The sequence below is a fragment of the Anomaloglossus baeobatrachus genome, chromosome 7 (genome assembly GCF_048569485.1).
Source record: "Anomaloglossus baeobatrachus isolate aAnoBae1 chromosome 7, aAnoBae1.hap1, whole genome shotgun sequence".
NCBI lineage: Eukaryota > Metazoa > Chordata > Amphibia > Anura > Aromobatidae > Anomaloglossus > Anomaloglossus baeobatrachus.
Window position 1 is genome coordinate 307,871,310 of NC_134359.1, and position 72,089 is coordinate 307,943,398.

The 72,089-nt window shown below is 52.2% G+C and overlaps 2 protein-coding genes across 2 annotated transcripts; both read left to right on the top strand.

The window, feature by feature from the left end:
• Positions 1 to 8,409: 8,409 nt before the first annotated feature.
• Positions 8,410 to 9,291, top strand: LOC142246856 (taste receptor type 2 member 40-like). Its single transcript, XM_075319907.1, has one exon. The coding sequence runs from the start codon at positions 8,410 to 8,412 to the stop codon at positions 9,289 to 9,291; it is 882 nt and encodes a 293-aa protein (XP_075176022.1).
• Positions 9,292 to 21,117: 11,826 nt separating this feature from the next.
• Positions 21,118 to 22,014, top strand: LOC142246857 (taste receptor type 2 member 140-like). The gene has a single exon (XM_075319908.1). It carries the CDS (start codon positions 21,118 to 21,120, stop codon positions 22,012 to 22,014), a length of 897 nt encoding a protein of 298 aa, XP_075176023.1.
• The last annotated feature ends 50,075 nt before the right edge of the window (positions 22,015 to 72,089 follow it).

Genomic DNA, 72,089 nt, shown 5'->3' on the forward strand with positions numbered 1-72,089 from the left:
AAGGCAGTCACCGCCAACCTAACGGGAGTGACCACCGCAGCCGATTGCGGGACCCGTCCATCCAGCCGTTTGTTTTACCAGAGACTCCGTATACGTTATTGGCTGCACCTCACCAAACCCCGCCATCCACTTTCCAGTTACCCTCACGGGCCCCCGAGACCACCAAAACCCCCCTAACCAAGGAGGGGAGAGAAACATCTTGGCTGCTCCCCGTCCAGAACAGCGGTGGTGTCCCAACCTCACCACAAACCGTGGGTGGCGTCACGGACCGACTACCCAAACCCCAAAAACTATCCCCTTTTCACTCACGGGCGAGGAGCGCCGCTCGAGTCCCCGGATCCGGCCCACCGCTCGAGCCACCGAGCAGCAGCAGCAGCGCCGGACCCGAGCGTTAGTGAGAGCGCAGAGGCGGCGGCCTCCTCCCCGCCCGCGACAACTTGGCGTCACGAACAGGATCTTACCGTTCTACCGTCTGGTAGAGGTGCGCCTTGTGACTCGCTGAAGGTGTCCGGCTGAAAAATTTCAGAATCCGCCATCTTGGGCGCGAAAAGTTCCCCGCTCGAGCGTCTTCCCGAGCAGTGGAAGCGTGAAAGCCGAAGCTCCGCCCCTGAAGAGGAGGTGCTGAGAGAAAACCAAGGGGGGACAGATGGCGTCTGGCCGCATGTAAGCCGCGGCTATAAAAGCAAGGACGCCAGGACTCTGCAGCCATCTTTGGTTTCTGGAAGAGGCCGCTGCAACGATGCATAGTCCGTCCGTCAACACCGTAGTCCCCGCGCCCACGCCTGGTACCGCGGCGTGGGTGGAAGTCCAGACCGTCCAGCTAAGCAGCCGTCTGCAGGTCCGTGTGCAGCTCCTCCTGGAGGAGTGGGAGGCCGACATGGCGGACGTGGTGGCGGCTATACGGAGACGCGAGGTGGAGGAAGATTTGGAGGAGCGGGTAAGAGACCCACGCCCCTGTATTCCTAAGGGATCGGCCGTTGTGGCTGAGGGGCCCGGCTTGCACCCGCTCAGCCTGCTGCCTCCCCCGCTACCCGCGTTAGTCGCTAACACCTACCACTAGGCCCGCTACACGCCCAACCGGTAGTGGTACCCTGCCCGTCCGCCCAAGTGGACCGACCTGCAGCAGAAGCCCGTAACCGTCCCGAGCTGCTTCCCTGGAAGCTACCGAAGACCGTGCCTAGTCCCGTACCGGCTCCGGCAGTCCGTTCCGTGCAGGAGGAAGCGGAGGTCAAGCGGGAGAGAAACCCTGTACCCATCCCCCACGCCTCGGCTGAGGCCGCGCCGGGTCGTTGCTGCGAGGCAGCGCTACAGGCCATGACACCGCGGGATCTTCCACAGAGGGTGCCAGTGGTGGGCAGCGTGGTGGAAGTCTCGCGGGGCCCGACCCGCACGCAGGGGCAAGCAGTAGCCCCTTACTGGGACAGGGAACCGATCCCGCTGGGCCGAGAAATTGCAGAGAGGGAAAGGCGGAAGGCTGCACTGGTAGCCCGCACCATCCAAGAAAAAGAAAGCCTCTGCAGAGCCACCTTCCAGGTACGGGGCCCGATCCATGAGGGGCAAGTGAGAAGATTTGATGTCCGTCGGGGATACGGGTTTATCTTCGAGCCGGGCCTGGAGGGCGAAGTTTTTGTGGCCCGCCGGGACGTTAATGCCCACTTACCGGAGGACCACCCGGGCCGTAACCTGCTCCCAGGGGATCTGGTCCAGTACACGCGACATTGCGGAGAGAGGGGCTGGTTTGCCCTGGACGCCAAACTGAGGGGCAGTCAGGAGAGGCCCAAGCACCGGCCCAGCCCCCTCCTCCGGCCGCTGTGGTAGATTTGAAGTAAGTCAGCGGTCCCTCCGCTGCAAGTTGTCCCCGTTGGGACCACCAGTACCGTTGTTAAGTGAGTAAATGAAAAGTAATCAACCGAACTGTTACCAGATTTGCAACCGTGATTGAACCGGCCGTTGCCGGCAAGTTGTCCCTGAAGGGACCCTTTGCACCGTTGGCATAAGGAACTACTTACGGACACGCCCGAGAACTTGCGAGGGAACCATAAACTTTTGGCATGTAAATAATTTTTGGCCTTATTCCATGGCCGCCTCCAGAGAGGCAGATTGGAGGAAGGGCCCGCAGCAGAGTAGGCTGGGGCCCGGTCACCACCTGGACCGGTGGCCATCCTCCGGGGGTCAGGGGTCCCCCATGGACGTGGGTCCCCTGAAAGAGACCGTACCCGCTCAGGCAGCTTGGTGATGGACTGTGGTCAAGGGGTGCTGCCCACTTCTCAGGGGCAGCATCAGGGCCAGGTTGTTTGGGTGGGAGAGAGCGGAAGCCGTTACCGTTAATAAAAATATACCATTAGTAACGTTAAAAGTACCGTGCCTCCCGTTAAGGGAAGTTTCATGAAAAAATATGCTTAATGTTTGGTGTTTAATATGTGTTTTCTACCTTTTTACAGTTTTGCAAAATAAAACCGGTGATCGACGGGCAGCCCGCGGACGGTCTGCGTTTAACCAAGGGGGAATGTGGCGCCCTGGACAAGCCAGGTCATCACAGGTACTGCAACAACACACCCCACACCCCGGTTAGGCACATCAGTCACACACAAATCCTTGTTGCCTCCCTCCAGGGGCTGATGTCCACACCAGGTGGGGTGGAGCCAGGCGGTTGGCCCCACCCACTGAGGAGTTCACAGTCCTGGAGGCGGGAAAGTAGTGGAGTTGAGTTTAGGGAAGTGGTAGGAGAGGAGCAGACTGACCGTGTCCGGGTACGTGGCCCGGGCACATACAGCAAGGTTGGCAGACAGTGGTGACCGTCTGAAGGAGGGGCTGATCGACGCGGAACCGTAGGACCGGGGACGGGCGGTGGCCCGCCGGTACCGAACCGGGGAGCGAAGAGAAGCCAGCACCATTCGGCAGGGCCTACGGACCCCGACCAGGCTTGGAGTCGCCGTAAAACCGGTCAAATCCGTGAGCGACGGGAACCTCCGGGGTTTCCCAGCAGCAAAGACCCGATTGAAGGCAACCGCTCAACCGTGAAGGGAAATACAGTCACCGCCAAGGCTACAATTCCCAGGGCCAGAGCCTGCGGGCAGAAGGGGCTCCCTTGGCATCTATCCACGCTGGGGAGCGGGTTACCGGTGGGAAGCCATCGGGGCCGAAAACACACTACAGGTGCAGGGAAAGGCAGTCACCGCCAACCTATCGGGAGTGACCACCGCAGCCGGCTGCGGGACCCGTCCATCCAGCCGTTTGTTTAACCAGAGACTCCGTATACGTTATTGGCTGAGTGAGTACCACCGTGCCGTCTGGCACCGCGCTGCCCCCGCGACCCTGCACCTCACCAAACCCTGCCATCCACTTTCCAGTTACCCTCACCGGGCCCCGGGACCACCAAAACCCCCCTACCCACGGAGGGGAGAGAAACATCTCAGCTGCTCCCTGTCATCGCTCCCGGGATCCCCGTCCAGAGCAGCGGTGGTGTCCCAACCTCACCACAAACCGTGGGTGGCGTCACGGACCGACTACCCAAACCGCAAAAACTATCCCCTTTTCACTCACGGGCGAGGAGCGCCGCTCGAGTCCCCGGATCCGGCTCACCGCTCGAGCCACCGAGCAGCAGCAGCAGCGCCGGACCCGAGCGTTAGCGAGAGCGCAGCGGCGGCGGCCTCCTCCCCGCCCGCAACACTACCCCCTTAAGGACCCAGAACCCCAGTGCCGGTAACACCAAAAACCCAGGTAATCCCAGTTTTCCCCAACAATCTCCCATACAATGGTACTTAGCTAGGGTGGGACCAATGGATGGCCGCCTAGAGGTGGAGCCACTCCAGTCTACTAGTTGACCGTGTGAGAGTGGCAGACTGTGGAGAGTAGTTAGAACAGAGTTGACAGTTGAGGTGTAAAGGTGTGACTGAGCAACGTCCTGACTCGGGTTGACGGTGACCTGGTACCCAGGAGAAGTGGTTGCTGGTGGAGTACAGTGGAGTATTCCCGGAACTACGCACCATCGGGGTACAAGACCCTAGGACAGGAAAGAGCTTCAAGCCAGCCTGTTAACACCTGCACAGCAAAGGGGACCATCAAGGACCTTGTTGACCCTAAAGAATCTGAAAACTCAGTAGCAAAGGGAGAACCGGGGACAGGTCCAGAGACTCCAAACTCACAGGGTTCACACTACCGACAGGCGGACAGAAGTGGACAAACCACAGAACGGGGACCCCCAGTGTTCTATACCATGGGGATCCACTTACCAGAGACAGGTGCAGGGGAAGAAGGTACCAGAGAACCAGAGTGGCATTGGGACGAAGGGGACCTGGAGGCGAATCCAGCCGGCCTCGGGCAACCAGTTAACATCCAAAGTGAGTAAACCAGTTGCACTGAATACCTGTCTGGACTCCTTCTTCCGACGCCCACCGCACTATACAACCACTGGGGCAATACCCTACTTGCGGAGGGACTACCATACTAGCTGCTAATACCACCAGCCCCAGTGGAGAAAACCTGCAGCGGCGGCTCCCCACACTTAGCCGCAACACCGCAAGTGGCATCACAAATAAACTTTATTCACCAATCCCCTGTAAATATCCCATTACAAAAAGGGCCCAGGGCATGGAACCGGGTAATGGCCACCACCGTGACATTCCCAAGGCGTACACTGCCCGGAACCGAGTAAAAGAGGCCTAATACAAAACGATTGATAATGGATAGCTATTTTTGATGTGTATACACAGTCACGTGACAAAGCATAGTTATAGCCCCCATTACACAGATATGGATCCCATCCAAATAAACTCATGGACAAATAGCATAGTATGGGAACGAGACCTAAATTCTACTGTCCATAAAAATACTAAACATCACTGTCCCATCAGTCACAAAAAGTATCCACAGACAAGAACGTCTGTGTGTGGGGCAATAGCCACAATAACTGTCTATGAACGACACAAAGAAATTGCATCAGTCAGAATTCACTTTGGAGTTCAATTCCGTTAATATGATGTTTGCCTGCGGTCTACCAGTTAGGGTGACGCTCATCTGTATCGTGCTCAGTGTGAGGTCTCTGATGAGAAACATGGAGGATGAGGAGCAGTACTCATCAGTTCAGCTCCTCTCCTCAGCTCCAGGGTTTTGTTTCAACCAGAGGACAATGATGTTTCCTATTCTTATGAACCTGCACCTTTAAATCATTGGGATTTATTCATCACAGAGGTGTTACTTGGAACAGTTTTCTTTGGTCTTATCCCAACATCCAAATTATGATTCTGATTACTGGTTCAGGACATCTCCTGTCTGCCAGCCATTTCCAATATCACACCCACCTGTCTGTGGTCTTCAGGACATCTCCTGCCTGCCAGCCATTTCCAATATCACACCCACGTGTCTGTGGTCTTCAGGACATCGCCTGCCTGCCAGCCATTTCCAATATCACACCCACCTGTCTGTGGTCTTCAGGACATCTCCTGCCTGCCAGCCATTTCCAATATCACACCTACCTGTCTGTGGTCTTCAGGATGCTCCTGCCTGCCAGCCATTTCCAATATCACACCCACCTGTCTGTGGTCTTCAGGATGTATCCTGTCTGCCAGCCATTTCCAATATCACACCTACCTGTCTGTGGTCTTCAGGACATCTCCTGCCTGCCAGCCATTTCCAATATCACACCCACCTGTCTGTGGTCTTCAGGATGTCTCCTGCCTGCCAGCCATTTCCAATATCACACCCACCTGTCTGTGGTCTTCAGGACGTGTCCTGCCTGCCAGCCATTTCCAATATCACACCCACCTGTGTGTGGTCTTCAGGACATCTCCTGCCTGCCAGCAATTTCCAATATGACACCCACCTGTCTGTGGTCTTCAGGATGTCTCCTGCCTGCCAGCCATTTCCAATATCACACCTACCTGTCTGTGGTCTTCAGGACATCTCCTGCCTGCCAGCCATTTCCAATATCACACCCACCTGTCTGTGGTCTTCAGGATGTCTCCTGCCTGACAGCCATTTCCAATATCACACCCACCTGTCTGTGGTCTTCAGGATGTATCCTGTCTGCCAGCCATTTCCAATATCACACCTACCTGTCTGTGGTCTTCAGGATGTCTCCTGCCTGCCAGCCATTTCCAATATCACACCCACCTGTCTGTGGTCTTCAGGATGTCTCCTGCCTGACAGCCATTTCCAATATCATACCCACCTGTCTGTGGTCTTCAGGATGTCTCCTGCCTGCCAGCCATTTCCAATATCACACCCACCTGTCTGTGGTCTTCAGGACATCTGCCTGCCAGCCATTTCCAATATCACACCCACCTGTCTGTCGTCTTCAGGATGTCTCCTGCCTGACAGCCATTTCCAATATCACACCTACCTGTCTGTGGTCTTCAGGATGTCTCCTGCCTGCCAGCCATTTCCAATATCACACCCACTTGTCTTTGGTCTCCTGGACGTGTCCTGCCTGCCAGCCATTTCCAATATCGCACCCACCTGTCTGTGGTCTTCAGGACATCTCCTGCCTGCCAGCCATTTCCAATATCACACCCACCTGTCTGTCGTCTTCAGGATGTCTCCTGCCTGACAGCCATTTCCAATATCACACCCACCTGTCTGTGGTCTTCAGGATGTCTCCTGCCTGCCAGCCATTTCCAATATCACACCCACCTGTCTGTGGTCTTCAGGATGTCTCCTGCATTCCAGCCATTTCCAATATCACACCCACCTGTCTGTCGTCTTCAGGATGTCTCCTGCCTGACAGCCATTTCCAATATCATACCTACCTGTCTGTGGTCTTCAGGATGTCTCCTGCCTGCCAGCCATTTCCAAAATCACACCCACCTGTCTGTGGTCTTCAGGATGTCTCCTGCATTCCAGCCATTTCCAATATCACACCCACCTGTCTGTGGTCTTCAGGATGTCTCCTGCCTGCTAGCCATTTCCAATATCAGACCCACTTGTCTTTGGTCTTCTGGACATCTACTGCCTGTGAGCGGTTTCCAATATCACACCCACCTCTTGGTGGTCTTCTGTATGTCTACTGCTTGCCAGCAATTTCCAATATAATACCACACCCACCTGTCTGTGGTCTTCAGGACATTTTCCTATCTGCCTGTGATCTCCAATCCCTCAGCTATCCATGCATGTCTCACCCGTCTTCTTCACCAACGCCTGTGTCCTTAGGCTTGGAGGTTCCACCTCACCAGGTGATCCTAACAGCATGAGCCAAACAGAGACAATGAGAGCTTCTTTTTAGTCACCATTTAGCCGCTATCCTTAGGAATAGCTATAGTAGTACAGTAGATTACTCTGCCTCAAACAGTATGCAGTAAGAAATATACCCGTGTGGCCCCGAAAATAAGACAGGCTCTTATATTATTTTTTTGCTCTGAAAGATCGCGGGAGGCTTATTTACAGGGGACATCTTCTTTAACAAAAAAAAAAATCAACAGTTATTCAAATATAATCATATTGTATTCTGGCAATATCATAATTCAAAGCCATGAGTGTAACACGTGTGTGTGTGTGTATCTATCAATCTATCCATCCATCATGTGTCCATCCATACACACACACCAGCCTGTCTGCTCTCCAGCTTTAGATTCCTGCAATTAAGAGACAGTTTGGTAACAACTTAAGGCCGCTTTACACGCTAAAGCGATGTCATTGGGGTCACGGAATTCATGACGCACATCCGGCCGCGCTAGCGATGTCGTTGCGTGTGACACCTACGTGCGATTGAAAATCGTCGCAAACACGTGCAAAATCGCTAATCAGTGACATGCCCCCCCTATTCCCAATTATCATTGCTGCTGCAGGTACGATGTAGCTCGTCATTCCTGCGGCACCACACATCGTTATGTGTGACACCGCAGGAACGAGGAACCTCACCTTACCTGCGGCCGCCGACAATGCAGAAGGAAGGAGGTGGGCGGGATGTTACGTCCCACTCATCTCCGCCCCTCCGCTTCGATTGGGTGGCCGCTTAGTGACGTTGCTGTGACGCCGAACTAACCGCCCCCTTAGAAAGGAAGCGGTTCGCCGGTCACAGCGACGTCGCTAGGCAGGTAAGTAGTGTGACGGGTCCGCGTCACCGCGTAACCCTAACCTTTCTCCTCTATGGTCCCTTATTAAGGCTTCTCCTTTCTTCCTATCCCTGTTACTGTTTTTATTTCTTATTCAGCAGTGAAGAAGCAAAAATTATACAAAACATCCTGAGCAGTAAAACCCGGCAGCTGGCGGCAGGAACATTTGCTTAGTAAATTAATGAAAGGCGGCCTTCTTCCCGTCAGTTTCAGACGTTGCACAGATTTGCACAGATTTCCATTGGTCTCGTGGTGGTAACTCTTCCCCATCCTCCGATCAGTGTGGTTGCACATTGTGGAGCTCCTGTGCTTCGCTCTGCATAGAAGTAGGCAAATCAGAACAGCACCTGTGAGTGTGAACATGGACTCCATGTACCAGTTGGTGCTTGCCGTCATCTCATGGCTCTCCGGAGTCTTCCTAAACTCTTCCGTAGTCACTATGTACTTCAGAGACTGGAGAATGAAGGAGCGCTTCAGTGTGTGTGATCGAATGTTCCTCTTCATGGCCCTCAACAACATCACCCTCCAATGTTACCTTTGTTATGACACTGCATTGTTCCTTTTTCTGAGATGTAACCAGGTTAATAATTATATTTATCAACTTATTTTTGGCTATGTTTTTATTTATGGCAATTTTTGGCACACGGCTTGGCTGTCGTTGTACTATTGCCTGAAAGTGGTCAACCCAACACATGACCTCATATCTCAGTTCAGGAAGAAGTTGTCCTCGGCTGTCATCCACGTGCTCGTAGCTACGCTGGTGGGATTAGTCTTCATCAATCTGCCATTTATTTGGACAATGTCGTTCAGAAAGCCTCAGAATGGGACCAGTGCGAAAACGTGTTTCTTCCTGATGAATTTTCAGTACATTTACTTCAATGTTGGTCTTGGCTGCTACCTCCCATTTATCATGAATGTCATCTGCATTCAGATCACTGTGGGGTCTCTCTTGAGGCACATGTGGAGGATGAGGCGCAATGCTTCCCACTCCATCACATCCCCTCACCTCCAGGGATACGTCCGAGCTTCCAGGACAATGATCTTACAGCTTCTACTCAACAGCTTCATCTTCCCGTCAGTGGCGGGCATGTTCCTCTCATCATTTGACTTTAGTTATGTTAGTAATATCATTTTCTGGATCGCCCTCCTGCTCTATCCCACTGCCCAGGCTTTCACTTTAATCCTGGGAAATTCCAAATTACATAGAAGATTCTTTAGACAATGCACCTCCTCAAAAGAATAACACTTTACACCTTGTGGAGTGAAGCCACCAAGATACCAATCAGCTCCAGACCATAGATGGAACCACATGGAGATAGCGGGACAAGAGGCTGAAACAGAAACATTCCAGAGACTTTTAGAATGTCCATGGTTTGGTGGTAATAACGTGTAATCGCGATGTGGATGGTGGCCTGGCCTTCTCATGTTGCATGTCTGTCTCATCCATGTTCCTCAGAGCGGTGGCTTTGTCTCCTCTTTGACTATGTAAGATTTGTGTCCCTGACGCTGAAAGCAATGTTTTTAACTTCCAATTAATGTCCAACAGACATAGTCTCGGATCCATCAGCGCTGTCGGATTGGAGACGTTTCTCTTTATATATATATATATATAATATATATATATATATATATATAGGGGAGTGCGGCCCCTACTAAGGATGTTACTTCACTGTGACTTTCACATTGTGTTGTACTGTGGCTTTAATAGATTGGCTCACAAGCAGAGCATAGTGGTATGGCCCAGACCTCCCCCTGCTGCTGGAGCTGACTTAGTCAGATCGGTGAGAAGTGGGAGAGAAGCAGGAAGTGGCACAGTGTTGATTCCAGGACGTGCTGAGGAATGGAGATATAGGAGAGTCGGTATCCGGCCTGCAGAGTTCCTTGCCTGAGGAGCCCAGCTGTAGAGCAAATTGGGGAAACGAAATCCTGCTTCGCCCTCCTGGAGTGAAGTGCGCCCCACCATACCGACAAGCCCCAGAGCGGACCGGTCCTGCGGACGGAGCCGGGAATGAGTACCCGGGTATGGCAGTGAGGGAACCAGTATAGGCCTCCATAGTGAGAGTGCAGTATCCGCACAGTCCTTTAGAGGAGACCAGCCAGGTTAGTGGATAGAGTAGGATTGATTAATGTTGTATATGTGCATATATTGCTATTTGGACTTGTATTGCTTACTGTACTAGTTGTGGCGACCTGGGCCGCCTTAGCTATAATATATACTGTTGTATCTGGAGTTGTCCCTTTTGCCCCTATCCCACCACTGCTCTGCAGCTTACATTTGTTACCCTGATAAATAAACTTCTTTCTTGGTTTACTCGTTAAAGCCTGCTTTACATGTTACGATTCCGCATACGATATTGTATGTGATGTGACCCGCCCCCATCGTATGTGCAGCACGGTCAATTTGTTGAATGTGCCGCACATACGAGTAACCCCCGTCACACGCACTTACCCGTCCATACGACCTCGATGTGGGCGGTGAACGTCCACTTCCTGGAGTGGGAGGGACGTTCGTTGTCACATCGACATCACGCGGCGGCTGGCCAATAGAAGCGGAGGGGCGGAGCTGAGCGGGACGTAAACATCCCGCCCACCTCCTTCCTTCCGCCTTACCGGCCAGGAGCCGCAGGACGCAGGTAAGATCTGTTCATCGTTCCCGGGGTGTCACACACAGCGATGTGCGCTATCCCGGGTACGATGAACAACCTGACGTTCAATTCCTCAGGAATGAACGACGTGCGTGCGAGGAACGTTTTACCGTTCATTCACAATCGCATGTAGCTGTTACACACTACAATGTACCCTACAATGCCGGATGTGCGTCACTTACGACGTGACCCCGCCGACACATCGTAAGGTACATTGCTGCGTGTAAAGCCCGCTTTAGTCTGTCTGATCCCGTGACTTGCTCTGCAGAGTGGAAGGCCCTTGGTCCATCGCTTCATATATACGATCTCCAATATAGATGTCATGTGCCACCAGCCTGGAATCAAATCAATCCAGTGGTGTCTTTATGACTTGCCCACCAGGGCCGTTGGTGGGGGGGCGCTCGGAACCGGGCCGCGGTTCTGCTTTGGGAGGTTACGGCGGCTGGGCCTGACTCCGTGACCCTGGCGGTGTCGTTTAAATGAGCGATATTTACAGGGGGAAAACAAGCTAAGGAGGTCCTGTCAGCAGGTTATAAACAGTGCTGAGGTCAAGCTAAAACGCACTGGTGAGCTGGGAACTGACAAATGACTGGACGTCTAAAAAATTGTTTAAAAGAACTGAAGTCCTCAGTGGTTGATACCTTTTAATGGCTAACTGAATACCTGTATCAAAATGGACGTCCTATGAAGACACCAGTGATGAATCATTGCAGAATCCTTTCCATTTTGAAGAAAGCCATTCACAACATCCTCCAAGTGAGGACCTCTCTCCAGGAAGTCAGTGCATCAGGATCTAAGCCCACCATAAAGAGAAGATGTCATGAGACCAAATGCCAAGGGGTCACCACAAGGAGCAAATACAGAGGAGTCACCACAAGGAGCAAATACAGAGGGGTCACCACAAGGATCAAATACAGAGGAGTCACCACAAGGTGCAAATACAGAGGAGTCACCACAAGGGGCAAATACAGAGGAGTCACCACAAGGAGCAAATACAGAGGAGACACCACAAGGAGCAAATACAGAGGAGACACCACAAGGAGCAAATACAGAGGAGTCACCACAAGGAGCAACTACAGAGGGGTCACCACAAGGAGCAAATACAGAGGGGTCACCACAAGGAGGAAATACAGAGGGGTCACCACAAGGAGCAAATACAGAGGAGTCACCTCAAGGTGCAAATACAGAGGAGTCACCTCAAGGTGCAAATACAGAGGAGTCACCTCAAGGTGCAAATACAGAGGAGTCACCACAAGGAGCAAATACAGAGGAGTCACCACAAGGAGCAAATACAGAGGAGTCACCACAAGGAGCAAATACAGAGGGGTCACCACAAGGGGCAAATACAGAGGAGTCACCACAAGGAGCAAATACAGAGGAGTCACCACAAGGAGCAAATACAGAGGGGTCACCACAAGGATCAAATACAGAGGAGTCACCACAAGGTGCAAATACAGAGGAGTCACCACAAGGGGCAAATACAGAGGAGTCACCACAAGGAGCAAATACAGAGGAGACACCACAAGGAGCAAATACAGAGGAGTCACCACAAGGAGCAAATACAGAGGGGTCACCACAAGGAGCAAATACAGAGGGGTCACCACAAGGAGGAAATACAGAGGGGTCACCACAAGGAGCAAATACAGAGGAGTCACCTCAAGGTGCAAATACAGAGGAGTCACCTCAAGGTGCAAATACAGAGGAGTCACCACAAGGAGCAAATACAGAGGAGTCACCACAAGGAGCAAATACAGAGGAGTCACCACAAGGAGCAAATACAGAGGGGTCACCACAAGGTGCAAATACAGAGGAGTCACCACAAGGAGCAAATAGAGGAGTCACCACAAGGAGCAAATACAGAGGGGTCACCACAAGGAGCAAATACAGAGGGGTCACCACAAGGAGAAAATACAGAGGGGTCACCACAAGGAGGAAATACAGAGGGGTCACCACAAGGAGCAAATACAGAGGAGTCACCTCAAGGTGCAAATACAGAGGAGTCACCTCAAGGTGCAAATACAGAGGAGTCACCACAAGGAGCAAATACAGAGGGGTCACCACAAGGAGCAAATACAGAGGAGTCACCACAAGGAGCAAATAGAGGAGTCACCACAAGGAGCAAATACAGAGGGGTCACCACAAGGAGCAAATACAGAGGGGTCACCACAAGGAGAAAATACAGAGGGGTCACCACAAGGAGGAAATACAGAGGGGTCACCACAAGGAGCAAATACAGAGGAGTCACCTCAAGGTGCAAATACAGAGGAGTCACCACAAGGAGCAAATACAGAGGGGTCACCACAAGGAGCAAATACAGAGGGGTCACCACAAGGTGCAAATACAGAGGAGTCACCACAAGGAGCAAATACGGAGGAGACACCACAAGGAGCAAATACGGAGGAGTCACCACAAGGAGCAAATACAGAGGGGTCACCACAAGGAGCAAATACAGAAGAGTCACCACAAGGAGCAAATACAGAGGAGTCACCACAAGGAGCAAATACAGAGGAGTCACCACAAGGAGCAAATACAGAGGAGTCACCACAAGGAGCAAATACAGAGGAGTCACCACAAGGAGCAAATACAGAGGAGTCACCACAAGGAGCAAATACAGAGGAGTCACCACAAGGGGCAAATACAGAGGAGTCACCACAAGGAGCAAATACAGAGGAGTCACCACAAGGAGCAAATACAGAGGAGTCACCACAAGGAGCAAATACAGAGGGGTCACCACAAGGAGCAAATACAGAGGAGTCACCACAAGGAGCAAATACAGAGGAGTCACCACAAGGAGCAAATACAGAGGAGTCACCACAAGGAGCAAATACAGAGGGGTCACCACAAGGTGCAAATACAGAGGAGTCACCACAAGAAGCAAATACAGAGGAGTCACCACAAGGGGCAAATACAGAGGAGTCACCACAAGAAGCAAATACAGAGGGGTCACCACAAGGAGCAAATACAGAGGAGTCACCACAAGAAGCAAATACAGAGGAGACACCACAAGGGGCAAATACAGAGGAGTCACCACAAGAAGCAAATACAGAGGAGTCACCACAAGGAACAAATACAGAGGGGTCACCACAAGTGGCAAATACAGAGGAGTCACCACAAGGAGCAAATACAGAGGAGTCACCACAAGAAGCAAATACAGAGGAGTCACCACAAGGAGCAAATACAGAGGGGTCACCACAAGGAGCAAATACAGAGGAGTCACCACAAGGAGCAAATACAGAGGAGTCACCACAAGGAGCAAATACAGAGGAGTCACCACAAGGAGCAAATACAGAGGAGTCACCACAAGGAGCAAATACAGAGGGGTCACCACAAGGTGCAAATACAGAGGAGTCACCACAAGAAGCAAATACAGAGGAGTCACCACAAGGGGCAAATACAGAGGAGTCACCACAAGAAGCAAATACAGAGGGGTCACCACAAGGAGCAAATACAGAGGAGTCACCACAAGAAGCAAATACAGAGGAGACACCACAAGGGGCAAATACAGAGGAGTCACCACAAGAAGCAAATACAGAGGAGTCACCACAAGGGGCAAATACAGAGGAGTCACCACAAGGGGCAAATACAGAGGAGTCACCACAAGGAGCAAATACAGAGGAGTCACCACAAGGAGCAAATACAGAGGAGTCACCACAAGGTGCAAATACAGAGGAGTCACCACAAGGGGCAAATACAGAGGAGTCACCACAAGGGGCAAATACAGAGGAGTCACCACAAGGGGCAAATACAGAGGAGTCACCACAAGAAGCAAATACAGAGGAGTCACCTCAAGGTGCAAATACAGAGGAGTCACCTCAAGGTGCAAATACAGAGGAGTCACCACAAGGAGCAAATACAGAGGGGTCACCACAAGGAGCAAATACAGAGGAGTCACCACAAGGAGCAAATACAGAGGGGTCACCACAAGGAGCAAATACAGAGGGGTCACCACAAGGTGCAAATACAGAGGAGTCACCACAAGGAGCAAATACGGAGGAGACACCACAAGGAGCAAATACGGAGGAGTCACCACAAGGAGCAAATACGGAGGGGTCACCACAAGGAGCAAATACAGAAGAGTCACCACAAGGAGCAAATACAGAGGAGTCACCACAAGGAGCAAATACAGAGGAGTCACCACAAGGAGCAAATACAGAGGAGTCACCACAAGGAGCAAATACAGAGGAGTCACCACAAGGAGCAAATACAGAGGAGTCACCACAAGGAGCAAATACAGAGGAGTCACCACAAGGGGCAAATACAGAGGAGTCACCACAAGGAGCAAATACAGAGGAGTCACCACAAGGAGCAAATACAGAGGAGTCACCACAAGGAGCAAATACAGAGGGGTCACCACAAGGTGCAAATACAGAGGAGTCACCACAAGAAGCAAATACAGAGGAGTCACCACAAGGGGCAAATACAGAGGAGTCACCACAAGAAGCAAATACAGAGGGGTCACCACAAGGAGCAAATACAGAGGAGTCACCACAAGAAGCAAATACAGAGGAGACACCACAAGGGGCAAATACAGAGGAGTCACCACAAGAAGCAAATACAGAGGAGTCACCACAAGGAACAAATACAGAGGGGTCACCACAAGTGGCAAATACAGAGGAGTCACCACAAGGAGCAAATACAGAGGAGTCACCACAAGAAGCAAATACAGAGGAGTCACCACAAGGAGCAAATACAGAGGGGTCACCACAAGGAGCAAATACAGAGGAGTCACCACAAGGAGCAAATACAGAGGAGTCACCACAAGGAGCAAATACAGAGGAGTCACCACAAGGAGCAAATACAGAGGAGTCACCACAAGAAGCAAATACAGAGGAGACACCACAAGGGGCAAATACAGAGGAGTCACCACAAGAAGCAAATACAGAGGAGTCACCACAAGGAGCAAATACAGAGGAGTCACCACAAGGGGCAAATACAGAGGAGTCACCACAAGGAGCAAATACAGAGGAGTCACCACAAGGAGCAAATACAGAGGAGTCACCACAAGGTGCAAATACAGAGGAGTCACCACAAGGGGCAAATACAGAGGAGTCACCACAAGGGGCAAATACAGAGGAGTCACCACAAGGGGCAAATACAGAGGAGTCACCACAAGAAGCAAATACAGAGGGGTCACCACAAGGAGCAAATACAGAGGAGTCACCACAAGGAGCAAATACAGAGGGGTCACCACAAGGAGCAAATACAGAGGAGTCACCACAAGGAGCAAATACAGAGGAGTCACCACAAGGAGCAAATACAGAGGGGTCACCACAAGGAGCAAATACAGAGGAGTCACCACAAGGAGCAAATACAGAGGAGTCACCACAAGGAGCAAATACAGAGGAGTCACCACAAGGAGCAAATACAGAGGAGTCACCACAAGGAGCAAATACAGAGGAGTCACCACAAGGAGCAAATACAGAGGAGTCACCACAAGGAGGAAATACAGAGGGGTCACCACAAGGAGCAAATACAGAGGGGTCACCACAAGGGGCAAATACAGAGGAGTCACCACAAGGAGCAAATACAGAGGGGTCACCACAAGGTGCAAATACAGAGGAGTCACCACAAGGAGCACATACAGAGGGGTCACCACAAGGAGGAAATACAGAGGGGTCACCACAAGGAGCAAATACAGAGGAGTCACCACAAGGAGCAAATACAGAGGGGTCACCACAAGGAGCAAACACAGAGGAGTCACCACAAGGAGCAAATACAGAGGGGTCACCACAAGGGGCAAATACAGAGGAGTCACCACAAGGAGCAAATACAGAGGGGTCACCACAAGGTGCAAATACAGAGGAGTCACCACAAGGAGCACATACAGAGGGGTCACCACAAGGAGGAAATACAGAGGGGTCACCACAAGAAGCAAATACAGAGGAGTCACCACAAGGAGCAAATACAGAGGAGTCACCACAAGCAAACAAAAAAGAAACAACTGAAGTCACCGCAGTTAAGGCGATAAAACTTCACACCGCAGGAGACCAGCAATAGAGACGTCCTTGGCCACGTGTTCCCTACTCAAGGAATTTCTATGGTTTGAAGGTATAAGGCTGCTTTCACACTATGTTTTTTTAACATGCGTCATGAACGTTTTTTTTAACGCAAAAACGGATCCAGTACAAATGCGTTTTCATTTCAATGCATTTGCAAAGGACTCGCGTCAACATGCGTTCACATGCATTTGCGTGCGTTATAGTAAGGATCCAGCGACTTGCAGTTTTTTTTACTTTTTTCAAAAACTCTACTTGTAGCGTTTTGAGCTGCGTCCAAATACTGCAAATTGCTGGATCCTGACTATACTGCACGCAAACGCATGTGAACGCTGGCATGCTGATAGACAGGATCCTGCTTGCTCTATTGAGCATGCCCAGAAACCAGCCTCGGGTGATCAGTCCCTCTCTCCCCCTCCCTCTCTCCCCCTCCCTCCCTCTCTCTCTCTCTCTCCCCCCCTCTCTCTCCTCTCTCCCGTGCCTGAGAGCGGCGGACGCTCGTAAGCAAAGTAAATATCGGGTAACCAAGCAAAGCGCTTCGCTTAGTTACCCGATGTTTACCTTGGTTACGTGTGCAGGGAGCAGGCAGCCCGGCTCCTAGCAGCTGCGGAGGCTTGTAACCAAGGTAAATATCGGGTAGCCAAGCACAAGCAAAGCGCTTCGCTTAGTTACCCGATGTTTACCTTGGTTACGAGCCTCCATAGCTGTCAGATGCCGGCTCCCAGTCTGTCGTGTTTATTTCCCCTCACTCCCAATCACATGACTCCAATGCCCGCCCATAAACTTCAAGTGACAGGATCCTGCAAAATAACACATGCGTTTTTGTTTGTAAAACAGGATCCACTTTTACAGCAAAAAACGTTCATGACGCATGTTAAAAAAAACGTAGTGTGAAAGCCGCTTAACTCATTTGTTGGTCATTGACAAAGGCCATGTTCTGGGCCGAAACGTCTGATGCACTAAGACTGAATGTTTAATACATTTTACAGGTTTTTCACTTTAATCTGGGAGAGTCCACAAAGTCCACGAAGACGAAGAAGACTTCAGTTGTTGCTGCAAAGGATTCTCTACAAAAGGTTAAAATCGCCATTTTATTTATGGGAAAGTCACTTTCTCCAGTTACTTCTGAGCCCTGAAATGAGGAGACTTTGTAGAGAAATGGCTGCAATTCTTACACGTTTCACGGGAGATTCTTGGTTTACTCTTATAATCAGACCTGAAGTCTCCACTTCAATTGCATCTCAGTTGTTTCATTTTAAATCTAATATATAAAGCTGAATGTGTGTGTGTGTGTGTGTGTATATATATATATATATATATATATATATATATATATATATGTGTGTGTGTGTGTGTGTGTGTGTGTCCGGGATTGGTATCTGCACTGTCGCAGCTACAGCCACAGAATTTTGCACACTCACACTTTTGGACCCCGAGAGCGTCATAGGCTTTGTTTTGAGGGGAAATTTTAACCCCGCGCTTTACAGTTATTCACCAAAAAACCTGCCTCCATTAAAGCGAATGGAGCTGGGAGCCACAGTGCAGCCAGAACTTCAGAAGAATGCGCAGCCACGCCCTTAAATGGAATGTTGGCATGTCACAATGCAGCCAGGGAAAGAGACAGACACAGACAGGGAAAGAGGCAGACACAGACAGCGTAAGAGACAGACACAGACAAAGAGGCAATGGGGAGATAAGGTATGCACACCAGTGACTATGTAAGGGGAATACATGGAATAGCAGAAACTGCTGTGTGAATACTGACTTGAAAAATCCAATAGCTATATGAAGAGTGAAAATGTGAAAAATGGAATCTGCATTACTGCCATGAACATATGAATCAAGAGAAATTTAGCTACTGAATTGATCAATGCAATAGAGCCCCAACACTACGCCAAAGTATTTCTCTACGTTGGGGTCCCGAGCTTGTGTGTGTCCTCTCATGCAGTTAAAAAACTTACCGTGTATGGGAAGCTGAGACCCCGGCTATATATGCGTATGATATGGATTGGCAATAGGTGTGCGTGGGGAGGGTTCACAAACGAAAAACTACTAACAATAATGAATAACGTTTGGAACACCATTCTAAGTCTGAACTGGGTGCAAAAAACCTAAAAAAACATCACTATGGGGAGATAAGGTATGCACACCAGTGACTATGTAAGGGGAATACATGGAATAGCAGAAACTGCTGTGTGAATACTGACTTGAAAAATCCAATAGCTATATGAAGAGTGAAAATGTGAAAAATGGAATCTGCATTACTGCCATGAACATATGAATCAAATAGCCTGGGTCTCAGCGTCCCATACACGGTAAGTTTTTTACCTGCATGAGAGGACACACACAAGCTCGGGACCCCAACGTAGAGAAATACTTTGGCGTAGTGTTGGGGCTCTATTGCATTGATCAATTCAGTAGCTAAATTTCTCTTGATTCATATGTTCATGGCAGTAATGCAGATTCCATTTTTCACATTCTCACTCTTACATATAGCTATTGGATTTTTCAAGTCAGTATTCACACAGCAGTTTCTGCTATTCCATGTATTCCCCTTACATAGTCACTGGTGTGCATACCTTATCTCCCCATAGTGATGTTTTTTTAGTTTTTTTGCACCCAGTTCAGACTTAGAATGGTGTTCCAAACGTTATTCGTTATTGACAGACAAAGAGGCAGACTGACAGGGAAAGAGAGGGAAAGAGAGAGACAGGTTAAGAGACAGACACAGACAGGTAAAGAGACAGACACAGACAAAGAGACGGAGACAGACACAGGGAAACAGACAGGGTAAGAAAGGGAAAGAGACAGACAGGGTAAGAGACAGACAAAGACAGGTAAAGAGACGGACAAAGAGACAGACATAGGGAAAGAGACAGACAGGGAAAGAGAGGGAAAGAGACAGACAGAGTAAAAGGCAGACAAAGACAGTTAAAGAGACAGACACAGGGAAAGAGACAGACAGGGAAAGAGAGGGAAAGAGACAGACAGGGAAAGTGACAGAGATATACAGACAGGGAAAGAGATAGACAGAAAGGGAAAGAGATTGAGACAGACGGAGAAAGAGACAGAGACAGTTGGAGACAGACAGGGAAAGACAGACAGACAAAGAGATAGAGAGAGAGACAGAGAGATATATACAGAGGGGGAGACAGACATTATAATTACATTTATATCTATTTGTTTTGTGGTGTTTGTGTGCAGAATACATTTTTGTTAATACATTCTATTTTGTTAACAGCAGTTATTAACCCGGGCGAAGCCGGGTAGTACAGCTAGTAAAAAATAAAGACCTGCAGAGCTGAAATCATGAAGATTTGTTCACTGGCCAAAAATTTCTGACCGCAACAGTACAAATATATATTATGTAGGGGGACGGGTGCAGACATTCGCTTTGGGGATGTCCCCCTGATCCTCTCAGACTCTAGTAATGCCCCTGGAAGCAGACAATATCTGCTTTCAGTCTTCGTTCTGCGCCACCTTCTGAATTGTCTGGATGGGGTACAATATGTCAACATTTACCCTTTTTTGTCTTCCAGCTCCAGTAATTAATGAATCTCTTTGTATTCTGTGAAGAATCCCTGTCCCTTTCTTCCATGTGATATGTGATGGTGAGGCGTCACAGCTCTCGTCATGCAGCAGTAATCAGATACATCTCACATTTGCATCGCTTACCCGATCCATCCTCATTGCTGTACACCATTAATCGTTATGATCTGTTCCATCACAACACAGGTGTCCACAGCTCCTATCACCTCAGGCCAGGACAGACCGTGTCCACAGCTCCTATCACCTCAGGCCAGGACAGACCGTGTCCACAGCTCCTATCACCTCAGGCTGGGGCAAACCGTGTCATAGCTACTCTCACCTCAGGTCGAGGCAGATCGTGTCCACAGCTCCTCTCACTTCAGGCTGGGACAAACCGTGTATACAGCTCGGAGCTCCTCTCACCTAAGACTGTGTCCACAGCTCTTCTCACCTTAGTTCGGGACAGACCGTGTCCACAGCTCTTCTCACCTCAGGCCGGGACAAACAGTGTCTACAGGTCCTCTTCCCTCAGGCCGGGACAAACAGTGTCCACAGCTCCTCTCACCTCAGGCTGGGACCAACCTTGTCCACAGCTCCTCTCACTTCAGACCGGGGCAGATCGTGTTCACAGCTCCTCTCACCTCAGACCAGAGTAGATCGTGTCTACAGCTCCTCTCACTTCAGGCTGGGGCAGACCGTGTTCAAAGCTTCTCTCACCTCAGGCCGAGACAGACCGTGTCCACAGCTTCTCTCAAGTCAGGCCAGGACAAACTGTGTCCACATCTTCTCTCACCTCAGACCGGAGTAGACCGTGTTCACAGCTCCTGTCACATCAAGCCAGGGCAGACCTCATCCACAGCTCCTTTCACCTCCGGCCGTGGCAGAACGTGAAAGGGCAGAATGCCATTTCTGGAGATATTACATATTCTCATCACCATCGTTATGTTAATTCCAGGAACCGCTCTGAACTCCTTCATTGCCTCCATGTATGTTACTCACTCAAGAAAGAAACAACGCCTGACTACCTGTGAGCAGATCGTCCTGTCCACGGCTCTCACTGACCTGGTCCTCCAGTGGTTCTCCGTTTTCATCAATCTAATGTTTTCTGTGTTTTCTAGACTTCCACACATCGGGATCATCTATTTGTATTTATCTGTGTTCTTCTTCTGTATGAGCTACTTCTTCTTCTGGAACACAGCCTGGCTCTCCATCCAATACTGTCTGAAGCTCTCCAACTTCTCCACTCCTTTGACGAATTGGGTGAAGGTCCAGTTTTCCTCTTCTATAACACAAATCATCTCTGCCTCATTAATTTGGGTCTTTGTTGTCAGTTTTCCAGTTTGTTGTACAGTAACCTTGGTTATCGACAGCACGACTAATTCCACAAGTCCAGAGGTAAACTACTATTGCCTGACACTGAACATCCTTCTCGGCTGTGTTCTCCCATTCATTAGTACTCTCGTCTGTATCGGGCTCAGTGTAATATATCTCATAAGACACGTGTGGAGGATCAAAACAAGTGAGTCCAACGTCAGTTATTCTCCTCGTGTCAGTGGCCATGTCCGAGCGATCAGGTCCATGGTCCTTCAAGTGATCCTGAACACGGTCCTACAGATGGCCATTACTGGCAACATTGCCTCCTCCTTCAACCTGGCCTTATTCAGACCCAAGGACATCTTTAGTGTCCTCTTTAAGCTGACCATTCTGACATATCCATCTGTGGAAGCGCTAACCTTAATCCTAGGGAATCCGACATTAAAGAAGAGATTTTTGCAAAAGCTAGCCGTCCTCTCCTAAGATAGGAACAATTTATCTATTAATCTATTATCTATCTATTATCTACAGAACCTGTTTCCCCCTAAAAAAGACCTACCCTGAAAATAAGCTCTAGTAGGATTTGGGGGGCTTTTTTTGAGTATGCTTAAAATATCAGTCAAATAAAGGGGAAATGGTAGGCTGACCACTCCTGGAAATGGAACCACAGACCGGGACTGGTGGCTGGCAACCACCAATGAGAGTCCAAAAGGAAGAAAAGAGAAAACATCAGAAGAATGGACCACAGGATTTTTTTCTCTTTTCTTCCCTTTGGACTTAAAATATAAGACGTACTCTAAAAATAAGCCATAGTTGGTGGTCCATAAACGATCAGGTGCACAGCGGAGATTGCGGGCAAACAGTGCGATCCCATGATGTAAAGGTGTGTAATTGTGCAGGAGACACATAAATGTCTATATATCGAGTAGTTAGAACAGACCATAATATATAGTAATGTGTATATAACAAGTATCCCTACATTATATATAGATCAATTGAGAGAGAATGAAATTTATATCCCCCCCCAAAAATCTAATCTAAATATATAAATATCTCTCACAGACATGACGTTATCACGGCATCTAAAGGGAACATAAATCTCCATTCGTACAGGCAGACCGGAGCTTATTAGGTGGATGGCTTGCATGTGGGCAGAGACACACTATTGCTGACAGGGGACGAGACCCTGTACACCAATATTATACATGGTGATGGTCTCTGCGCCACAAACATTTTGTCAACACAACCAGCATTCCACCTGCGGTTAGTGAATTAGTATTGCGTCTACTGAGCTTTCTTTAACCCATAATTTTTTTTATTTTCAAGGGGTCCTTTTACCTGCATCTCCAGGGCACTGCAATGGGGGTATCCTTTGCCCCATCATATGCTGTGGGAGAAGGACCTCTTGTCAGATCGGGAGTTGTCGATGAACTATGTCCTATTCTGGGCACGATACATCGATGATATATTCCTGATCTGGCAGGGATCAGAAAACAGTCTCCATAGGTTCTCTGTCAATTCATCTATCTATAATGTAGGGATACTTGTTATATACACATTACTATATATATTATGGTCTGTTCTAACTAACAAATATACAGCTCTGGCAAACATTCAGAGACAGCTGCAAAATGTTCAGTTTTTCTGATTTTCCTCTTTATATTTTTGAGTAAAATGTAAATTATTCTTTTATTCTATAATCTACTGACGACGTCTCTGAATTTCCAAGCAATAAATGTTGTACTTATTTTCTGACAATGAGGAATGGTGAAAATAACAGAACAATGCACAGAATGCACAGGATGCACAGCACTTTCACAACTCAAATAATGCAAGAAAACAAGTCCATCATCATTTACACACAACAATATAATAATGTTTTACCTCAGAAAGATTCAGAAATCAATATTTTGTGGAATATCCATGATTATTAATCCCAGCTTTCATGCGTCTCGGCTGCTTTCCACCAGTCTTCACACGGCTTTTGGGTGATTTTATGCCACTCCTGGTGCAAAAATCTAAGCAGTTCTTCTTTGTTTGATGGCTTGTGAATATCCATCTTCCTCTTGATTACATTCTAGAGGTTTTCAATGGGGTTCAGGTCTGGAGATTGGGCTGGCCATGACAGGGTTTTGATGTGGTGGTCCTTCATCCACACATTGATTGACCTAGCTGTGTGGTATGGCGCATTGTCCTTCTGGAAAAACCAGTCCTCAGAGTTGGGGAACATTGCCAGAGCAGAAGGAAGCAGCTGTTTTTCCAGGATAACCTTGTATGCTGCTTGATTCATACGTCCTTCCCAAAGTGAAATCTGCCCAATTCCAGCCTTGCTGAAGCATCCCCAGATCATCACCGATCCTCCACCAAATTTCACAGTGGGTGCAGGACACTGTGGCTTGTCGCCTCTCCAGGTCTCCGTCTAACCATTAGACGACCAGGTGTTGGGCAAAGCTAAAAATTAGACTTATTAGACAAGATTACCTTACTCCAGTCCTCTACGGTCCAATCCTTATGGTTTTGAAAAACTTCAGCCTGTCTCTCTTTTGCTTCTCATTAATGAAAGGCTTTTTTCTAGCTTTACATGACTTGTGCCCTGCCTCTAGGAGCCTGTTACGAACTGTTCTTGTCATACACTTCACCTCAGCTGCCATTTGCCATTTCTTTTGAAGGTCACTGTCATGGCCAGCCCAATTTCCCGACCTGAACCTTATTGAAAACCTCTGGAATGTAATCAACAGAAAGATGGATAATCACAAGCCATCAAAGAACTGCTTACAGTTCTGCACCAAGAGTGGCATAAGGTCACCCAAAAGCCGTGTGAAGACTGGAGGAAAGCGGCCAAGATGCAGGAAAGCTGGGATTACACATCATGGTTATTCCACAAAATATTGATTCCTGAATCCTCCTGAGGTAAAACATTATTATATTGTTGTGTGTAAATGATGAGGAACTTGTTTTCTTTGCATTATTTGAGGTGAAAGCCATGCATTGTTCTGTTATTTTCCCCATTTCTCATTGTCAGAAAATAAATACAAAATGTATTGCTTGGAAATTCGGAGACGTCGTCAGTAGATTATAGAATAAAGAACAATTTACATTTTACTCAAAAATAGAAAGAAGAAAATCAGAAAAACTGACAATTGGGCAGTGGTCTCTTCCTTTTTGCCAGAGCTGTATAGACATTGTGTCTCCTGTACAATTATATACCTTTTGTGAGGCAAATCCCGGGATATGAAGATGAATTATGACTCCAGTCATAATCCCTCATCACTCCCTGGCAGTGCCCCCTCCCTTCTTGTTCTCAGTGTTCCACTTACACCTCCATGGCCATGTCCTGTGATATGGAGATGAGGTGGTGTGGGAACAAAGGACACAGGATGACTCCCTGCCGTCACCCTGTAACAAGAGTTGTATCTCATTACAAGGCTATGGAAATAGCCAGACAGAACGACTCCAGTAAAAAATGGTTCATATCTCGCAAGCCATATTTCCGATAAATATGGCAACCATAAAAATGGTGTCTCTGCATGCGGACGATGCCGGCACACCCTTTTTATGGGAGCAGGACATTGGGAAATGCCCCAGGCGTGATATCAGCCAATGGGGAACTGGCAGACAGGTCATGAGTCCCCTCGTTCTGTAGCTAAATTCATAACTGTCACAATGAGAGCATTGGCGTCCGCCTACGACGCTCCCAGGCAAAGTTATGGCCCATATTCCAGGTTGGGATATTGTCCATAACTCAAGCCAGGGGTGGAGCAGTGCTCCCTGTGAGGTCACGAAGGTAGGAGGGGACCTGGATTTGGCCAGGTTGATAACCCTACTTCGGCCACTTTCCAGTGTTCTTTCGCTGGGGGCACGTGTAGGAAACATCTGTGGGAAGGATCCTAGAAACCTGGGTACAGCGCCCCCCTGTGGCCAGACGCAACAAGGTAACTGCTGGAACTGTGTATGCCTGTTTGTAACCCATGCTTTGATTGTAACTGTACTCTGACATATGTATATTCTGTAGATTCCCTATTGTATATATTGTAGTTCTAGTGTGCTTTAGGCTGATTAAATTATATAATTAATCTTGGGCTGTTCTGTTATCTCGATCTTGAATCCCACGTCTGTGTGTTCGGCTAATAGTTACCGTAAATCGGTTGGTGGCAGCGAATTGTGCCAAGGATTATTGTGGGGAGGCCAGTGAGATTCGGGGAGATTTTATATATTCCGCCCGCGGAGGTCGGGGGAATATATACCTTACTCTCACCGGGGACCCTTCAATAATCGGCATAAGTAGTATAGCGGCCTCCTTGCTTATGGTCGGGCAATTCCAGAATTGGCCTGACTATAAGAGGGGCGCTAGAGAGCGCGTCACGTGCTCTGTCTGTCGGTCGGGAGGTATAAAGGAGGGGTGACCCCCACTTGTTACCCCCCGATTGTGACGTACTGGTAGCCAGCGCGGGGGATTTCTGAGTGACCCCCCCGGTGGTTTGTGACATATTGGTGGCAAGCGGTGGGATCGAGATAATAGTGTGTGTGAGTGTGAGACCCATACTCCCAGACACTAAAGACTGCCTGCAGCAGCTGTGGCTGCTGGGGTCTTCAGACTAGCTCAACACTAGAGTGTCAGAGTGCAGATACTGTAAGGTGTGTGGAGGCATCAGGTGTCAGTTCTGTGTCAGTGACCAAAAGTCTGCAAGAATGGCTGATGGCACCAGGAGCAGAGCTATGCAACTGGCCAATGCTAAGGCAGGAGCCGAAGAGAGGGAGGACGGTGCTGTGGGCAGTAATGAGGAGGTTGCCCACGAGTCCTCCAGGAGCTCGACGCCAGAAAACCGTTCTGCAGAGGACAGCGCACAAGCTGGCAATTATGGACAAGATGAGGAGCAGCTCACCCAAGGGTCCTCAACGAGCCAGATGCCAGCCCTCCGCTCTGCAATGGACAGTGAATCACCAGGCTCCGCAGCGGGCCGCAGATCACCACGTGCCATTCCACCGAGCCTGGGAGGCTCGGATAGCCTTCTTCAAATGGCTATGGCCCTTCTCCAGGCTGGAGACCAGGAGGGCTACAAGGGACTCCTGGCAGAGCGCAGGGCAGAGCGGCAAGCAGCGCGTGAGGCTGAGGCTGCGGAGCGGCAGGCAGCGCGTGAAGAGCGCCAGGCAGAGCGTGACTACCAGCTGCAGCTAGCTCAGCTCCGGCCCTCATCAGCCACACGTGACCTTCAAGACACCAAACTTCCAAAGGTCCGTGTTGAGGACTTCCCAGTGCTGGAGCAGGATGGAGACTTGGACTCTTTCTTGACTGCTTTTGAACGGACTTGCTTGCAGCACCATCTGAACAAGGACCAGTGGGCCAAATACCTGACCCCCCGTTTAAGGGGTAAGGCCCTGGATATCCTTGGGGACTTGCCTGCTGAGGCAGATCAGGGCTACGACACCATCAAGCGGGCCCTGATCCAACAGTACAACCTCACCCCAGAGTCCTACCGCAAGAAGTTCCGGAGCCTACAGAAGGGACCAAAGGACTCCTGGGCTGACCACCGGCGGGCACTTGCCCGAGCTGCCGACCACTGGACCCAAGGCCTGCAGCTTTCCACCGGACCGGAGATCCTGGACTTGTTCATCACGGAGCAACTCTTGTGGAACTGCCCTGAGGATCTCCGCCAGTTCATCCGAGACCAGAAGCCAAAGGGGTCCACGGCTACAGCTGCCCTTGCCGATGACTACACCAACAACCGGGCCCCTGAGGCCAGGAGAGCGGCCACCAGCAGCACCTGGAGAGGGGGTAAGATGAACTCTGCGACTGCCCCACCTGCCCCTAGACTGCAGGGGGTGTCCCCCTCAACTCCCCTCTCCAGGCCCGTGGCGGAACCAAGACGGTGCCACCAGTGCAACCTACCTGGACACTTCAAGGCCATGTGCCCTCAGCGTCCCAAGGCCCCGGCTCCGTCCCCGTCCCAAGGGCCGCCCAAGGTGTATTGTGTGGGTGGGGGTGGTGGTAGGTCCCTGGACAGCTTCCAACCTGTCACCGTCGGCCGGTCTGTGACCATGGGACTGCGAGACAGCGCCTCGGAGGTGACTCTGGTGCGGCCGGAGATGGTGTCCCCCCAAGACTTGATCCCTGGAAAAACCCTCGCTGTCTCCGGGATTGGAGGCATTGACCCGGCGCTGCCTGTTGCTGACATTTATGTGGACTGGGGCGCAGGGCGGGGGGTGAGGGAGGTGGGGGTAACTGATCGGATCCCTGCAAACGTGCTACTTGGGACAGATTTGGGGCAGATAACCTCCCAGTTTGGGCCCCCCCCAAGGGCTGAACCTTCAGCCCGTACTGACATGACTCCTAACAATGTTAATGTGTTATCTATGAATGATGTAAGGGAGGAGGGAGTGAACTCTGATATTTCTGCTTGCATAGACACCATAGACACACACTCAGCTGCAGCTGTGACAGGGGAGGGGGTCAGAGAAAGGTGTGACAATGCCTCTACAAGTAACCAGCCTGTGAGCTGGGATCTGTTGCCCTCTGCAGGGATAAGCAGAGAGCAGGGTGCTGCAGGGGGAGGACCAGTGTGTGGGGTGGGGGCTACCACAGCAAATGTGGGGTCCCCAGAGATTTCACAGCGGGGTTCTGTTGCTGCAGGAGGGGAACAGGCAGGTGAGATTGGGGCCGGTCCAGGAGCGGAAGTGCTCCCAGGTAAGATCTCGGTGCATGGTTCCCCCACAACCGGGGTGTCAGGAAGCCAGGTAGGTCTGCCTGAACCGGCGACTTGGTCAGGAACGGAGGAGGAGCAGGCACGACCCACGGTCGCAGCGGCTGTGGCCGCTGTCACCCGCAGTGGGAGTGCTGGAAGCCAAGGGGCCTCCCGGAGGTCCGATAGCTCTTCCCCTTCTGACCAAGTGGCAGCCGAGTCAGGTGGAGGCCAGGACACAGGTCCCGGGGTACTGACTGAAGATGTGACAGTCTCGTCGATTCTGGCCACATCTAGTCAGGGGTTTCAGGCAGCGTTAGAAGCTGACGACAGCCTGAAAGCTCTTAAGGAGCAGGCGGCACAGCCTCCCTCGGACTCGGACCCGGAGCGAGTGGTCTGGGACCAAGGACGGCTGTACCGGGCCACGGTCCAGCAGGGTTCACCGGAGGCGTGGCCCAGGGACCGACAGTTGGTGGTACCCTATCCGTTCCGGACGGAGTTGTTGCGGATCGCACATGAGATTCCGATGGCCGGACACCTAGGGATCGCTAAGACCAAGGCCAGGTTGAACCAGCATTTCTACTGGCCAAAAATGGGGGCCGATGTGGCTGCCTACTGCCGTTCGTGTGAAACCTGTCAGAGAGTGGGGAAGGCGGGGCCACGCCCCAAAGCCCCACTGGTATCTCTGCCAATCATCGATGAGCCTTTCAGGAGGGTGGCTGTGGATCTGGTCGGCCCGCTGGCCATCCCCAGCAGCTCCGGGAAACGCTTCATACTGACGGTAGTGGACTATGCCACCCGGTACCCAGAAGCAGTGGCCTTGTCGTCCATTCGGGCTGACAAGGTGGCCACCGCATTGCTGGAGATTTTCTCCCGAGTGGGTTTTCCCCAGGAAATGCTCACTGACCGGGGGACCCAATTCATGTCCCAGCTGATGGAGGCCCTCTGTAAGCAAGTCCAGGTGCGACATCTGGTGGCCAGCCCGTACCATCCACAGACTAATGGCCTGTGCGAGCGGTTCAATGGCACCTTAAAGCAGATGCTTAAGATGTTGGTCGACTCCCATGGGCGTGACTGGGAGCGGTATCTCCCACACCTGTTATTTGCTTACCGGGAGGTTCCACAGGCCTCAACAGGATTCTCACCGTTTGAGCTCCTGTACGGGCGACGTGTGCGGGGCCCCCTGGCTCTGGTGAAAGAGGCTTGGGAAGGGGATTTGGCCACCCCTGGAGTGTCGGTTATCGAGTATGTCATGCGCTTCCGGGACAAAATGCAGGCCTTGACGCAACTGGTACACGACAATATGGCTCAAGCCCAGGCCGATCAGAAGCGTTGGTACGACCAGAACGCTTGTGAGAGGACCTACCAAGTGGGTCAAAAGGTGTGGGTACTGGTCCCCGTACCACAGGACAAGCTTCAGGCAGCCTGGGAAGGCCCATACCTCGTGTACCAGCAGCTCAACCCTGTAACGTACCTGGTCACCCTGGACCCTGCCCGTGGAAGGCGGAAGCCCTTCCATGTGAACATGATGAAGGCACATCATGAGCGGGAGGCATGTGCGCTCCCCGTGTGCAACCTGCCCGAGGAGGGAGAAGCGGAAACCCTCTTGGATATGCTAGCCCAGGTTAGGGCAGGCGGATCCATTGAGGATGTGGAGGTTGGCCACCAGCTCTTGGAGGACCAACGGTCCCAGCTGTGGGCCACCCTACACCCCTTCCGGGGGTTGTTTACCAACCAGCCCGGAAGGACTGACTTGGCTGTCCATCACGTGGACACGGGGGATCATCCCCCGATCCGGCGTTCAGCATATCGGGTCTCCCTGGAGGTGCAGCAACACATGCGCCAGGAGATTGACGAGATGCTGAAGCTGGGGGTGATCCAGGCATCCAACAGCGCTTGGGCCTCGCCTGTAGTCCTCGTCCCTAAGAAGGACCGAACCACTCGGTTCTGCGTGGACTACAGGGGGCTCAATGCGGTCACGGTCGCCGATGCGTACCCAATGCCACGCATCGATGACCTGCTCGATCAGTTGGCCGGGGCTCAGTACCTGACCATCATGGATCTGAGCCGGGGATATTGGCAGATCCCCCTGACTCGCAAGGCCAGGGAACGCTCTGCCTTTATTACCCCATTTGGACTGTACGAGTCCACGGTGATGCCATTCGGGATGAGGAATGCCCCTGCCACTTTCCAGCGGATGGTCAACACCCTGCTCAAGGGACTTGAAGGGTACGCGGCCGCGTACCTGGATGACATTGCCGTCTTCAGTCCCACCTGGGAGGACCACCTAGAGCATCTAGCACAGGTGCTCAGGCGGATCCACCGGGCAGGTTTGACCATCAAGCCGGGCAAGTGTCAGCTGGCCATGAGCGAGGTCCAGTACCTCGGTCACCGGGTAGGCGGGGGAACACTGAAGCCCGAGCCTGAGAAAGTGGAGGCCATCGCATCCTGGCCCACCCCCAGGACCAAGAAGCAGGTGATGTCCTTCTTGGGGACCGCTGGGTACTATAGGAGGTTTGTTCCATGCTATAGTAGCCTGGCAAAGCCCTTGACGGACCTCACCAAGAAGAAGCTGCCCTCCGCAGTCGATTGGACAATGGACTGCGAGACAGCCTTCCAGGCCCTAAAGGACGCCCTGTCCAGCCCGCCCGTGCTACAGGCAGCCGACTTCACGCGGCCGTTTGTAGTACAGACCGACGCCAGTGACTTCGGCCTCGGTGCGGTGCTCAGCCAGGTGGACTCTGCGAGCCAAGAGCACCCAGTCTTGTACCTGAGCAGGAAGCTGTTACCAAGGGAAGTTGCCTATTCCACGATGGAGAAGGAGTGCCTGGCCATAGTGTGGGCCCTGCAGCGTCTGCAACCCTATCTATACGGGCGCCACTTCATCGTGGAGACGGACCACAATCCCCTCAGCTGGTTGCACACAGTCTCTGGGACGAATGGGCGATTGTTGCGATGGAGCCTTGCGCTCCAGCAATACAACTTCACCATTCGCCACAAAAGGGGCCGTGACCACGGTAACGCAGACGGGCTGTCCCGACAAGGAGAGGTCGCGGACGGGCGCACGGGGGAACACCGGAGTGTGCTGCCCCCTAGCGCCCTCAAAAGGGGGGAGGTGTGAGGCAAATCCCGGGATATGAAGATGAATTATGACTCCAGTCATAATCCCTCATCACTCCCTGGCAGTGCCCCCTCCCTTCTTGTTCTCAGTGTTCCACTTACACCTCCATGGCCATGTCCTGTGATATGGAGATGAGGTGGTGTGGGAACAAAGGACACAGGATGACTCCCTGCCGTCACCCTGTAACAAGAGTTGTATCTCATTACAAGGCTATGGAAATAGCCAGACAGAACGACTCCAGTAAAAAATGGTTCATATCTCGCAAGCCATATTTCCGATAAATATGGCAACCATAAAAATGGTGTCTCTGCATGCGGACGATGCCGGCACACCCTTTTTATGGGAGCAGGACATTGGGAAATGCCCCAGGCGTGATATCAGCCAATGGGGAACTGGCAGACAGGTCATGAGTCCCCTCGTTCTGTAGCTAAATTCATAACTGTCACAATGAGAGCATTGGCGCCCGCCTACGACGCTCCCAGGCAAAGTTATGGCCCATATTCCAGGTTGGGATATTGTCCATAACTCAAGCCAGGGGTGGAGCAGTGCTCCCTGTGAGGTCACGAAGGTAGGAGGGGACCTGGATTTGGCCAGGTTGATAACCCTACTTCGGCCACTTTCCAGTGTTCTTTCGCTGGGGGCACGTGTAGGAAACATCTGTGGGAAGGATCCTAGAAACCTGGGTACAGCGCCCCCCTGTGGCCAGACGCAACAAGGTAACTGCTGGAACTGTGTATGCCTGTTTGTAACCCATGCTTTGATTGTAACTGTACTCTGACATATGTATATTCTGTAGATTCCCTATTGTATATATTGTATTTTCTAGTGTGGCTTTAGGCTGATTAAATTATATAATTAATCTTGGGCTGTTCTGTTATCTCGATCTTGAATCCCACGTCTGTGTGTTCGGCTAATAGTTACCGTAAATCGGTTGGTGGCAGCGAATTGTGCCAAGGATTATTGTGGGGAGGCCAGTGAGATTCGGGGAGATTTTATATATTCCGCCCGCGGAGGTCGGGGGAATATATACCTTACTCTCACCGGGGACCCTTCAATAATCGGCATAAGTAGTATAGCGGCCTCCTTGCTTATGGTCGGGCAATTCCAGAATTGGCCTGACTATAAGAGGGGCGCTAGAGAGCGCGTCACGTGCTCTGTCTGTCGGTCGGGAGGTATAAAGGAGGGGTGACCCCCACTTGTTACCCCCCGATTGTGACGTACTGGTAGCCAGCGCGGGGGATTTCTGAGTGACCCCCCCGGTGGTTTGTGACACCTTTATATTATAGGATCACACTAAGTGTTTACCTGCAGTCTCCGCTGTGCACCTATACGCATGCATGTCATTGGTTCCCTGGCATCCCACTGGTCCCCTGTATCAATACGGGTCTGGTGTTTCCAGATCATGTGATTCCCTGGATCACCTCACCAGTGACGCAGTGGCCAGCTGGGTGTCGGGGAAGTGTTGCAACAATGTGTGCATCACCATAGGGTGCTGCATTTTGACTGGCTATAATGCATATTAAAACCTTCCCTCTCAATGCCACGGTCACGCCCCTTGACAAAGGCATTTTCTTGGCTGAAACGTGCGTCAGGCGCAGGACTCTGGAACCCTCTCCTCCACACTACTCCGCGCAGACGTTCATCCCCCATTGCAGGTGACTATTAATAATGTTTTGTGACCTCCAGACAATCTGTATATGATTTCTAGAAGTGTGTGTGTGTGTGTGTGTGTGTGTGTGTGTGTGTGTGTGTGTGTGTGTAGATGGCAGGTCCTATGGTGGCTAGAAACAGGACATCAGTGACTCCTGGTGGTGATTCTCACCACTACATCAGAGATTACATTTCTATACATTGATACAGTGATTTGCTCTGGGGATATGGGTCTTAGTCTTTTGATACTGCCTTTAAATGCACATCCACCAATTCTTATGTGTATGTATATATATATATATATATATATATATATATATATATATATATGTGTATGATTTCTTTGTAATGTTTTGAAAATTGAATAAAGGTTTAATAATGTGAGAGCTATGGGCATTTGACCGTGTTTTCTTCCTTACTTGTACTTGTCCAGCAGCGATTTGTCCGTAGTATCAGATTGTCCTCTATTTGCCACTAGATAAATATCCCAGTAAATCACTGATATAAATATACCTTGATACTATGGTAAATGTGTTTTTTTTTCACTGCTTCTCATATTTTACCTGCAAAAGAAAGCAGACACCCCCAAAAGAAAGTGGATCCACCCCCCAGAAAAAAAACGCACTCATCAGACCCCAAACAATTACAGTTAGCAAGTGCCAATGGTGGATGGGCTCTCACACAGAGATCGGCGTCGCTGTCAGGTCCCTCATTGTTCTAGCTGCAATGCTGTCATAGGGCGACTGTTAGGATAGCGGGAAACTGGGGATCCTATGCTGTCCCACACAATAGGGGACCCTAGGCTATCCCTAACCTCATGGTTACTCCCGATGGTGGAGATACCTGAATCCCATGTCTGGCTATGCCCCTGACGAGTACTACTCTGATTCTGGTACTAAACTGAACAGATACCGATTACGCTATGACAGTCAGCGAAGTTTGTAAAATTCTCTATGTGACAATTGCACTGCAGCTCTCACAAACAGATCGGGTACAAGTATCACTCTGAGCGGCGCGAGTGCTACTGCCTCCAGTCACCAGGGGGAGCCAACTACTGTAGAACCCGGGCGGACCTGACAGCGACGCAGATCTGTATATGAGAGCCCATTCACCTGCCAACTCTAATTGTTTGGGGTCTGGTAAGTGCAATTTTTTTGGGGGGGGTCTCTGCTTTCTTTTGGGGGTAAACTTAGCCGTACATAGAGAATAATACATTTAAGCAGGTAATTTAACCCTTTGTAAATATGGTATGTACCCACCACTATAGGACTGGACCACAAGAACAAGAGAAGCTGAGGAAAAAAGCGCAAATAGGGCCTTACCAGATATTATAGGGAGATGTAGATGAAATGACACTCACCTAATGAGGCTGTGTAAGTCACAACCCCTATGCAAGCGCCTAACGCATGTGCAGCTATAAATTATCTATATCCATGACGCTTGCGCTTTGTAAAACCTTTTTTTAAAAATACCCCATAGTTCAACTGCACATACACACTGCGCACTATTATTTACGGTATATAACCCTGGATTGTGCCCCTGTACACTGCACATACACACTGCGCACTATTATTTACGGTATATAACCCTGGATTGTGCCCCTGTACACTGCACATACACACTGCGCACTATTATTTACGGTATATAACCCTGGATTGTGCCCCTGTACACTGCACATACACACTGCGCACTATTATTTACGGTATATAACCCTGGATTGTGCCCCTGTACCCTGCACATACACACTGCGCACTATTATTTACGGTATATAACCCTGGATTGTGCCCCTGTACACTGCACATACACACTGCGCACTATTATTTATGGTATATAACCCTGGATTGTGCCCCTGTACACTGCACATACACACTGCGCACTATTATTTACGGTATATAACCCTGGATTGTGCCCCTGTACACTGCACATACACACTGCGCACTATTATTTACGGTATATAACCCTGGATTGTGCCCCTGTACACTGCACATACACACTGCGCACTATTATTTATGGTATATAACCCTGGATTGTGCCCCTGTACACTGCACATACACACTGCGCACTATTATTTACGGTATATAACCCTGGATTGTGCCCCTGTACACTGCACATACACACTGCGCACTATTATTTACGGTATATAACCCTGGATTGTGCCCCTGTACACTGCACATACACACTGCGCACTATTATTTATGGTATATAACCCTGGATTGTGCCCCTGTACACTGCACATACACACTGCGCACTATTATTTATGGTATATAACCCTGGATTGTGCCCCTGTACACTGCACATACACACTGCGCACTATTATTTACGGTATATAACCCTGGATTGTGCCCCTGTACACTGCACATACACACTGCGCACTATTATATATGGTATATAATGTATATTAAAAACCCTGGATTGTGCCCCTGTACACTGCACCACTCATAAATAACAGGATTCTAACATTTGCAATGCTTAGCGTTATTATACGTTATGAGGACTTTCTCCACCCACCGCGCATGCGCAACAGTGATCCTGAAGCCAGTACACCCTGCGCGATTGTGCAATGCACACCAGGACGCAGGAACTGATGTGAAGGCATCACATGAGCGCTGGGCGGCATTACAGCTTAGCACATGAGCGCTGGGCGTCATTACAGCTTATCACATGAACGCTGGGCGGCATTACAGCTTATCACATGAGCGCTGGGCGGCATTACAGCTTAGCACATGAGCGCTGGGCGGCATTACAGCTTAGCACATGAGCGCTGGGCGTCATTACAGCTTATCACATGAACGCTGGGCGGCATTGCAGCTTATCACATGAACGCTGGGCGGCATTACAGCTTATCACATGAGTGCTGGGCGGCATTACAGCTTATCACATGAGCGTTGGGCGGCATTACAGCTGATCACATGAGCGCTGGTGGGCGGTACCACAGTATACATAGCCCACTTGTGCAGTCCTTACTTACACTTGTGTAGCTCCCCTGACTACATCAGGGTGCTACAGGGAACTGCATCCTGTCCCCCAGGGTGCAGGGCCTACCCCCCATGGTTCCAGATTCCCATCAACAGTGTCACTAATATTCGCACTACAAATCCCAACCACACCTCACATCATGGCCTGTACAGACACACGAGTGGGTTGGTCAGGTTGGAGCACGGCCGCCCACCTAGGGGTCAGGCAGACTGGTGGGAGGGATTGAGTCAGAAGAGTGTCAGCTCTCAGCGTGAGAGGAGCTGGAGTGGTAGCTCCTGGGGAGCTGAAGGAGAGTGAAGCGTTAGCCCTCAAAGAGTGAGGAGTGAGGGAAATGGAGCTCCCTGTGTGACGTTGGTTAGGTCGCAGACGGTGGTCCGGGACTACAGGAGTCGGAAACCCGGTCGCAGGGTATTGGAGAAGGTGTAACAGACTTAGTTTTGGAGAACAGTCAGCACCAGAAGTCCAGTAACCAGACCGGTACCAAGCACGGCGGGGTACTGGACCCTAGATCAGGGAGTAGCTTCACGCAACCTGATAATTCACCTGTGGAGAATAGTCTCTTTATGAACTTTCCCCAAGAGCTCAGAGATTGAAGGCATCAGCACAACGCAGGGGATAGGGTTCTCCAAACTACACAACCGACTAAAATCCCAAGTACCAGCCATCAAGAGCACAGCTGCCATACACACGGGTAATGGGGCTCCGAAAGCTTCAAGCCGAGGGGCCACAACGGTCAATTTATGCAAGGAGGCAGGGCTCCGTACTCACCAAGTGACACTGGTGGGAGCGTGACCTGGACGGGCTCCCCCCGTAGACACTGCGGTGCCTAGAGACTTTCGTTTACCATCTGTGTGAGTGTCTGCTTATTCCACCAAATCCAGAACCTGACCCCTGCACCCTGCTTCCCAAGGCCGAGCCACCCGTTTACCAAATCCCCACTGTTCGGGGCCTTCGCTACCTGTGGAGGGACTGATACCTGGCTGCCCCACACCATCTGCCCTGGTACTCTCTTCGGCAGCGGTGGTACTCCCCTTTACCGTAACCCGCAGGTGGCGTCACGAACATTCAACCCCTGTAAATACGCCCTTTACATTTGAGTGGCCGCCAGCCCCCGGGTCCGGAGACCCTCGAGCCACAGCAACCCCGGATCCGAGCGGTTCGACTGCTGCGGGGGCGGCACACTTGCCATAACCCAGGACGGGCCAGCACTACATACAATGAGGACTTACTAAACAGGTTGGTAACAACATACCTGATAAAGTATCTTAACAGGCCTAACAGATCTCCCCTCACCCAGAGGTCTACCATAGAGTCTATGCAAGAGACGACAGAGACCTGCTGTGGCCGGATGACGACACTGCACGTGTATTGTCCACCACCTCACATGCCACGGTGACCTCAACAAGTCGGACTGAAGAGACATAACCTAACATTTGTGGCTGAACTTTCTAGTAATTGTTATGTGTAAAATGTTTCAAGGCGGCAAAAACAAGGCCAGGAAGGCTGGAAGAACGGGAGCGGCCTGCAATTACCGAAAGCCCTGTCTCGGCTTGTCTCCAGCTTTGCTGCTGTTCCACATTGGGCAGGAGCTGGTTCCTGTGCTGAGGATTGTCCGGAGCCGAGTTACTGGGAGACTGGTTCTTTTATATTCCTTACATCATATCTGACACCCTGCGGCCACAACCACAATCGGTGTTAATCCCTTAGATGCTGTTCTGATTGGTGGTATCTAGTCTGGTATTTGGGGAGAGCTCCTTCTTTAAGCCTCTCGGCACCCCGTGATTGTGGGGTAGCTGTGATGGCAACCAGAGGCCAAGTGATGGCTTACCGGTCAGCCAGCTACGGTGGCTTGTGAGGCCTGGCACTAACCCGGTGTGCTCACAGGTGATGGGGGAGACTGATGTGACGCCCTGGCAAAACCAGGTTGTCACAGAGGCTGCACAAATCTTCCAGGTGCAGGACTCCATCCTCCTTGGCATACCAACACAAACCCACGTACATAGTACACAACATCAGCCAAAGCCTAGTCACCCCCCATGGCAATAGGGACACACCAGTGGGCGGGGCCAAGCAGATGGTGACGCCCACCTAGGGGTCCTGAGGAGTCAGGGGAGGAAACACAGCAGACAAGTCTAGAGAGTGGAAGTGATAGGAGTGAAGTGACAGGGTAGTCAGCGGTTGGAGCCTTTGGACTACCGGACTACTGACTAGGTGGCAGTCGGCAGACAGGGCCACAGGCGACGGAGATCCAGTCACGGGAGACCTAAAGTGGACCGGGGCAGGGTTGTAGCTCGCCGCTGCCAACAGCGGGAATCCGGTCCGAAGGGCGTGCACAGTCGGGGTGCCTGGACCCCGACTGCGAGGACAGCTTCAAGCCCCTTGTCAATTAGCCAGCTGGGGACGAGGTTTCAGGCCTTGTTCCATCAGTAAGCCCAGAGAGCGAGACGGAAGCCCAACGCGGAGGATAGGGTGTCCGCAACCGCCTACAGAAATCCCAAGGGTCAGATCTTGCGGGCCAAGCTCCCAACACTTAGACTCACCGAGAGTGGACTTCCCCGTTGCAAGCGGAGTAGTCAAACCAAGAACACAAACTTTAAGTGCAGGAGGAAGGGACTCCTGTTTGCTGTACCAGGGTGTGGGACCCGAATACACCCGCCGGAGGTCACCGGTCACTGGCAATTTGGTTTACCATTGGACTCTGTGTGGATTTCTCTGGAACTGTGAGTACACCACTATCACCCGGTCCAGCCCTGCAGAACACGCTCCGCAACATTTCCCTTCCCTGCACACTCGGGCCTCGGGACAACACCTCCCCTACCCGTGGAGGGGATACCATCTTGCTGCCCCGCTCCATCAGCCCCGGGCGTCCCATACCAAGGCAGCGGCGGTGCCACCAACCATCACCGCAACCCACGGGTGGCGTCACTGACAAAGTCTTCCCCTGTGAATACCCCCTTTTATTATTGTTGTGGGCAGCAGGCCGCTGCACGAGCCCCGGATCCGGCTGCCACTTGAGCCGCAGCCACGATCCCTATTCTGAGCGCCTCGAGTAGCCCACCTAACATGGTCTGCGCTTTCGCCCGCGACACTTACAGACACATCACATTCTGGAGCACAGGACACTGTAAATGGTGAAATAAGGGCTGCAGAAAATAACGGCACCCGGCACTGACACGACAAACAGAACCACGCGGATTTCACTCCTCCAATATGTCAGGAGGATCGGAGCCCGAAAACGGACATCAATATCATCAATATCAGCACAGAGGCGTTACAGGACGTCACATCCGTCACCAGGAACAGTCCGGGTAAGTGCACACATTGCACATCTCCTGCACAGAACACTGCAGGCCTCGGCAGGAAAAACGCTGCTGCAAAAACACGTTTTTTTACCACATTTTTTATGCATTGAGATAGGGAAAATGATGGGAAAAACGCAGAAACTATTCACAGGTCAATTGTTTGGTGCAGTATTTTTCTGCAGCGTGTGCACAGCCTCCAGGATTGTCATAGACTTTTCTGTGTTTCCTTGATTAAAATGTGCAAGAAAAAACGCATGAAAAAACCGCAGTGTGTGTACACAGCCTAAAGTCTCAATAAAGACTAAATAAAAAATGTAACAAATAAAAACCATTGCAAAATAGAGTAAAATATTCTGATAGTAATAATGCTGATTTCTGTAACTAGGAAAATAAACAGAAAAAAAGTGCCTAGAAGACCCAGAGGATGAAGACCGCAGAAAAACAAAACCCGCCAGTGACGTCACTTCATTATCCTGAGCATCAATACATGGGATAAAAGTATAATAAATGTCCTGGTCCGGCAGGGAACGCAGCGACCACGTCCTCATGTGTCTCTCCTCTAATATAGAGCAGGGGGAGCCATTTACCAGAAATGGTTTTGCACAAAAAAAACTATTTCACGCCTTTTGCTCTTTTTGTGGCGGTTTCAGGCAGCTTCGGGGGAGTCGGGGGGGGAAGGGGCAAATGTCAACTCATTAAAAGGGACATCCGGAACATTACTGGAGTAACGTGTGTGGTGCCACGCACGGAGGCCACTAATAACCTGCGCCTTACCAAACACACAGTCATGGGCGAAAGTGTAGGCGCCCTTGAAATGAAGTATTTCTTCTAGAAAATGGTTACAATTACACACGTTTTGTTATACACAGGTTTACTTCCTTTGTGTGTATTGCGACAACACAAAAAAGGAAATTTGACAAAACTTCACACAAAACCCAAAAAAATAACCCAGATGAAAATCGTTTGCACCTTTCCAAATTGTGGGTTAATAACTTTGTTTTCAGCATGTGATGCTTGTTCAAAATCACCTGTAGTATGTAACAGGTGCGGGCAATATGAAAATCACATCTGAAACCAGATAAAAAGGGGAGAAGTTGACTCATTTTTTGTATCATGTGTCTCTGTGTGTCCACACTAAGCATGGAGAACAGAAAGAGGAGAAGAGAACTGTCTGAGGACTGGAGAACTGAAATTGTAGAAACATTTCAACAAGGTTACACATCTATCTCCAGAGATCTTGATGTTCCTTTGTCCACGGTGCGCAACAGAATGAAGAAGTTTACAACCCATGGCACCATAACTAATCTTTCTGGATATAGACGTCAAAGAAAAATTGATGAAAGATTGCAATGTAGGATAGTGCAGATGGTGGATAAGCCGCCTGTCACAAAGAGATTTTTCCAGGCATTGCCTACTGTCATGGCTGCATCAGCATCTGTGGAAACTATGGATTCTGGCATTCTGCCTGCTATCTTCTCTGATGCCCGGGTTCAGCACAGGGCGTTGACCCACAAACTAAGGCAGGAGAGCAAGAGTCAATCTCTGATAGGCTGCTTGGTAGTCTCTTTCATCACATGCTGTGGGATAGGAAATCACATTCGCTCACCTCCTATACATGCTGCTGGACTGTTTCATTAATGCCGCAGTGACCCAGACTTATCAGTGGTTGTTGTACATTATAGCTGTGAGTGGTTGCAGTGTTCACCCTTGTTGTCTTTTTGTTGCTGCCTTCCTGCTCTTGCTTTTCTCCTTCTGCGGGCGTCACACGAGACGATAAATCGTGCGATCGCATAAGCAATCGCACCCACCCCCGTCATTTGTGCGTCACAGGCAATTGCCCGTGGCGCACAAAGTCGTTAACCCCCGTCACACGTACTTACCTCCCGGACGACATCGCTGTGGGAGGCGAACATCCTCTTCCTGAAGGGGGAGGAACATTCGGCGTCACACGGCAGCCGGCCAATAGAAGCAGAGGGGCAGAGATGAGCGGGACGTAAACATCCCGCCCACCTCCTTCCTTCCTCATTGCCGGCGGGACGCAGGTTAGCTGTGTTCATCGTTCTTGAGGTGTCACACGGAGCGATGTGTGCTGCCTCAGGAACAATGAACAACCGGCGCACAGAAGGAGGAACAACTTTATGAAAATCAACGACGTGTCAACGATAAGGTGAGTATTTTTGCTCAATCACAGTCGATCATAGCTGCCACACGATACCGGATGTGCGTCACTATCGACGTGACCCCGACGACATATCGCCCGATATATTGTACCGTGTGATGCCGGCATTAGTCTCTCGCTGTTTATTCCTGTGAGTTTTCAGTGCATCTCAGTTTTGGTTTTCCCTGTCTGTTTTAATCTGTGTTTCCATCACACTCCTGTCCCGTCCTTTTCTGGCGCTGGGGGGTAACAGATTAGATCTGGTCAGCAAAATAGCCAGACATGGGACTCAGGCATCTCCACCATTAAGGGTATTCCTAAGGTTAGGGATAGCCTAGGGTCCCCTAGCATGAAGGACAATATAGGAGGCCCCTGTCCCTTGCTATCTTGAAGTCATATGATGACACAGCCCCAGTCAAGTTCCAAAGAAATCCATGCCGCCCTGCTGGGTCAGGGGGTATTGGTGTCACCGCAAACTATCTGTCCACATCTGAATGAGATGAAATGCTATGGAGGAGACCCAGGAGGACCCCACTGCTGACACAGACACAAAAAAGCTAAAATGTAAGTGAGTAAAAAAAATCCTTCTTGGAAAGTGTCTTGTGGGTAGATGAGACCATGATAGAGGTTTTTGATAAAGCACATCATTCTACTGTTTACCGAAAACAGAATGAGACCTACAAAGTAAAGATCACAGCACCTACAGTCACATATGGTGGAAGTCAGACATGTTTGGGGTTGTTTTGCTGCCTCTGGCACTGGAGGTCTTGACTGTGTTCAAGACATCATGAAATGTGAAGATTACAAAAGGATTCTGGGTGGCAATGTAGCAACCAGTGTCAGAAAGCTGGGGGTGCGTCTTAGGTCAGGGATCTTCAGCAGGACAATGACCCCAAACACTTCAAGAAGCCCCAGAAATGGATGGAAATAAAGTGCTCAAGAGTCCTGAAGTGGCAGCAATGCGTTTGGACCTAAATCCCAATGACACCTGTGGTGGCAGATTTACTAATCCCATATCTGTAGGCCATATGACCGCACTGTGCAGTGTGAGAGTGCCCCAGATGTCACAGCGGCCGTGCCGGGTGATCGGTCTTACACCCCACGAGTCGTCGCACTTTTTTGGAAGCAGTGACGCCTTGTATATCACACATCGTTCCAGTGAGTCGCATCCCGGTACTGATGTGTTTTACAGCTCAGACCGCAGCGTCTCGGGTCCGGGCCATCGTCGTACTCTGTTCTATGGCTGGATTCAGAGGAAAAAAGAGGAAAGCGATCAAAAGCCCATGGATAATTTACAAAGATTTTTTATGGTTTAAATCATGACAACCAACGTGAAGAGGGTGAAGCAATTGGTGCAGGACTTCATAAACCCCTAAGGTCTCGGATCCCTCCATATGTGAGCCAATACTTAACAAGTTAATAACAACTCAGTATATACATATATAGTCCACTAGATGTCACTATATATTCATTATACCTATCCCTTAAATGTAACCATGAAATTCTACTGTCAAAAAGATATAGACATTCAGCATAATTGATTATTACTAAAGCAGAATTAGAACTTACATGGATTCAACCAGGATCTAATAAGGGATGTTGACAGGAGGGATTCCGCGGACCACCCGACGGCCGTTTCGGTAAAGCTAGGTTACCTTCATCTATGGCTGGATTCAGAGGATTTGTTTTATATTAATGGCGCCGAAATGCTTCCTTGCTTGTCTTCAGACCATGTTTCATGGTAGACACCACTTTCGCCTTCATGCTGTTTGCCGCCCAGCAGCGGATCGAACCGCTCAGATCCGTGGGCAATGTCCGTTCGTTGCTCGAGGGTCTCCAGACCCGGGGGCTTGGGTCCACACTCTAAAAGTAAAAAGGGGATATTTACAGGGGATTTGGTATAGTTTGTGACGCTACCCGTGGTGTGCGGTAATTGGGAGTACCGCCGTTGTTGGGAGTACCCGGGGTGATGGAATGGGGCAGCAAGGTGTCGTTACCCTCCACGGGTAGGGGATGCCCCGGTGTAACGGGGGCAGGGGGCGCCTCAGGGGGTGTAGTCGGGTCCCCTCGCCTTGTGGGCCGCAGGCTGACCCCCGGCCCGGCCGTCACTAGTAATACAGGTGTGTTGTTGGGGCAGAGTGTGGATGCATGGGCACATACATGTCAGCATTCTTTCTGTGCTCTTCAGCTCCCTTTTCACACACAGGAAAGAGGCAGTTACAGACAGCAGGTAAACTAAACACCAATTTATTGTATAGCGCTTCCATTCTTTGTTTGCAGCAGGTTTACTTCAGTACGTTCCACATTAAAGGTTCTTTCCTTACAAAACGGTTCCCTTTACAAAACGGTTCCCTTTACAAAACGGTTCCCTTTTTCCCCGGTAACTTTCCTTTGCCTGCAGGGACCAAGTGTTATCCCCCTGGTAGCTGCACTCCAGTCCCGGGTTTAGTCCAGCCCTATCCTAGGGGTTTGTTTAGACTATGGGACGGCTCCAGTACTCACTACCGGCTCCTGACTAGTTCCGACTTCTCCACTTCTTCTCAAGGGTTTACTCTGCTTTTCCTTGCTACGGGTGTTCCCGTCTCCGCTTCTTCTGCCTCTGCACCCACTTCCACACTCTGCCCCGTCACCTCAGACTGAGCTTGCTTGCCTCTCACATCTCACTGCACACTGGACTCTGCATTCAGAACCCTTCCTTCCCCACCTAGGCTGCTCTGCCCCTTCCTTCCCTGCCACTGTTACCAGGGGAACCACTGCTCTACACTGGCACCTAGTGGGGAAACAGTTTATGACAGGTAACATTTTACCATCAACATTTACAATTTGCCACCATACTACTGTGGCGTCTTCAGGGGGGGAAAAACCGCTCCTTCACTACCAGGGGTCCGACTACCCCTTACATTCCTCCCCTCTTTAACCTCAGCCTCCTGGCGAGGTTCGTACCTGCAAAACAACACATGTAGGAAAACACAATACTTAAAACACACAGACTGGCACACAAGTTTGGTGCCCGGAGTCCCTCCAGGGAAGCTCCCGGTCTTAGTCACACATCTGCCCGGAGGCCCTCCTCAGGCGCTCCCGGTCTTAGCTGACCTTCTGCCCGGAGGCTATTTCCAAGCGCTCCCGGTCTTTGGGTGGGCAGAAAACAACAAGACAACAAGATTCCTTCTTAACAGTCACGGAAGGAGTCCACGCACAGTTCTGCATTAAGCTCCTCCCGGGTTCAGTACTTTTAACGTTACTGTAACTGGAAACATTCACCGGCTTTCAACAGTACTGGTTTTCAACGGCAAACAAATCACTCTCTTCCGGACGATTACCTCTGGTTCTGGGATATCTTGCCAGTACGGGGCCTTAACTCCTGAGGGGGGCAGAGGGCCTACCTTAACAGACGCGGGCGCCTCCGGAATCTGTACGGATGCTCCTGGTGGCCCGCTCCCCAGAGTCAGCCGGGACTTGTAGGTGGCCCGGACTTCCGTCGTCGTTTCCCCGGTAACGGCATCCCATGAGGTAAAAAACGTGACCTTTGCTGGTTTCTCCGAGACTCCAGTCACGGCCGGTATCATGCTTGCCGGCAACGTGATGGTGGGTAACTCTCCCACCGAGCTCTCCATCGGACGTTCTCTTCTGCGTCCTACGGGCACCAGCGCGCCCGCTACGGCTTGCTTGTCTGTCCTGGCCTTCATTCTGTTTATCGCAGGTAACTGGAACTGTTGCTTCTGCTGCTGGGATTGCAATGGCGCCGGGGAGGGTGGAGGCGGTTCTTCTTTTCCCGCTTTAGCACACACTCCGCCCCCGGCTTCACCCACCAGGTCTGCATAGCGTTGATGACGCCTTTTCTTTCTTGCGGCGCCGCCCACGTCTCTAGACCTCTGCAGCTTCTTGGGGCAGGTACCTCCCCTCTTTGGGCGGTGCACTCTGGGCTTATTCCTCCCAGGCCAGCCCAGCGTTTTTCGTTTGGCGCCAACTTTTCGCGCCTCTGCTGAGTCCATGAGGACGGCCGCCATCTTGCCGCCATCTTGTGGCCTGTTCAGCACGTCAGGCACCACTTGATCTTCCTCACAGTCTCTGGTCGGGGTTTCTTGCATGCAGGCTTTATCCTGCCGACTACGCCAAAATGTAACGGGGGCAGGGGGCGCCTCAGGGGGTGTAGTCGGGTCCCCTCGCCTTGTGGGCCGCAGGCTGACCCCCGGCCCGGCCGTCACTAGTAATACAGGTGTGTTGTTGGGGCAGAGTGTGGATGGCAGGGGCACATACATTTCAGCATTCTTTCTGTGCTCTTCAGCTCCCTTTTCACACACAGGAAAGAGGCAGTTACAGACAGCAGGTAAACTAAACACCAATTTATTGTATAGCGCTTCCATTCTTTGTTTGCAGCAGGTTTACTTCAGTACGTTCCACATTAAAGGTTCTTTCCTTACAAAACGGTTCCCTTTACAAAACGGTTCCCTTTACAAAACGGTTCCCTTTTTCCCCGGTAACTTTCCTTTGCCTGCAGGGGCCAAGTGTTATCCCCCTGGTAGCTGCACTCCAGTCCCGGGTTTAGTCCAGCCCTATCCTAGGGGTTTGTTTAGACTATGGGACGGCTCCAGTACTCACTACCGGCTCCTGACTAGTTCCGACTTCTCCACTTCTTCTCAAGGGTTTACTCTGCTTTTCCTTGCTACGGGTGTTCCCGTCTCCGCTTCTTCTGCCTCTGCACCCACTTCCACACTCTGCCCCGTCACCTCAGACTGAGCTTGCTCGCCTCTCACATCTCACTGCACACTGGACTCTGCATTCAGAACCCTTCCTTCCCCACCTAGGCTGCCCTGCCCCTTCCTTCCCTGCCACTGTTACCAGGGGAACCACTGCTCTACACTGGCACCTAGTGGGGAAACAGTTTATGACAGGTAACATTTTACCATCAACATTTACAATTTGCCACCATACTACTGTGGCGTCTTCAGGGGGGGAAAAACCGCTCCTTCACTACCAGGGGTCCGACTACCCCTTACACCGGGACTCTGGAAGATGCTACGGGTTGCTGTGACGGGGGAGATCACTCATGTACTCACTCAGCCAGTAAGCAGACGCTGACAACCGGGTAAACCAAGTCTCTGGGTGCTGCTGCCTCTCAAGGGGAGCTCGTCCGGGTCCTGTCCCCTGCAGCACTGCCTGGTGATCCGTGACCTGCCTCCTGGCACAAAGTGTAAATTCACCGTAGTGGTCCAGTAGTCTGGAGCTAGCCAGGCCCCGCTCCCCACTGTGGCTAAGTTTGGGAACCTGCTCTCAGGACTCACACTTGGGATTTTCTGGACCGTTTTGTTGGAAGGCCCTATCCCCCTCGTTGCGCTAGTGCCCCGATTCTGGAGCTAACAGGGGAACAGTCCATAAAGGCTCCGTTCTCCGTAGGTTAATTGCCGGGTTGCCTGAAGCTTCTCCCTGACCTAGGGTCCGTGTATCCCGCCGTGCCTTCGGTCCTGGACCGGTGATAGGACCAGGCTGCCGATCGTTCACTCAACAGGTCCAGGCACCTTGCCTCAATCCCATGCAACCGGGGGTCTGACTCCTCTAGGTCCAAACCACCGCCTTCAACCTAGACAGCTGCTCTGGGGAGCCACCGCTCCTTGATTCCTCCACTTCACTCCTCTCCTTACTTCACTTCACTGACACTCTCCTGACCCTCCCTTCCTGACTCCTAGGTGGGTGGCCCTAATTCCGCTTAAGCCGCCCACTGGTGTGTCTGGTGGGTGTGCTGCAGGGTGTCTCTAGGATTTGATTTGCTGTTGGGGGCAGCACTGTAAGATAGGGACCCAGAACCATGAGGGATTTGAATACTGCACTAAGGTAACAGAGCGTGCAGTACCCTGTGACGACCTGATAGTCCAGGGGCGTCACACTGTCACTAAGGGGCGCACTCATTCTATGGTAATGAAAAATCAGCAAGCTAATCTTGCACCGAGCCTGTGGAAGCTGCAGACTGTGAGGCACGAGGTCTACAGGAGCCTCCTTACGTGTACAGCTGCTCAACACCGCCATCCAGCAGGTCAGAGGACGTACCCGGACGTACCAGGAGCATGGTGCCTCGGTTAGGAAAGACTGCGGTGATGGACAAGCACTCCACATCTTGCGAGGGGAGGAAGCAGCAAATACTGTACAAAATGCAGCATTTTCACAACAGGTCTGGAAAGCAGAAGAAAGAAAGTATGAAATATCCTGACGAAACCTTTACTGGGGAAAGTGTCGTGTGATAAAGTACACACCCTTACATAAGAACTATTACCACTGAACCCCAGGAGAATGCCCCCCTCTATTTAGCTATAACCTTTCCGGCATGGGCCTCTCTATAGTAACCTTGCAGATCTGTATTCCATGCTGTGATCATACACATGGGTAGATCGTTTGCATGAAGATCTAAAAAAACCTGAAATATTTGCATGAGAACAAAGGCAATTAATCTCCATCAATGAGGCCTCCTGAGCTTGACTCCACTCAATGTCAAATCCATCAGGAGCTTGAGGCGAGCGGAGAAAGCATCAGACAAGATGATGACCTTCTCCTGGAGATTCGGGTTCATCTTTGCGGTGGTTGAATGCGTCATCGGGATTCTTTTCAACGTCTTCATTATCATACAGAACATCCTGGACTGGAAACATGGAAGACGCCTGAGCCTGATCCTGGTCCTCATGGCTGTAAACAATGTCTGCCTCCAGTGTGATATGAACGTTGCCACCTTCCTCTACATTGTCTTCCCTTCAATGGTCCAGTTTAAGAACGCCTATTCCACCTTGTCAGTTTTCCTGATATTTCAGTTTTACTTCAGTTTTTGGATCACAGCCGGACTTTGCATCTTCTATTGTCTGAGGATCGTCAGCTTCAAACATCACCTCTTCGTCCGTCTGAAGATGAACTTCTCGGATGTGGTTGCCAGGTTTCTTATGTTGGCAGCTGCAGGGTCATTTGGCATCAGCGTTCTCTCCATTTGGCACATTGAAGTGGCCCCTTCCAATGAGAATGCGAATGTCTCAAGTGGTGTCTTCATGAATGATATCTTCATTCTCGTAAGTCCATCCTATAAAGTTCTGTCCATTGTGGTGGGCTGCTGCATTCCCTTTATACTCACTGTCCTCTCCATAATCCTCACGTTGTTCTCCCTGGTGAGACACATCCGGACTATGAAGTACCACCAGGCTGGCTTCAGTATGCCCAGAATGGACGCTCATATTCGAGCAGCTCGGATTATGGTTCACCTCACAGCCCTATATGCAGCCTTTTACATCTCCGAGGTTTGCCTTCTGGCATCTTCACTGAATATCGACACATTTTGGGAATTTTTGTCTTTGATTTTTGTGTTAATCTTTCCTACAGCCCAGTCCTTAATCATCATCTTGGGGAACTCCAAGCTTCGATCTTCCTGTCTACGGATGAGCCGATGTCCCGGGTATCTATAAATGGCAGCCCGAGAGCAGAGGAACCTCTACTGTTAGACTTATTCACCTGCTAATCTTTAATAAAGTCATCCTTGCACAGATTCACGCACAGTAGTGCCGAGCTGCGGGCAGATGTGCGGACAGTTCTCCACCGTGACTTTAGGACCTTCTGAGAAATATTGATGCTTGCTTTACTTGAATTTACTGCTGCGAGTCCATCACTTTGTAAGAATCCTTAGAGTGTGAAGTGTTTGAAAAGCTTGGTGTAAATAAATGCCAAGACTTTGCTCAGAGCCATAGTGACCAGAAACCTAAGAGTGTTGTGTGTGTCCTCTCCGGCTGACCTGATGGACACCATCTAAAAGGGAATCCATTGTGGAGTAGATTGTCTTCTCCAACATCTCATACCCCACAGTTAGGAAACAGCCAATCACTCAAAGTCTTCTTGAATCTTTATTCAGGTAAAAATACAAAGTCCTTGACCATTAGGGCAGACGGGCTTATGCCGAGACCCTGCTTCCAAGAGCGGCAATATGGCAGCACTCAGCAGGGACTGCCGTCACTCTGGGCAACGCTGTGACTGGAAATCGCCAGCTCCTCTCAGGGATATAGCATATTTTATACTAGTAAATCATTCAGGCAATGTGGTAGTGCTAGGAGGGGCTGCTGATAAGTCTTTGGCTTTACCCAGAAAGAAACGAGATAGGATGATGTAATTTTCCATTTCTTCCATATACTCTCCACTGATGACAACACACTTCATACATCGGTATTCCATGTTCTGTAAGCCTAGCAAAAAAAAGGATTTTGGTTGTGCCTCAAACCAGGCATCTGTAGCAGCCATGGCATCAGAAATGGTGTGAAATTTCGTACCCTTGAGGTGTTTCTTCAGGTTTGGAAACAGATGATAGTCGGAGGGAGCTAGATCCAGTGAATTAGGTGGGTGGTCACCAGCTGGAAGCCCGGCTCTGCCAGTTTTGTCGTGGTCACTTGTGCAGTGTGAGCGGAGGCGTTGTCTTGCAGGAACAAGATTCCTTTGGACAGCTTGCCACACCTTTTGGCCCTCAGAGCTGCCTTCAATTGGTCCAAAAGTTCAATGTAATACCTTGCATTGATGGTGGAACCATTTTGAAGGTAGTCCACTAGCAGCACACCCTACTTATCCCAGAACACAGACGCCATCACCTTAGTGGCTGAGTTTTGTACCCTGACTTCTTTGGACGAGGAGAACCACTGTGCCTCCGCTCTTGTGACTGCTCCTTGTTTTCAGGGTCATACAAATAAATCCAGGTCTCATCCATAGTGACCGGTCGATCCAGGAAAATCTTATCAGTCCGTATACGCTGACAAATGGAGCGGGAAGTTGTCACTCGCTGCTTCTCTGATCTGTGGTCAGACATTTGGGGATCCACTTTGCAGATCGCATCCTCATGTCCAAATATTCATGGATAATGACACAAACACGTTCAGGGGAAATCCCCATGATGTCTGCTATTGCTTTAGCTGAAATTGGTGGATTCTCCAGTATGAGGTTGTGCACAGCATCGACGATCTCCGGAACAACAACCCCTCTCGGGCGTCCAGGACGTTCCTCATCATTGGGGCTGAAGTGGCCGTTTTACATTTGGCAACCCAGTTCTTACCTGTGGAATATGAAGGGCATTGATCCCCCAATGTCTGCGACATATCACCATGAATATCCACTGCGGACTTTCCTTGTAGAAACAAGAGTTTTATCCTCTTCTGCTCTCAGTTGTGTGAATATCGCATTAGACTCCGCCATTTTGTTTTCCTGCGTGCGCATAATACTGTTGCCATAAGCAACAAACACAAAATTTTTAAAACTTATTAGCCACATAAGGCTTTTATGTGATGTACCATTCGTTACCATAGAAACAAAAAAATTACAAAGCCAAAGACTTATCAGCAGCCCCTCGTATATCTGGGGACATAGCCGCTTCCCTTCAAGTCACTGATTCTAAAATGAATCTAAAAATACAACTCAAGAGCAGGAAAAGAGGCGATCATGAACCCCAATATCTGTGCGGTAGATACAAAGAGTCACCGAATCCCATGGGTCAGCGCCTCCAGGAGAATAAGAAGTGCTGCATCCTCCTGAAATACGCCGCCACGTCTCCCATTACCCCTGAAAACGTCACCCGCCCCAGCCACGTCTCCCATTACCCCTGAAAATGTTGCCCGCCTCAGCCACGTCTCCCAGTACCCCTGAAAACGCCTCACTTCCCAGCCACGTCTCCCAGTACCCTGAAAACGCCTCACTCCCCAGCCACATCTCCCATTACCCCTGAAAACGCCTCACTCCCCAGCCACGTCTCCCATTACTCCTGAAAACGTCACCCGCCCCAGCCACGTCTCCCATTACCCCTGAAAATGTCGCCCGCCCCAGCCACGTCTCCCATTACCCCTGAAAACACCTAACTCCCCAGCCACATCTCCCATTACCCCTGAAAACGCCTCACTCCCCAGCCACATCTTCCATTACCCCTCAAAACGCCTCACTCCCCAGCCACGTCTCCCAGTACCCCTGAAAACACCTCACTCCTCAGCCACGTCTCCCATTACCCCTGAAAACGCCTCACTCCCCAGCCACGTCATCTATTACCCCTGAAAACGTCACCTGCCCCAGCCACGTCTCCCATTACCCCTGAAAACATCGCCTGCCCCATCCACGTCTCCCATTACCCCTGAAAACGTCGCCCGCCCCAGCCACGTCTCCTATTACCCCTGAAAACATTTAACTCCCCAGCCACATCTCGCATTACCCCTGAAAACGCCTCACTCCCAAGCCACATCTCCCATTACCCCTGAAAATGCCTCACTCCCCAGCCACATCTCCCTTTACCCCTGAAAACACCTAACTCCCCAGCCACATCTCCCATTACCCCTGAAAACGCCTCACTCCCCAGCCACGTCTCCCAGTACCCCTGAAAACGCCTCACTCCTCAGCCACGTCTCCCATTACCCCTGAAAACGCCTCACTCCCTAGCCACGTCTCCCATTACCCCTGAAAACGTCACCCGCCCCTGCCACGTCTCCCATTACCCCTGAAAACATCGCCCGCCCCAGCCACGTCTCCCATTACCCCTGAAAGCGTCGCCCGCCCCAGCCACGTCTCCCATTACCCCTGAAAACATTTAACTCCCCAGCCACATCTCCCATTACCCCTGAAAACGCCTCACTCCCCAGCCACATCTCCCATTACCCCTGAAAATGCCTCACTCCCCAGCCACATCTCCCATTACCCCTGAAAATGCCTCACTCCCCAGCCACGTCTCCCATTACCCCTGAAAATGCCTCACTCCCCAGCCACGTCTCCCATTACCCCTGAAAACGCCTCACTCCCCAGCCACATCTCCCATTACCCCTAAAAATGCCTCACTCCCCAGCCACGTCTCCCATTACCCCTGAAAATGCCTCACTCCCCAGCCACGTCTCCCATTACCCCTAAAAATGCCTCACTCCCCAGCCACGTCTCCCATTAACCCTGAAAACGCCTAACTCCCCAGCCACATCTCCCATTACCCCTGAAAACGCCTCACTCCCCAGCCACATCTCCCATTACCCCTGAAAACGGCTGACTCCCCAGCCACATCTCCCATTACCCCTGAAAACGCCTCACTCCCCAGCCACATCTCCCATTACCCCTGAAAACGTTGCCCGCCCCAGCCACGTCTCCCAGTAATCCTGAAAACGCCTCACTCCCCAGCCACGTCTCCCAGTACCCCTGAAAACACCTCACTCCCCAGCCACGTCTCCCAGTACCCCTGAAAAAGCCTCACTCCCCAGCCACATCTCCCATTACCCCTAAAAACGCCTCACTCCCCAGCCACCTGTCCCATTACCCCTGAAAACGTCACCCACCCCAGCCACATCTCCCATTACCCCTGAAAACATCGCCCGCCCCAGCCACGTCTCCCATTACCCCTGAAAACGTCGCCCGCCTCAGCCACGTCTCCCATTACCCCTGAAAACACCTAACTCCCCAGCCCCATCTCCCATTACCCCTGAAAACGCCTCACTCCCCAGCCACATCTCCCATTACCACTGAAAATGCCTCACTCCCCAGCCACATCTCCCATTACCCCTGAAAATGCCTCACTCCCCAGCCACATCTCCCATTACCCCTGAAAATGCCTCACTCCCCAGCCACGTCTCCCATTACCCCTGAAAATGCCTCACTCCCCAGCCACGTCTCCCATTACCCCTGAAAATGCCTCACTCCCCAGCCACGTCTCCCATTACCCCTGAAAATGCCTCACTCCACAGCCACGTCTCCCATTACCCCTGAAAATGCCTCACTCCCCAGCCACGTCTCCCATTAACCCTGAAAATGCCTAACTCCCCAGCCACATCTCCCATTACCCCTGAAAACGCCTCACTCCCCAGCTACATCTCCAATTACCCCTGAAAACGCCTCACTCCCCAGCCACGTCTCCCATTACCCCTGAAAATGCCTCACTCCCCAGCCACATCTCCCATTACCCCTGAAAATGCCTCACTCCCCAGCCACGTCTCCCATTACCCCTGAAAATGCCTCACTCCCCAGCCACGTCTCCCATTACCCCTGAAAATGCCTCACTCCCCAGCCACGTCTCCCATTACCCCTGAAAACGCCTCACTCCCCAGCCACGTCTCCCATTACCCCTGAAAATGCCTCACTCCCCAGCCACGTCTCCCATTACCCCTAAAAATGCCTCACTCCCCAGCCACGTCTCCCATTAACCCTGAAAACGCCTAACTCCCCAGCCACATCTCCCATTACCCCTGAAAACGCCTCACTCCCCAGCCACATCTCCCATTACCCCTGAAAATGCCTCACTCCCCAGCCACGCCTCCCATTACCCCTGAAAATGCCTCACTCCCCAGCCACATCTCCCATTACCCCTGAAAACGCCTCACTCCCCAGCCACATCTCCCATTACCCCTGAAAACGCCTCACTCCCCAGCCACATCTCCCATTACCCCTGAAAACGCCTCACTCCCCATGCACGTCTCCCATTACCCCTGAAAACGTCGCCCGCCCCAGCCACGTCTCCTATTACCCCTGAAAACATTTAACTCCCCAGCCACATCTCGCATTACCCCTGAAAACGCCTCACTCCCAAGCCACATCTCCCATTACCCCTGAAAATGCCTCACTCCCCAGCCACATCTCCCTTTACCCCTGAAAACACCTAACTCCCCAGCCACATCTCCCATTACCCCTGAAAACGCCTCACTCCCCAGCCACGTCTCCCAGTACCCCTGAAAACGCCTCACTCCTCAGCCACGTCTCCCATTACCCCTGAAAACGCCTCACTCCCTAGCCACGTCTCCCATTACCCCTGAAAACGTCACCCGCCCCTGCCACGTCTCCCATTACCCCTGAAAACATCGCCCGCCCCAGCCACGTCTCCCATTACCCCTGAAAGCGTCGCCCGCCCCAGCCACGTCTCCCATTACCCCTGAAAACATTTAACTCCCCAGCCACATCTCCCATTACCCCTGAAAACGCCTCACTCCCCAGCCACATCTCCCATTACCCCTGAAAATGCCTCACTCCCCAGCCACATCTCCCATTACCCCTGAAAATGCCTCACTCCCCAGCCACGTCTCCCATTACCCCTGAAAATGCCTCACTCCCCAGCCACGTCTCCCATTACCCCTGAAAACGCCTCACTCCCCAGCCACATCTCCCATTACCCCTAAAAATGCCTCACTCCCCAGCCACGTCTCCCATTACCCCTGAAAATGCCTCACTCCCCAGCCACGTCTCCCATTACCCCTAAAAATGCCTCACTCCCCAGCCACGTCTCCCATTAACCCTGAAAACGCCTAACTCCCCAGCCACATCTCCCATTACCCCTGAAAACGCCTCACTCCCCAGCCACATCTCCCATTACCCCTGAAAACGGCTGACTCCCCAGCCACATCTCCCATTACCCCTGAAAACGCCTCACTCCCCAGCCACATCTCCCATTACCCCTAAAAACGTTGCCCGCTCCAGCCACGTCTCCCAGTAATCCTGAAAACGCCTCACTCCCCAGCCACGTCTCCCAGTACCCCTGAAAACACCTCACTCCCCAGCCACGTCTCCCAGTACCCCTGAAAAAGCCTCACTCCCCAGCCACATCTCCCATTACCCCTAAAAACGCCTCACTCCCCAGCCACCTGTCCCATTACCCCTGAAAACGTCACCCACCCCAGCCACATCTCCCATTACCCCTGAAAACATCGCCCGCCCCAGCCACGTCTCCCATTACCCCTGAAAACGTCGCCCGCCTCAGCCACGTCTCCCATTACCCCTGAAAACACCTAACTCCCCAGCCCCATCTCCCATTACCCCTGAAAACGCCTCACTCCCCAGCCACATCTCCCATTACCACTGAAAATGCCTCACTCCCCAGCCACATCTCCCATTACCCCTGAAAATGCCTCACTCCCCAGCCACATCTCCCATTACCCCTGAAAATGCCTCACTCCCCAGCCACGTCTCCCATTACCCCTGAAAATGCCTCACTCCCCAGCCACGTCTCCCATTACCCCTGAAAATGCCTCACTCCCCAGCCACGTCTCCCATTACCCCTGAAAATGCCTCACTCCACAGCCACGTCTCCCATTACCCCTGAAAATGCCTCACTCCCCAGCCACGTCTCCCATTAACCCTGAAAATGCCTAACTCCCCAGCCACATCTCCCATTACCCCTGAAAACGCCTCACTCCCCAGCTACATCTCCAATTACCCCTGAAAACGCCTCACTCCCCAGCCACGTCTCCCATTACCCCTGAAAATGCCTCACTCCCCAGCCACATCTCCCATTACCCCTGAAAATGCCTCACTCCCCAGCCACGTCTCCCATTACCCCTGAAAATGCCTCACTCCCCAGCCACGTCTCCCATTACCCCTGAAAATGCCTCACTCCCCAGCCACGTCTCCCATTACCCCTGAAAACGCCTCACTCCCCAGCCACGTCTCCCATTACCCCTGAAAATGCCTCACTCCCCAGCCACGTCTCCCATTACCCCTAAAAATGCCTCACTCCCCAGCCACGTCTCCCATTAACCCTGAAAACGCCTAACTCCCCAGCCACATCTCCCATTACCCCTGAAAACGCCTCACTCCCCAGCCACATCTCCCATTACCCCTGAAAATGCCTCACTCCCCAGCCACGCCTCCCATTACCCCTGAAAATGCCTCACTCCCCAGCCACATCTCCCATTACCCCTGAAAACGCCTCACTCCCCAGCCACATCTCCCATTACCCCTGAAAACGCCTCACTCCCCAGCCACATCTCCCATTACCCCTGAAAACGCCTCACTCCCCAGCCACGTCTCCCATTACCCCTGAAAACGTTGCCCGCCCCAGCCACGTCTCCCAGTACCCCTGAAAACGCCTCACTCCCCAGCCACGTCTCCCAGTACCCCTGAAAACGCCTCACTCCCCAGCCACGTCTCCCATTACCCCTGAAAACGCCTCACTCCCCAGCCACATCTCCCATTACCCCTGAAAACGCTTCACTCCCCAGCCACCTGTCCCATTACCCCTGAAAACGTCACCCGCCCCAGCCACATCTCCCATTACCCCTGAAAACATCGCCCGCCCCAGCCACGTCTCCCATTACCCCTGAAAACGTCGCCCGCCCCAGCCACGTCTCCCATTACCCCTGAAAACACCTAACTCCCCAGCCCCATCTCCCATTACCCCTGAAAACGCCTCACTCCCCAGCCACATCTCCCATTACCACTGAAAATGCCTCACTCCCCAGCCACATCTCCCATTACCCCTGAAAATGCCTCACTCCCCAGCCACATCTCCCATTACCCCTGAAAATGCCTCACTCCCCAACCACGTCTCCCATTACCCCTGAAAATGCCTCACTCCCCAGCCACATCTCCCATTACCCCTGAAATGCCTCACTCCCCAGCCACGTCTCCCATTACCCCTGAAAATGCCTCACTCCCCAGCCACGTCTCCCATTACCCCTGAAAATGCCTCACTCCCCAAGCCACATCTCCCATTACCCCTGAAAACGCCTCACTCCCCAGCCACATCTCCCATTACCCCTGAAAACGCCTCACTCCCCAGCCACGTCTCCCATTACCCCTAAAAACGTTGCCCGCCCCAGCCACGTCTCCCAGTACCCCTGAAAACATTGCCCCCCCCAGCCACGTCTCCCATTACCCCTGAAAACGCCTCACTCCCCAGCCACGTCTCCCAGTACCCCTGAAAACGCCTCACTCTCCAGCCACGTCTCTCCGTACCCCTGAAAACGCCTCACTCCCCAGCCACATCTCCCATTACCCCTGAAAACGCCTCACTCCCCAGCCACCTGTCCCATTACCCCTGAAAACGTCACCCGCCCCAGCCACATCTCCCATTACCCCTGAAAACATTGCCCCCCCCAGCCACGTCTCCCATTACCCCTGAAAACGTCGCCCGCCCCAGCCACGTCTCCCATTATCCCTGAAAACACCTAACTCCCCAGCCCCATCTCCCATTACCCCTGAAAACGCCTCACTCCCCAGCCACATCTCCCATTACCCCTGAAAATGCCTCACTCCCCAGCCACATCTCCCATTACCCCTGAAAATGCCTCACTCCCCAGCCACGTCTCCCATTACCCCTGAAAATGCCTCACTCCCCAGCCACGTCTCCCATTACCCCTGAAAATGCCTCACTCCCCAGCCACGTCTCCCATTACCCCTGAAAATGCCTCACTCCCCAGACACGTCTCCCATTACCCCTGAAAATGCCTCACTCCCCAGCCACGTCTCCCATTACCCCTGAAAATGCCTCACTCCCCAGCCACGTCTCCCATTACCCCTGAAAATGCCTCACTCCCCAGCCACATCTCCCATTATCCCTGAAAATGCCTCACTCTCCAGCCACGTCTCCCATTACCCCTGAAAATGCCTCACTCCCCAGCCGCGTCTCCCATTACCCCTGAAAATGCCTCACTCCCCAGCCACGTCTCCCATTACCACTGAAAATGCCTCACTCCCCAGCCACATCTCCCATTACCCCTGAAAATGCCTCACTCCCCAGCCACATCTCCCATTAACCCTGAAAATGCCTCACTCCCCAGCCACGTCTTCCATTACCCCTGAAAATGCCTCACTCCCCAGCCACGTCTCCCATTACCCCTGAAAATGCCTCACTCCCCAGCCACGTCTCCCATTACCCCTGAAAATGCCTCACTCCCCAGCCACGTCTCTCATTACCCCTGAAAATGCCTCACTCCCCAGCCACGTCTCCCATTACCCCTGAAAATGCCTCACTCCCCAGCAACGTCTCCCATTACCCCTGAAAATGCCTCACTCCCCAGCCACGTCTCCCATTACCCCTGAAAATGCCTCACTCCCCAGCCACGTCTCCCATTAACCCTGAAAACGCCTAACTCCCCAACCACATCTCCCATTACCCCTGAAAACGCCTCACTCCCCAGCTACATCTCCCATTACCCCTGAAAATGCCTCACTCCCCAGCCACATCTCCCATTACCCCTGAAAACGCCTCACTCCCCAGCCACATCTCCCATTATCCCTGAAAACATTGCCCGCCCCAGCCACGTCTCCCATTACCCCTGAAAACGTCGCCCGCCCCAGCCACGTCTCCCATTACCCCTGAAAACATTTAACTCCCCAGCCACATCTCCCATTACCCCTGAAAACACCTAATTCCCCAGCCACATCTCCCATTACCCCTGAAAACGCCTCACTCCCCAGCCACATCTCCCATTACCCCTGAAAATGCCTCACTCCCCAGCCACGTCTCCCATTACCCCTGAAAATGCCTCACTCCCCAGCCACATCTCCCATTACCCCTGAAAATGCCTCACTCCCCAGCCACGTCTCCCATTACCCCTGAAAACGCCTCACTCCCCAGCCACGTCTCCCATTACCCCTGAAAATGCCTCACTTCCCAGCCACGTCTCCCATTACCCCTGAAAACGCCTCACTCCCCAGCCACGTCTCCCATTACCCCTGAAAATGCCTCACTCCCCAGCCACGTCTCCCATTATCCCTGAAAATGCCTCACTCCCCAGCCACGTCTCCCATTACCCCTAAAAATGCCTCACTCCCCAGGCACGTCTCCCATTAACCCTGAAAACGCCTAACTCCCCAGCCACATCTCCCATTACCCCTGAAAACGCCTCACTCCCCAGCCACATCTCCCATTACCCCTGAAAATGCCTCACTCCCCAGCCACGTCTCCCATTACCCCTGAAAACGCCTCACTCCCCAGCCACATCTCCCATTACCCCTGAAAACGCCTCACTCCCCAGCCACATCTCCCATTATTATTATTATTATTATTATTGTTTATTTATAGAGCACCATTGATTCCATGGTGCTGTACATGAGGGGGTTACATACAGAATACATGTACACGTTACAATAGACAGACTAGCACAGGGGGAAGAGGGCCCTGCCCTTGCGGGCTTACATCCTAAAGGATTTTGGGGAGGAGACAGTAGGTGGGGTGTAGGTGGGGCGGCAGCTCCGCACGGTGGTGGGGCGGCAGCTCCGCACGGTGGTGGGGCGGCAGCTCCGCACGGTGGTGGGGCGGCAGCTCCGCACGGTGGTGGGGCGGCAGCTCCGCACGGTGGTGGGGCGGCTGCTCCGCACGGTGGTGGGGCGGCTGCTCCGCACGGTGGTGGGGCGGCAGCTCCGCACGGTGGTGGGGCGGCAGCTCCGCACGGTGGTGGGGCGGCAGCTCCGCACGGTGGTGGGGCGGCAGCTCCGCACGGTGGTGGGGCGGCAGCTCCGCACGGTGGTGAAGCAGTGAGGTCATTGAAGGTTATAGGCATTTCTGAACAGATGAGTCTTTAGGTTCCGTTTGAAGCTTGCGAGTGTAGTAGATAGTCTGACGTGTTGAGGCAGTGAGTTCCAGGAGACTGGGGATGCTCGGGAGAAGTCTTGGAGTCGGTTGCATGAGGAGCGAATGAGAGAGGAGGATAGAAGGAGATCTTGGGAGGACCGGAGGTTACGTTTTGGAGTGTAGCGAGAGATTAGTTCAGAGATATATGGAGGAGACAGATTATGGATAGCTTTGTAGGTCAGTGTTAGTAATTTGAATTGGATACGGTGGAAGATTGGGAGCCAGTGGAGGGACTTGCAGAGAGGAGAAGCGGGGTGGTATTGAGGAGAGAGGTGGATCAGTCGGGCAGCAGAGTTAAGGATGGACTGGAGAGGGACGAGTGTGTTAGCAGGGAGACCACAGAGGAGGATGTTGCAGTAGTCGATGCGGGAGATTATGAGGGCGTGCACTAGAATTTTTGTAGATTGGGGATTGAGAAAAGGGCGGATTCTGGAGATATTTTTGAGTTGAAAACGGCAGGAGGTGGTGAGGGATTGGATGTGCGGTATGAAGGACAGGGCAGAGTCAAAGGTCACTCCGAGGCACCGAACTTTGGGTGCTGGGGAGAGCGTGATGTTATTAATTGTAATGGATAGATCAGGTGGAGAGTGCAGGGGAGATGGAGGAAAGATGATCAGTTCAGTTTTGGCCATATTGAGCTTTAGGAAGCGAGAGGAAAAGAAGGAAGATATAGCAGATAGGCACTCTGGGATTCTGGACAGCAGAGATGTGACATCTGGACCAGAGAGGTAGATCTGAGTGTCATCAGCATATAGGTGGTACTGGAAGCCATGGGACTTTATGAGTTGTCCCAGGCCAAATGTATAGATAGAAAAAAGTAAGGGTCCCAGGACAGAGCCTTGAGGGACACCAACCATTACCCCTGAAAACGCCTCACTGCCCAGCCACATCTCCCATTACCCCTGAAAACGTTGCCCGCCCCAGCCACGTCTCCCAGTACCCCTGAAAACGCCTCACTCCCCAGCCACGTCTCCCAGTACCCCTGAAAACGCCTCACTCCCCAGCCACGTCTCCCATTACCCCTGAAAACGCCTCACTCCCCAGCCACATCTCCCATTACCCCTGAAAACGTCACTTGCCCCAGCCACATCTCCCATTACCCCTGAAAACATCGCCCGCCCCAGCCACGTCTCCCATTACCCCTGAAAACGTCGCCCACCCCAGCCACGTCTCCCATTACCCCTGAAAACACCTAACTCCCCAGCCACATCTCCCATTACCACTGAAAATGCCTCACTCCCCAGCCACATCTCCCATTACCCCTGAAAATGCCTCACTCCCCAGCCACATCTCCCATTACCACTAGAAAATGCCTCACTCCCCAGCCACGTCTCCCATTACCCCTGAAAATGCCTCACTCCCCAGCCACGTCTCCCATTACCCCTGAAAATGCCTCACTCCCCAGCCACGTCTCCCATTACCCCTGAAAATGCCTCACTCCCCAGCCACGTCTCCCATTACCCCTGAAAATGCCTCACTCCCCAGCCACATCTCCCATTACCCCTGAAAAAACGCCTCACTCCCCAGCCACATCTCCCATTACCCCTGAAAACGCCTCACTCCCCAGCCACGTCTCCCATTACCCCTAAAAACGTTGCCCCCCCAGCCACGTCTCCCAGTACCCCTGAAAACGCCTCACTCCCCAGCCACGTTTCCCAGTACCCCTAAAAACGCCTCACTCCCCAGCCACGTCTCCCAGTACCCCTGAAAACGCCTCACTCCCCAGCCACATCTCCCATTACCCCTGAAAACGCCTCACTCCCCAGCCACCTGTCCCATTACCCCTGAAAACGTCACCCGCCCCAGCCACATCTCCCATTACCCCTGAAAACATCGCCCGCCCCAGCCACGTCTCCCATTACCCCTGAAAACGTCGCCCGCCTCAGCCACGTCTCCCATTACCCCTGAAAACACCTAACTCCCCAGCCCCATCTCCCATTACCCCTGAAAACACCTCACTCCCCAGCCACAGCTCCCATTACCACTGAAAATGCCTCACTCCCCAGCCACATCTCCCATTACCCCTGAAAATGCCTCACTCCCCAGCCACATCTCCCATTACCCCTGAAAATGCCTCACTCCCCAGCCACGTCTCCCATTACCCCTGAAAATGCCTCACTCCCCAGCCACGTCTCCCATTACCCCTGAAAATGCCTCACTCCCCAGCCACCTCTCCCATTACCCCTGAAAATGCTTCACTCCCCAGCCACGTCTCCCATTACCCCTGAAAATGCCTCACTCCCCAGCCACGTCTCCCATCAACCCTGAAAACGCCTAACTCCCCAGCCACATCTCCCATTACCCCTGAAAACGCCTCACTCCCCAGCTACATCTCCCATTATCCCTGAAAACGCCTCACTCCCCAGCCACATCTCCCATTACCCCTGAAAATGCCTCACTCCCCAGCCACGTCTCCCATTACCCCTGAAAACGCCTCACTCCCCAGCCACATCTCCCATTACCCCTGAAAACGCCTCACTCCCCAGCCACATCTCCCATTACCCCTGAAAACGCCTCACTCCCCAGCCACATCTCCCATTACCCCTGAAAACGTTGCCCGCCCCAGCCACGTCTCCCAGTACCCCTGAAAACGCCTCACTCCCCAGCCACGTCTCCCAGTACCCCTGAAAACGCCTCACTCCCCAGCCACGTCTCCCACTACCCCTGAAAACGCCTCACTCCCCAGCCACATCTCCCATTACCCCTGAAAACGTCACCCGCCCCAGCCACATCTCCCATTACCCCTGAAAACATCGCCCGCCCCAGCCACGTCTCCCATTACCCCTGAAAACGTCGCCCACCCCAGCCACGTCTCCCATTACCCCTGAAAACACCTAACTCCCCAGCCACATCTCCCATTACCACTGAAAATGCCTCACTCCCCAGCCACATCTCCCATTACCCCTGAAAATGCCTCACTCCCCAGCCACATCTCCCATTACCCCTGAAAATGCCTCACTCCCCAGCCACGTCTCCCATTACCCCTGAAAATGCCTCACTCCCCAGCCACGTCTCCCATTACCCCTGAAAATGCCTCACTCCCCAGCCACGTCTCCCATTACCCCTGAAAATGCCTCACTCCCCAGCCACGTCTCCCATTACCCCTGAAAATGCCTCACTCCCCAGCCACATCTCCCATTACCCCTGAAAAAACGCCTCACTCCCCAGCCACATCTCCCATTACCCCTGAAAACGCCTCACTCCCCAGCCACGTCTCCCATTACCCCTAAAAACGTTGCCCGCCCCAGCCACGTCTCCCAGTACCCCTAAAAACGCCTCACTCCCCAGCCACGTTTCCCAGTACCCCTAAAAACGCCTCACTCCCCAGCCACGTCTCCCAGTACCCCTGAAAACGCCTCACTCCCCAGCCACATCTCCCATTACCCCTGAAAACGCCTCACTCCCCAGCCACCTGTCCCATTACCCCTGAAAACGTCACCCGCCCCAGCCACATCTCCCATTACCCCTGAAAACATCGCCCGCCCCAGCCACGTCTCCCATTACCCCTGAAAACGTCGCCCGCCCCAGCCACGTCTCCCATTACCCCTGAAAACACCTAACTCCCCAGCCCCATCTCCCATTACCCCTGAAAACGCCTCACTCCCCAGCCACAGCTCCCATTACCACTGAAAATGCCTCACTCCCCAGCCACATCTCCCATTACCCCTGAAAATGCCTCACTCCCCAGCCACATCTCCCATTACCCCTGAAAATGCCTCACTCCCCAGCCACGTCTCCCATTACCCCTGAAAATGCCTCACTCCCCAGCCACGTCTCCCATTACCCCTGAAAATGCCTCACTCCCCAGCCACCTCTCCCATTACCCCTGAAAATGCTTCACTCCCCAGCCACGTCTCCCATTACCCCTGAAAATGCCTCACTCCCCAGCCACGTCTCCCATCAACCCTGAAAACGCCTAACTCCCCAGCCACATCTCCCATTACCCCTGAAAACGCCTCACTCCCCAGCTACATCTCCCATTACCCCTGAAAACGCCTCACTCCCCAGCCACGTCTCCCATTACCCCTGAAAATGCCTCACTCCCCAGCCACATCTCCCATTACCCCTGAAAATGCCTAACTCTCCAGCCACATCTCCCATTACCCCTGAAAACGCCTCACTCCCCAGCCACCTCTCCCATTACTCTTGAAAATGCCTCACTCCCCAGCCACGTCTCCCATTACCCCTGAAATCGCCTCACTCCCAGGCCACGTCTCCCATTACCCCTGAAAACGCCTCACTCCCCAGCCACATCTCCCATTACCCCTGAAAACGCCTAACTCTCCAGCCACATCTCCCATTACCCCTGAAAACGCCTCACTCCCCAGCCACCTCTCCCATTACTCTTGAAAACGCCTCACTCCCCAGCCACGTCTCCCATTACCCCTAAAAACGTTGCCCGCCCAAGCCACGTCTCCCAGTACCCCTGAAAACGCCTCACTCCCCAGCCACGTTTCCCATTACCCCTGAAAACGCCTCACTCTCCAGCCACATCTCCCATTACCCCTGAAAACGCCTAACTACCCAGCCACATCTCCCATTACCCCTGAAAACGCCTAACTCCCCAGCCACGTCTCCCATTACCCCTGAAAACGTCTCACTCCCCAGCCACATCTCCCATCACCCCTAAAAACGTCTCACTCCCCAGCCACATCTCCCATCACCCCTGAAAACGCCTCACTCCCCAGCCACGTCTCCTATTACCCCTGAAAACGTCACCCGCCCCAGCCACATCTCCCATTACCCCTGAAAACGCCTCACTCCCAGGCCACGTCTCCCATTACCTCTGAAAACGCCTCACTCCCCAGCCACATCTCCCATTACCCCTAAAAACGCCTCACTCCCCAGCCACGTCTCCCATTACCTCTGAAAATGCCTCACTCCCCAGCCACATCTCTTATTACCCCTGAAAACGTCACCCGCCTCAGTCACGTCTCCCAGTACCCCTGAAAACGTCGCCCGCCCTAGCCACATCTCCCATTACCCCTGAAAATGTCGCCCACCCCAGCCACGTCTCCCATTACCCCTGAAATCGCTTCACTCCCAGGCCACGTCTCCCATTACCCCTGAAAACGCCTCACTCCCCAGCCACATCTCCCATCACCCCTGAAAACGTCTCACTCCCCAGCCACATCTCCCATCACCCCTGAAAACGCCTCACTCCCCAGCCACGTCTCCTATTACCCCTGAAAACGTCACCCGCCCCAGCCACATCTCCCATTACCCCTGAAAATGTCGCCCACCCCAGCCACGTCTCCCATTACCCCTGAAATCGCTTCACTCCCAGGCCACGTCTCCCATTACCCCTGAAAACGCCTCACTCCCCAGCCACATCTCCCATTACCCCTGAAAACGCCTCTCTTCCCAGCCACGTCTCCCATTACCCCTGAAAATGCCTCACTCCCCAGCCACATCTCTTATTACCCCTGAAAACGTCACCCGCCCCAGTCACGTCTCCCAGTACCCCTGAAAAGGTCACCCGCCCCAGCCACGTCTCCCATTACCCCTGAAAACGCCTCACTCCCCAGCCACATCTCCCATTACCCCAGAAAACGTCACCTGCCCCAGCCACGTCTCCCATTACCCCTGAAAACGTCGCCCGCCCCAGCCACGTCTCCCATTACCCCTGAAAACGCCTCACTCCCCAGCCACATCTCCCATTACCCCTGAAAACGCCTCACTCCCCAGCCACGTCTCCCATTACCCCTGAAAACGTCACCTGCCCTAGCCACATCTCCTATTACCCCTGAAAACGCCTCACTCCCCAGCCACATCTCCCATTACCCCTGAAAACGTCACCCGCCCCAGCCACGTCTCCCATTACACCTGAAAACGCCTCACTCCCCAGCCACATCTCCCATTACCCCTGAAAACGCCTAACTCCCCAGCCACATCTCCCTTTACCCCTGAAAACGCCTCACTCCCCAGCCACGTCTCCCATTACCCCTAAAAACGTTGCCCGCCCCAGCCACGTCTCCCAGTACCCCTGAAAACGCCTCACTCCCCAGCCACGTTTCCCATTACCCCTGAAAACGCCTCACTCTCCAGCCACATCTCCCATTACCCCTGAAAACGCCTAACTACCCAGCCACATCTCCCATTACCCCTGAAAACGCCTAACTCCCCAGCCACGTCTCCCATTACCCCTGAAAACGTCTCACTCCCCAGCCACATCTCCCATCACCCCTAAAAACGTCTCACTCCCCAGCCACATCTCCCATCACCCCTGAAAACGCCTCACTCCCCAGCCACGTCTCCTATTACCCCTGAAAACGTCACCCGCCCCAGCCACATCTCCCATTACCCTTGAAAACGCCTCACTCCCACGCCATGTCTCCCATTACCTCTGAAAACGCCTCACTCCCCAGCCACATCTCCCATTACCCCTAAAAACGCCTCACTCCCCAGCCACGTCTCCCATTACCTCTGAAAATGCCTCACTCCCCAGCCACATCTCTTATTACCCCTGAAAACGTCACCCGCCCCAGTCACGTCTCCCAGTACCCCTGAAAACGTCGCCCGCCCTAGCCACATCTCCCATTACCCCTGAAAATGTCGCCCACCCCAGCCACGTCTCCCATTACCCCTGAAATCGCTTCACTCCCAGGCCACGTCTCCCATTACCCCTGAAAACGCCTCACTCCCCAGCCACATCTCCCATCACCCCTGAAAACGTCTCACTCCCCAGCCACATCTCCCATCACCCCTGAAAACGCCTCACTCCCCAGCCACGTCTCCTATTACCCCTGAAAACGTCACCCGCCCCAGCCACATCTCCCATTACCCCTGAAAATGTCGCCCACCCCAGCCACGTCTCCCATTACCCCTGAAATCGCTTCACTCCCAGGCCACGTCTCCCATTACCCCTGAAAACGCCTCACTCCCCAGCCACATCTCCCATTACCCCTGAAAACGCCTCTCTTCCCAGCCACGTCTCCCATTACCCCTGAAAATGCCTCACTCCCCAGCCACATCTCTTATTACCCCTGAAAACGTCACCCGCCCCAGTCACGTCTCCCAGTACCCCTGAAAAGGTCACCCGCCCCAGCCACGTCTCCCATTACCCCTGAAAACGCCTCACTCCCCAGCCACATCTCCCATTACCCCAGAAAACGTCACCTGCCCCAGCCACGTCTCCCATTACCCCTGAAAACGTCGCCCGCCCCAGCCACGTCTCCCATTACCCCTGAAAACGCCTCACTCCCCAGCCACATCTCCCATTACCCCTGAAAACGCCTCACTCCCCAGCCACGTCTCCCATTACCCCTGAAAACGTCACCTGCCCTAGCCACATCTCCTATTACCCCTGAAAACGCCTCACTCCCCAGCCACATCTCCCATTACCCCTGAAAACGTCACCCGCCCCAGCCACGTCTCCCATTACACCTGAAAACGCCTCACTCCCCAGCCACATCTCCCATTACCCCTGAAAACGCCTAACTCCCCAGCCACATCTCCCTTTACCCCTGAAAACGCCTCACTCCCCAGCCACGTCTCCCATTACCCCTAAAAACGTTGCCCGCCCCAGCCACGTCTCCCAGTACCCCTGAAAACGCCTCACTCCCCAGCCACGTTTCCCATTACCCCTGAAAACGCCTCACTCTCCAGCCACATCTCCCATTACCCCTGAAAACGCCTAACTACCCAGCCACATCTCCCATTACCCCTGAAAACGCCTAACTCCCCAGCCACGTCTCCCATTACCCCTGAAAACGTCTCACTCCCCAGCCACATCTCCCATCACCCCTAAAAACGTCTCACTCCCCAGCCACATCTCCCATCACCCCTGAAAACGCCTCACTCCCCAGCCACGTCTCCTATTACCCCTGAAAACGTCACCCGCCCCAGCCACATCTCCCATTACCCCTGAAAATGCCTCACTCCCCAGCCACATCTCTTATTACCCCTGAAAACGTCACCCGCCCCAGTCACGTCTCCCAGTACCCCTGAAAACGTCGCCCGCCCTAGCCACATCTCCCATTACCCCTGAAAATGTCGCCCACCCCAGCCACGTCTCCCATTACCCCTGAAATCGCTTCACTCCCAGGCCACGTCTCCCATTACCCCTGAAAACGCCTCACTGCCCAGCCACATCTCCCATCACCCCTGAAAACGTCTCACTCCCCAGCCACATCTCCCATCACCCCTGAAAACGCCTCACTCCCCAGCCACGTCTCCTATTACCCCTGAAAACGTCACCCGCCCCAGCCACATCTCCCATTACCCCTGAAAATGTCGCCCACCCCAGCCACGTCTCCCATTACCCCTGAAATCGCTTCACTCCCAGGCCACGTCTCCCATTACCCCTGAAAACGCCTCACTCCCCAGCCACATCTCCCATTACCCCTGAAAACGCCTCTCTTCCCAGCCACGTCTCCCATTACCCCTGAAAATGCCTCACTCCCCAGCCACATCTCTTATTACCCCTGAAAACGTCACCCGCCCCAGTCACGTCTCCCAGTACCCCTGAAAAGGTCGCCCGCCCCAGCCACGTCTCCCATTACCCCTGAAAACGCCTCACTCCCCAGCCACATCTCCCATTACCCCAGAAAACGTCACCTGCCCCAGCCACGTCTCCCATTACCCCTGAAAACGTCGCCCGCCCCAGCCACGTCTCCCATTACCCCTGAAAACGCCTCACTCCCCAGCCACATCTCCCATTACCCCTGAAAACGCCTCACTCCCCAGCCACGTCTCCCATTACCCCTGAAAACGTCACCTGCCCTAGCCACATCTCCCATTACCCCTGAAAACGCCTCACTCCCCAGCCACATCTCCCATTACCCCTGAAAACGTCACCCGCCCCAGCCATGTCTCCCATTACACCTGAAAACGCCTCACTCCCCAGCCACATCTCCCATTACCCCTGAAAACGCCTAACTCCCCAGCCACATCTCCCTTTACCCCTGAAAACGCCTCACTACCCAGCCACATCTTCCATTACCCCTGAAAACGCCTCACTCCCCAGCCACGTCTCCCATTACCCCTGAAAACATCACCCGCCCCAGCCACATCTCCCATTTCCCCTGAAAACGTCGCCCGCCCCAGCCACGTCTTCCATTACCCCTGAAAACGTCGCCCACCCCAGCCACGTCTCCCATTACACCTGAAATCGCCTCACTCCCAGGCCACGTCTCTCATTACCCCTGAAAACGCCTCACTCCCCAGCCACATCTTCCATTACCCCTGAAAACGCCTAACTCTCCAGCCACATCTCCCATTACCCCTGAAAACGACTCACTCCCCAGCCATGTCTCCCATTACCCCTGATTATGCCTCACTCCCCAGCCACATCTCTTATTACCCCTGAAAATGTCACCCGCCCCAGCCATATTTCCCATTACCCCTGAAAACGCCTCACTCCCCAGCCACATCTCCCATTACCCCTGAAAACGCCTCACTCCCCAGCCACGTCTCCCATTACCCCTGAAAACGTCACCCGCCCCAGCCACGTCTCCCAGTACCCCTGAAAATGTCGCCCGCCCCAGCCACGTCTCCCATTACCCCTGAAAACGCCTCACTCCCCAGCCACATCTTCCATTACCCCTGAAAACGCCTAACTCTCCAGCCACATCTCCCATTACCCCTGAAAACGCCTCACTCCCCAGCCACGTCTCCCATTACCCCTGAAAATGCCTCACTCCCCAGCCACATCTCTTATTACCCCTGAAAACGTCACCCACCCCAGCCACATCTCCCAGTACCCCTGAAAACGCCTCACTCCCCAGCCACATCTCCCATTACCCCTGAAAACGCCTCACTCCCCAGCCACATCTCCCATTACCCCTGAAAACGCCTCACTCCCCAGCCACGTCTCCCATTACCCCTGAAAACGCCTCACTCCCCAGCCACATCTCCCATTACCCCTGAAAACGCCTCACTCCCCAGTCACGTCTCCCATTACCCCTGAAAACGTCACCCGCCCCAGTCACGTCTCCCAGTACCCCTGAAAAAGTCGCCCGCCCCAGCCACGTCTCCCATTACCCCTGAAAACGCCTCACTCCCCAGCCACATCTCCCATTACCCCTGAAAACGTCACCCACCCCAGCCACGTCTCTCATTACCCCTGAAAACGACGCCCGCCCCAGCCACGTCTCCCATTACCCCTGAAAACGCCTCACTCCCCCGCCACATCTCCCATTACCCCTGAAAACGCCTCACTCCCCAGCCACGTCTCCCATTACCCCTGAAAACGTCACCCGCCCCAGCCACGTCTCCCATTACCCCTGAAAACGTCGCTTGCCCCAGCCACGTCTTCCATTACCCCTGAAAACGTCACCCGCCCCAGCCACGTCTTCCAATACTCCTGAAAACATCGCCCGCCCCAGCCACATCTCCCATTACCCCTGAAAACGTCACCCGCCCTAGCCACATCTCCAATAAATGTCGCCCGCCGCAGCCACGTCTCCAATAAACGTCGCCCGCCGCAGCCACGTCTCCCATAAACGTCGCCCGCCGCAGCCACGTCTCCCATAAACGTCGCCCGCCGCAGCCACGTTTCCCCTCACACATCTCGCAGCTTTCCCCATATAACAGATCTTCTGTCTCTATATTTTACAATGGGGAGATAAGGTATACACACCAGTGACTATGTAAGGGGAATACATGAAATAGCAGAAACTGCTGTGTGAATACTGACTTGAAAAATCCAATAGCTATATGTAAGAGTGAATATGTGAAAAATGGAATCTGCATTACTGCCATGAACATATGAATCAAGAGAAATTTAGCTACTGAATTGATCATTGATCCTATTTGTTAGTATTTTTTCGTTTGTGAACCCTCCCCAACCACACCTATTGCCAATCCATATCATACGCATAAATAGCCGGGGTCTCAGCGTCCCATACACGGTAAGTTTTGTAACTGCATGAGAGGACACACACAAGCTAGGGACCCCAACGTAGAGAAATACTTTGGCGCAGTGTTGGGGCTCTATTGCATTGATCAATTCAGTAGCTAAAGTTCTCTTGATTCATATGTTCATGGCAGTAATGCAGGTTCCATTTTTCACATTTCACTCTTACAAATAGCTATTGAATTTTTCAAGTCAGTATTCACACAGCAGTTTCTGCTATTCCATGTATTCCCCTTCCATAGTCACTGGTGTGCATACCTTATCTCCCCATAGTCACTGGTGTGCATACCTTCTCTCCCCATAGTCACTGGTGTGCATACCTTATCTCCCCATAGTCACTGGTGTGCATACCTTCTCTCCCCATAGTCACTGGTGTGCATACCTTATCTCCCCATAGTCACTGGTGTGCATACCTTATCTCCCCATAGTCACTGGTGTGCATACCTTATCTCCCCATAGTCACTGGTGTGCATACCTTCTCTCCCCATAGTCACTGGTGTGTATACCTTCTCTCCCCATAGTCACTGGTGTGTATACCTTCTCTCCCCATAGTCACTGGTGTGCATACCTTATCTCCCCATAGTCACTGGTGTGCATACCTTATCTCCCCATAGTCACTGGTGTGCATACCTTCTCTCCCCATAGTCACTGGTGTGTATACCTTCTCTCCCCATAGTCACTGGTGTGCATACCTTCTCTCCCCATAGTCACTGGTGTGTATACCTTCTCTCCCCATAGTCACTGGTGTGTATACCTTCTCTCCCCATAGTCACTGGTGTGCATACCTTATCTCCCCATAGTCACTGGTGTGCATACCTTATCCCCCCATAGTCACTGGTGTGCATACCTTATCTCCCCATAGTCACTGGTGTGCATACCTTATCCCCCCATAGTCACTGGTGTGCATACCTTATCTCCCCATAGTCACTGGTGTGCATACCTTATCCCCCCATAGTCACTGGTGCGCATACCTTATCTCCCCATAGTCACTGCTGCGCATACCTTATCCCCCCATAGTCACTGGTGTGCATACCTTATCTCCCCATAGTCACTGGTGTGCATACCTTATCTCCCCATAGTCACTGGTGTGCATACCTTCTCTCCCCATAGTCACTGGTGTGCATACCTTATCTCCCCATAGTCACTGGTGTGCATACCTTATCCCCCCATAGTCACTGGTGTGCATACCTTATCTCCCCATAGTCACTGCTGCGCATACCTTATCCCCCCATAGTCACTGGTGTGCATACCTTATCTCCCCATAGTCACTGGTGTGCATACCTTATCTCCCCATAGTCACTGGTGTGCATACCTTATCTCCCCATAGTCACTGGTGTGCATACCTTATCCCCCCATAGTCACTGGTGTGCATACCTTATCTCCCCATAGTCACTGCTGCGCATACCTTATCCCCCCATAGTCACTGGTGTGCATACCTTATCTCCCCATAGTGATGTTTTTTAGGTTTTTGCACCCAGTTCGGACTTAGAATGGTGTTCCAAACGTTATTCCTATTTGTTT

Coding starts and splice junctions, on each gene's coding strand:
- LOC142246856 (XM_075319907.1), top strand. CDS start 8,410: ATGGACTCCATGTACCAGTTGGTGCTTGCCGTCATCTCATGGCTCTCC.
- LOC142246857 (XM_075319908.1), top strand. CDS start 21,118: ATGCCATTTCTGGAGATATTACATATTCTCATCACCATCGTTATGTTA.